Source organism: Telopea speciosissima, chromosome 7 (genome assembly GCF_018873765.1).
Source record: "Telopea speciosissima isolate NSW1024214 ecotype Mountain lineage chromosome 7, Tspe_v1, whole genome shotgun sequence".
NCBI lineage: Eukaryota > Viridiplantae > Streptophyta > Magnoliopsida > Proteales > Proteaceae > Telopea > Telopea speciosissima.
Window position 1 is genome coordinate 66,223,104 of NC_057922.1, and position 71,873 is coordinate 66,294,976.

The 71,873-nt window shown below is 39.7% G+C and overlaps 4 protein-coding genes across 7 annotated transcripts in view; 1 reads left to right on the forward strand and 3 right to left on the reverse strand.

Annotated features, from left to right (window-relative positions):
- Positions 1–2,066: 2,066 nt before the first annotated feature.
- Positions 2,067–3,886, reverse strand: LOC122669279 (putative uncharacterized protein DDB_G0274435). Its single transcript, XM_043866012.1, has 2 exons — positions 2,687–3,886; positions 2,067–2,278 (listed from the first exon to the last, which is right to left on the reverse strand). The coding sequence occupies exons 1-2, from the start codon at positions 3,865–3,867 to the stop codon at positions 2,230–2,232; spliced, it is 1,230 nt and encodes a 409-aa protein (XP_043721947.1). The 5' UTR covers positions 3,868–3,886; the 3' UTR covers positions 2,067–2,229.
- Positions 3,887–14,810: 10,924 nt separating this feature from the next.
- LOC122666622 lies at positions 14,811–17,888 on the reverse strand. Its single transcript, XM_043862654.1, has 4 exons — positions 17,172–17,888; positions 16,525–16,784; positions 16,143–16,234; positions 14,811–15,540 (listed from the first exon to the last, which is right to left on the reverse strand). Exons 1-4 carry the CDS (start codon positions 17,836–17,838, stop codon positions 14,925–14,927), a joined length of 1,635 nt encoding a protein of 544 aa, XP_043718589.1. The 5' UTR covers positions 17,839–17,888; the 3' UTR covers positions 14,811–14,924.
- Positions 17,889–21,672: 3,784 nt separating this feature from the next.
- LOC122667568 lies at positions 21,673–53,837 on the reverse strand. Of its 4 annotated transcripts, none has more exons than XM_043863898.1 (10): positions 53,549–53,837; positions 52,634–52,773; positions 52,358–52,540; positions 52,069–52,199; positions 50,773–50,812; positions 50,150–50,302; positions 44,523–46,863; positions 42,923–44,357; positions 29,559–29,642; positions 21,673–22,123 (listed from the first exon to the last, which is right to left on the reverse strand). In XM_043863898.1, exons 2-10 carry the CDS (start codon positions 52,690–52,692, stop codon positions 22,059–22,061), a joined length of 4,491 nt encoding a protein of 1,496 aa, XP_043719833.1. In that variant the 5' UTR covers positions 52,693–52,773; positions 53,549–53,837; the 3' UTR covers positions 21,673–22,058. The 4 variants fall into 4 exon arrangements, with proteins under 4 accessions (XP_043719833.1, XP_043719830.1, XP_043719832.1 ...); XM_043863895.1 differs by having other exon boundaries at positions 42,923–44,360; XM_043863897.1 differs by having other exon boundaries at positions 42,923–44,360; positions 52,634–52,782.
- Positions 53,838–61,373: 7,536 nt separating this feature from the next.
- Positions 61,374–71,873, forward strand: part of LOC122668907 (periodic tryptophan protein 2) — a 12,457-nt gene continuing 1,957 nt past the window's right edge. Inside the window, exons 1-5 of the mRNA XM_043865473.1 lie at positions 61,374–61,495; positions 61,920–63,229; positions 65,101–65,352; positions 65,430–65,522; positions 65,766–66,137. Of these exons, the coding sequence (XP_043721408.1) occupies positions 62,000–63,229; positions 65,101–65,352; positions 65,430–65,522; positions 65,766–66,137 (1,947 nt within the window). The 5' untranslated portion in view covers positions 61,374–61,495; positions 61,920–61,999. The remainder of the gene's footprint in view (positions 61,496–61,919; positions 63,230–65,100; positions 65,353–65,429; positions 65,523–65,765; positions 66,138–71,873) is intronic.

Here is a 71,873-nt window from a genome sequence, read left to right on the forward strand (position 1 = left end):
ATCGGGTTAAACGGGCCTTAAACGGAATATTAATTAAATGCTTCAATTTTCAATGACTCGTATTAGCAAGATAATAGTCTAGGCATAGAACTTTAGGGTGTACAAATTGAACACATGACTAATACAAAAGGGCTTATTGATCATAAAGGTTTAAATTGATTCATCAAATTCATCTACAACAATAAAATTCAGCAACTGTTGAGCTTAATCAGGCTCTTAGGTGGTCGGTCCAAGTTAGGCGACTGTTGGGCTGGACCCTCATATAATTTGGTTTGGACTTGAGCCCGGCATGTTTAATTTATCGGTCTGGGTCGGTCTCGGGTTTTCAATATTGGTCCTGGTCGACACCAATACCGATCATTGATATGGCTAATGTTGAACCTGTTTTCCCTCATTTTTTTTAAATGAAAAAACTCTCTTAAACCATTTTGCCCTCAATACAGATCAATACACCGATACCATATATTAGTCAAGTATCAATACCTCACCGATAACTTGAACCATGGTTGTGGCAAGCCAGTATCCAAAGGCCCACGTTAAGTTTTTTATTTTTTATGTTTTGGGTTGGATGTGGATTTGGCCCAAGCTCCGTGTCTAGGCAAGGTGAGTTGATGCCTTGGGTCCTTGACTATAGAATACTTGATGGATGGATGCGGAATTGGTGTGTGTTTGAAAACTTTAAATTTTAAAAACTTAATCCAGTTATTGGCCTGAACCTGGCCCTGTTCTATGGAAGGTGAAAAGGGTCTCGACTGTAAATGCTTTCTTTTGGGCTATCGGGGAGAGGGCCTACACTATCCGAGGACAGTTTTGGGCGAATAAGAGAATCTCTTTTGGTATATGACAAAAGAGGAGGGGGCATTTATGACATATCATCTCTTTATATGAACATTGATATGCGAGGGGGGTGTGCAATTTCATTTTTGAACTGACAATTAATGTACAAAATTGTAGAAATGTTACATAAAATGTCCGACATCTTCACCGACCATTGGGCTAACCTAAGATGGGGCTCTTTATACTTATTTTAATATTTTTATTTGATTCCCATACATTTAGATTTTTGTGTGTTTATATAGTGTTGAATATGTTAATTGTAGTTTACATGCCCAATGGTATTTCATCTTCTTCAATGCCATTATAGAACTTATGAAACATGATTCAAACTGAAACCAAATTCAAATCAGGGAAAAAATTTACTATATTTAAACTATGTCCCCTCAACCCCTCCGTCCGATGAAGTAGAAGAGTCGATCCCATGATCTCATTAACTACGGTAGGACGAAATAGGTAAGTGTAGAGATGACATTGTCTTACATTAGCTGAGTTTGTCTAGACTATTGCTTGCTCATGTCTTCTTTCTTTTGTTAGTCGTCTCTTTATGTTTTCACAAAAATCGTAACATTGTTAGTTTTTCCTTATTTCTTCTCGTAACTCTTTTTTTCTTCGGATGCATAGAAGAGGGGATTGGGAACAGTAAAGGGTATCATCGATCCCATATTGTAGAGCGAGGAAGTTAAGTACAGCCATCAATGAATGGTTCCTTGCTCTGTTAGTTTTGATGTAAAATTTTATCTGGAAAATTTTACTTCGTAAATATTAAATGTTTATTTCTATTAAAAAACAAACATTGGAATACTTTTTAACATTTAAAATTTTCAAGTACATGAAAATTTTAAGCCGAAACAAACGGAGCCTTCATGAGGCATGAATGAAATTTTCTCCTTTTTCTTTTGGGCTACAGTCTCATTTATCCTCATTTATCTGCTATTTTTTTTAAATAATTTTTGTACGTATTTTCAGGCTAATTCTAAACTGTCCATCTATAACAGTAATGAGCCCAAGTCATTAATATGAATTCCAATTCTTCAGACCCCGTTGAATTGTTCCAGAATTGAAGAATTAACCAAAACTCTAATTCTGAATTCTGGGCCAATTTTGGGGCCTTGTACAAGAATTGACCTTCTAGAATTAAGCCAAATTATGGTGTTATGTACAGTGAAAAAAGAAGGAAAATATATGAAAATTTTTATACATACACCGATTGGTTTCAGGAACTCTCAAGGAAAAGTGCAGGTTTTTCATTTCCACCATTATTCTCCTCCTCCGCATGTGGTTTGCACACCCTCTCAAGCTTTTATTAGTAGGGAAAATTGGACCCAAGAAAGAAAAGAAGAAACCAAACCAAACCAAGATTTGATAACAAAAATTAATCAACCTCCACTCCACTTAGTCTAGCCACTCGGCATCCATTCCATCAATTTCTCCAATGTCCATGCTGCATCCACAATCCATAATCAAGGAAAGAAGAAATCAAATGAAAGGATTTAAACTCAATAAAGAAAGAATTAGATAAAGAAATCAAACTCTGTCAATGGTTTCCTGAGGCCCAGCCCATCTTGCCCACAACTTGGACTTAAATTCAGGTCCCATGGGGATGAATCAAAGACCACCAAATCCTAACATAACATATGAAGAAGAAGAAGAAGCAAAAAAACAAAGATCCAAGTGAATTCATGTTCAATTCAAAATAGAGGTTTGGAAATCGGGCATAATTGGAATTGGGGTCTATCAATTCCAATAGGAATTCCATAATTAGGCAAAGCACTAAGAGGCCCATGGGCCAATTAAACCATAATTAGAGTCCCTAAATAAGACAATTAATTGCTTTTAATTAAATTCATACCAGGGCAAGGCAGGATCTTGTAAATACTCCAAATTCTGTTGCAGGAAGCAGCTCTCGTATGCGTTTGCATTCAACCAAGATGGAAACTCCAAGACCTCATCGAATGGGTTCTGAAACCCATCGTCTTGTTTGCTCTCCGGGTCTGGGCTGATCTCCATAGTCTTGAGGAACTTAAACCACCAAGCCGATGTCATCAAATTCATAGTATCGTTCCATTCTATCTGATGCTTCTCTCCAATGGATCTGATCTCTGCCATCTCCTCATCATCCATGGCTGGATGCAGAAGGTGATCTCCTGTCCTCACACCAGAGTCACTCCCATCGTCCATCATTGGAGGTTCTTCGGCTGATGATGGTGGAACTTCCTCCATTGCAGTGGGAGGAGAATAAGATGATGATGATGATGGAGAGGAAGATGAGTAGATTGATGGGTTGTTGTTGTAATTGAAATCATGGAGATTGAGATTTAGGCCTAGGGTTTGATTGGGTAAGGAAAAATTGTAGTTCTCAGTACTGATTGGTGAGGTTGGAATTGGGGAAGAAGAAGGCCATGAGAATTGAGTTTGAGGGGGGAAAGGAAAGGATGATGATGGGTAGGATATATAATTGGAGTAATTGGTGTTGTCTCCTAATTGATAAACTCTAGGGTTTCTTCTGGTTTTCATCTTCTCTGCATGTTCTAAGGAGGGTTGAGGAAATTGAATTTGGGGTGGAGTTTCCAATGTTTGGAATGGAGGTTCTTGGTGTTGTTGTTCAGTGGCTTGTTTCATGGAAGCTCTATGGAACTTAAGTGCAGTCACAATCTCTCTCCTTGCTTCAGCCATATTTAGAAGCCTTTCTTGATAAGGCCTACTAGTATGGAGTCTCCTCCTCACCTGTTTCTTTGGTTGTTGTTGTTGTTGTTGTTGTTGTTGTTGAGGTTGTTGGGGTTGGGGTTGATTTGGTTGTTGGGTCTCACCCAGCAAACGTTCGCTAAGTTTAGGGAAGTTTTGAGGGAACCCATCATCACCATCTCCAGTAACGGTGGGTTTATGGTTGATAGGGTCTTTGGTTCTGGAAGAGCTTAGTTGTTTGACGAGGCTACGGATGTAAGCACCAGAGAGATGAGCTCCTTCTTTCTTCTCCATCTCCATTTCTGATCCTCCTCCTTTAATCCCCTGTTTTGAGGATCGATTTCTCATCTCTGTTTTTCTCTCTTCTGAATTCTGATCCTCTGTCTCTCTCTCTTACACTCAATAAGTCTCTAGGAAGAAAGCAGAGATGGAATTGGACTGTGGGGGAGAAAGAAACATGATTTTCTTTTCTTAGAAGAAGATCACAAGTACAACACCTCTGAGCAGAGCAGAGCAGAGCTGCTCGAGAAAGGTGGTGGTCTCATGGTCATGGGTTGCTATAAATAGCCCAAGACAATTAGACACTCTAGACTTGACCCACCTCTCTCTTTCTTGTTTTTTTTTTATATACAAAATAAGAAAAAGAATCGAGAACAATTCTTTCAGACCTTTTTTCCCGTTTTTGGAAAAGCTTAGGTTGTTAGGGTTTTGTTACTGCGCCTAAATGGGTACATGGTAGGAAGGACAGAAGGCAAAAGTAGAATTACAATAAAACCCTCGATGAAATCTTGAATGTTTGAGAGTTAAGGTCAAAGGGAATTGAAAGTCAATATGTGGGTTATTTTGGTCATTCTCTCAGATCTTGACTTGGAGACTTCGGGGTTGCAGGTATATAGATATCAGCAGTAACTGTTAGATGCCGCGTATGGGTATTTCAGTAATGAAAATTTCGGTGTCGTGGGCGTTTGGGGTCTGCAAAGTACATCAAAACAATGGGACCACAAAGGAAAGGGGCTACGAAGTAAGAACTGGCAGAAGAATCTCCATTACTGTTGCTTTTACTTCTCTTCTTTTTCTTCTCTATAAAACGATACTTAATTTCCCTTCAAACTGACCTCTAGCAAGTTCGTAATCTCTGTATCCGCTGGATCGGATCGGGATCGGCCAAATTCAGACAAATATAACATTTTTATTTATTTAATTTTTTTTTTATCCTTTTACCCTTACTCATACAAGTGGATTGGACTCCGATTAAAATCGGGTGATTCGATCCGAGATTACGATCTGTGTGCTAGAGAAGGTATTTATATAGACTAAAAGGAAATTAAAAACAAAAAAACAATAAAAAAGAGGGGGAGAAGGAAAATGAGAAAGAGATTGGCTTTCTTATTCTGTTTTTTTCTTCTTTTTTTTTTTTTGGTGGGTAGAAAGAAAGAAAGAGTTTGGCTTAGTGCTTATAAAACAACGAACTTGGACCTTCTGTAAAAGACAGAAATGCTCCATAATTCTCTCTCTCTCTCTCTCTTGAAATTCCTGTTTACCATTTTCTGCCTTCTCACGCTAATTGGAGGTGGCAGAGGGATGGCTTCTGTCTGTTTTATCAGAGTTTTCAGGTAGCAACAACGGTGAAAATATGCGGGGGGGAAAAAGAGCTAAGAGATGGGAATCTATTACCGTCCTAAACATAAACAAAGTGGCTTCATCTGTTTCTATTCTCTTCCACGATGAAATTCGTAATAAGAGTATAATAAAAATCTACTCCCCCATATTACCCCCTTCAAAGACAATGGTAAGAAAAGTCTAATAATTGAAGCTGTTAGTAAAATTAAGGAGAGGGTTGGGGTGTCAATTGGTCCGGTTTTGGTCCTAAGGGATCAGGATTAGAATCAGGCCAATAAACTAATCAAAAAAATAGACCTCATGAATCTTAAGAATTATATAATATATATAGGGTTAAGATGTCAAATTGTTCTTGTGCCAAGAGTTTTTAATTGGTAGATCTGGAATTAGACTAAGAACTTAACGGTAGATCTAGAATCGGACTAATAAGCTATTGGGTGAATCGGTTCTGGTCCAAAATTGACACATTTAGTTGTTGAATAAGCTGCATAGTGGATCGCACCAATGACGTGTGACAAAACCACATAGTTCGTTAGAGGCAGCAAGGTAATTTCATGTAAAAAACATAAAGAGATAGACATAGCTAGAAATGCTAGCATACCCTGTCCCGATAGCTTAGAAAACTATTTTCCATTTAAATTTATGGAGAAAAGTTCTCTGTGGAGACACAGGCGCCACACCCAGACACAGTGGGGGGCAAACTGATCGCTCCGCCCCCGAGATGTCAACATGCACGCTCTCATTGGCTACATCACGCACGTGGCCACTGCACTCCCCACAAAGAATGCTCCCCTTAAATTTATGCATGACTTATGTATTAACATAGTGGCCAATGGAAGAGTGCACACATGTATCCAAGGAGAAGGATGGGGTGATCATTTCACTACCCTATGAGAGAGGGCGTTCTTCTTCTAAAAATGAAAAACAACCTGGTGAAGATGGGGGTGCTGCCGGTATGGCTTATCATCAACAAAACTTTTAGCATGATATGAAACAATCAATATACCTTTATAAGACCCATCCAACTTGGCAGAAGTTAGAGATCAAAATATGGAACAAAAATTGGTCACTTGGCAGGTCATCTCCCAAGAGTTTGTTGTTCACCTCCAGATGTGATCATCCCTCGTTCTCTCCGCCCCTTTCAAGTTGCACAGTACTCTATCCTTCACCCGTTCGCTCTACCCTGTTTTAAGTTGTACCATAGTTTTAGGTATCATGATTGGATCAACCATGGTCAATATCCATACTTGACTTATATTGTATTGGTGGTATAAGAATAGAGGAAAGCAAAATATTCCAAAAGACCCTCCTCAAGTACATGAAGATGCTAAAACCTTAACAAATCGATGTGGAACCGTAACTCCCAATATTTCAATATTATCCCTCACGTATAGTTTTAGTATACTTGACTCTATACGTGAACAGACAATTTAAAGAGGATAACAAAAAAAATCCTTGACATTGATATTATCTTGGAGGATCCAATCATAAACCTTAAGACATTAAGTGGAAATAACTTCTCAAGTATATAAAAGCACTAAGAACTTAAAACAAATCAATATAAAATTATAGGCAAAAAAATACGTAAACCATCCACATACAATAAATTAGTAGATGACACCAATGGACAACAGGGATGGAATATCATACAAGAGGGTCAGTGGTCATTCTAAAGAGGAAAGAAAGAGATAAACATTGTGGGTTGTTATAATTATATAATTATTCCCAACATCTCAACAATACTTTCTGAAATTCAAATCTTTTTTGGTCAAATCTAAAGCATTAAACTGGAAAAGGGCAAAAAGGAAAAACCAAAAAAAGGCGTCACTGCGGATTGAATTACGATGGAAATAGGCATAATATCGGTATTCTTCGATCAGAAGGTCAAACGATTATGTATGTATCAGGACACAATTGAGGACGTCAGTGCCAAACAGTGGTGCACATGCAAACGTCTCTCTCTCTCTCTCTCTCTCGCTCTCGTTTCAATGGTTATTTTTCCTTCTTGTGGTGCAACATTTACCAGATGATGACCAATATTCATGGTCCCCAATTCTAATGCATAGAAATGTTTCTGCATCAACCTTCAATTAACTTGATGGTTGAATATATGGATCGTGATCTTTTATGGTGCGCTGCCTGTAACGGTTTGTGCAGTTCAGACAGTAATGTCCATCTTACTCGTATTCGAGTGCCTTATCCAAGCAAGGGTAAGATGGACATTACACACGGTGCTCTGTCTGGACTGCACAGATCGCTACGAGCAACACGCCGTAGAGGATCTGTATTGTAAATATATATACATAAAAAAATTCTAATGAATTGAGCAACTATATTATTGGTTGGAATGGCGGCCATATACTTTTATCTTCTGGTTTTTTTTTTTTTTGGTGGGAAGGGGGGATTTCTCACTATAATGGTGGCATTTGATTTTCGTAATCATATATCATTTTTGTCCCATGACAACTCGGGTGCATGGGACTAAAATTTTCTTTAAAAAAAAAAACTTGTGGTCCTATATTGTGAATGTCAAGTTTCAATCCAATCAAAGTATTCTACATTGCAGAACAAGCTAATAAAAAAATTAGGACTACATGAGAGGGTGCCTGGAGAAACCTCAAAGGATATGCCGTTACATAAAAGGATAAATGATTGAATTGAGACCGAAATACAACATGTGGTTAATCAAAACCATTTTCTTGATATCTAATATCATTGGTGGATTTACCACAGCACTCTTTCATTTGACAGGAAGAGAGTCATGGTTACAATAACAATACATTTGTTACCACATATAGTGGCAGATAAATGTTTGGAGAGAATCTGGTGAGCATATGGTTGAGATGAGCCAAGTGATGTAGCTGAGAGCTTAAGCATCAGATTTGTAAGATACGAATCAAATATAGGTAAATGATATTGGAGAAACTTTCCCTTCACCCACGAATCTATTGCCATTATAACTCGTCTCTAGTTAAAGGTCTAGCCCCTATTATAATGAGACCCATAGGAGGAGTGGTGAATGGTACTTGTACAAGGACATGATCTGCACTCTATTATAATACCTATCTCGGTGAAATGAAGGAATTTCATTTATCAAAAAAAAAAAAAGTGAAGGAATTTCACCTTCACATGTACTTGAGGAAAACTTGGTAATTGCGAGAGGCTCAGGGAGGATCTCTGCTTTTTCATTGAGGTTGTTTCCATTATCAAACCTGTGATCATTTGGTTACAATGGAGCAATATTTACCATTGCACCAAGGCCCATTCTCTACTCCATGAGCTTTCATGTTTTCATAATAAAACATTTTTTATCGAAAAAAGAAAGGCCCACTTTCTTGGATAACAAATACTCTGTTATAGGGAAAAAGACACCGGCCTCCACCCTTTGTTTTGAGGATGAGAGAAATAGACATATGGGAGTGCAGGCAATAGATCATATTGCTGGACAGAAAACTACTTTCCTAAATTTATGAAGTCAAGATGTTTATTGAAACGAAAAAACTAAAAAGGTTGAGAAGAAGAAACGATGTATTTCAAAATCAGAAATACAAAACTAAAAAAAAAACATAATTTGTCCATTGGAAGTAAACCAAATTTCTTTTCCATAAGAAATATTCATTTTTTTTGACACCAAAACACTGCTTAGTTATGTACGTATTAGGAATTTACCTAAATTACAGACTGAAAAATTCAATATGTTTTTGGCAAGTCTCTGTCACAGGTAAGAGAATAATCAAATACTTTCTTTTTTTTATGACGAAGAATCAAATAGTGTTGTTTCCATTCTTCGTTCCTTTCTTGTTTTTTTTGGTTTCAATAAGAGAAAAATTCTTGTTTTTCTTGGAGAAAGAGAGAGAGAGAAAAAGACCTGACTCCTGAGTCATGAGGTTGAGGATAATATCAAAGATGATGATGATGGCTTGTTTCTGGACAAATTTGGTTTCCACCAATAGCTTCACGAGCAGAGAGAGATCTGAGAATGACTTCGACGGTCTTTGACGAATAGTATTTGCCCACGAAAACCATTACACTTAACACCATACAAAATCTCTCTTTATACTCTGATTCCATTCACACTCTTCATCACCCCTCTTTTTTTTAATCCTTTTTTCACAGATAAGAAAGGGGAATTTTCAATACTGCAAAAACAAGAAAATGACCCACGATCGAAAACACTAGAGAGCGGAGCATTTTATTGATTGATTGGTTCTACTGATTTTGTTCCACGTCGCTCGCGCGCTGAAAGCTTTGCAATTGCAGGCCTCTCCTCTGCTCTGCTGGCCGTTTCTGCACAATTCTCTTTCTCTCTCTTTCTCTGAGTTGGGTTCAGAGCCTGCCTTCCTTTACTTTCTTTCTCAGCAAGAAAAAGATAAGGCAGGAAGAGGTGGTGGTGGTGGCTAGTCATAACTCATAAATAATTTTTTTCTGATAAAAGACTAAGTCATAAATAAGGTTTGATACGTTTCCATTTAAAACTCGGTCCCTGTAATTAACTTCTAATAAATGTTATTAATTATCCAACACTGGGGCCATTGTTGTATTGGAATTGATTGCAATTTCTGAAATGTAAAAAGATTTTTGTTCATGATATTTTTCATTCTTCGGATTACCATATGAATATATCACATCAATTTTTTTATTTTTGTTTGTATACTTATTTTGATTTGAAAAGGTGAATTGAAGTTTTTTTAATCGAATCTTTTCTCACTACAAATTATGAATTTGACATTTCTTTATGATTTAAACTCAAAAATAAATCGATCTAAACCGATATTAACTTGATATTAAAAAATTAAAATAAACCAAAACCACACTAGACCGAAAATCGAAACCGATCGAAAACCAAACTTTCTCAATGGTTTGGCTTTGATCTCATCGTTCCAAGACCGTTCCAAGATCGAAACCAATTCAGCCCTTTCAAAAACCGAATCAAACCAATCATTTGACACCCCTAACTCAAACCGTCAAGGCCAAACTTGCACCCCGACAATTATTGTATTGGTTTGATTCAAATCAGAACACTACTTTTTTTTTATATTTAAAAAAATGATATACATGCCTTATCAAATAAATCCATATCGAATTATCGATCGCGATGGTAAACTGATATGAATTGGTGCATGTTTTCATTTCTTGTGTAAATATTGAAGAGTATAGACGTTGTTGGCATTTTTTCTGGGGAAATTTATGAAACACCCCCTGAAAATGGGTCGAAATTTAGATCACCCCCTAAAATTTGAAAATACTCAGATCAACCTTTCTACACTAACAAAGTTTCTCTGCTATTAGTTATTGATGTAAAAAGACTATTTTACCTTTATACTAAATCATTAGAATTAAATTTACAATACTACCTTTTCCTTCATCTTCAACCTAATTTCATCCTCTTCCTCACACCTGTAAAAACGCCGGAGAGAAGGAAAAAAAAAAAACAAAAAAACCCAAGAGACAGCGGTCTCCATTGGAAAATCCATCAGCGTCAATAATCTGATTTGATTGGTATTCTAACTAAGGGGTGAAACGTTGTGAGCTCCTTCATCTGCATCAGTTTCCCGCCAGTGGTGCCGAAGCCGAGGAGTTGGAAGAGAGTGATGGCAGAAATGCAGGATTGGTTATCCCAGAACCCAACGGCGTGAGCCACTGGTGATTACGCTTGGAGAAGAGATTCTCGAACTGGTACACCGGAAGGAAGTCCGATATGGTCATGTTGCAGCTCCAAAAGCGATTCCTTCCCTGTCTGTTCTCTCGTTTGAAATGTGACCACAGAGAGAGAGAGAGAGAGTGGTGGTGGGTTAAAACGGATCTACAGTCTCCAATTAATTTCGAACCAATTGTAAATAATAAGAACAGAAGGAAGGCAAGGCTGGATTGAATTGACAGGGAATAAAAAATCTATTCCTTTGATTCTATCTTAATGGTGTGCATTCCAAGACCAATTTACCATCAGTGGTAAAGCCCTAGATTTTATTTTAGAACAGCAAAGCCCGAAGAAAAAGAGGAGAAAGAAGAAGATAGAAGACAGAGGTTAAATATGTTTAGGGTTTCTATTCTTTTTTGTGAGAGAGAGATTTGCAAGGACCGGTGACGGAGAAAGTCACAGTCTGATTTGTAAATGAGATCTGATTTGTAATGAGATCTGCAACCACGGTGGTGGTTGTTAAAACCCTATCTCCATTCGATTTAGCAATTTGGGGAAGAAGGGATTCTTTGTTTTAATTTAAAAAAAAAAAGTTGCAGGTCAAATGCGTTCGATTCCCTGTACGCATGTCTCCTGAAATTTAAACCCAAGACTTCTTCTTCTTCTTCTCCAATGCATGCTGGACTGGAAAGGTGGAGATTAAGTTGCAGAGATTAAGTTGCAGGTCATGTGAGGAAGAAGATGGATCTTGGGGTTTTTAGATCTAAGGGTAAAAAATAACTTCACATTAACTATTAACTAAAGGGTAGTTTAAGGTTTTCAAAAAATTTAATTAGCTGATTTCATCACTTAACTAACGGTAAGATTTAATTTGAATATAGGGTTTTAATGCTAGGATTGATCTAAATATTTTCAAATTTCAGGAGATAGAATTGAATTTTGACCCATTTTCAGAGATGTTTCATAAATTTTCCTTTTTTCTTCTGTTTTTTTTTTTTCTCTTAAATATATTACAATTTAACTAGCTGATTTCATCACTTAACTAACGATAAGGTTTAATTTGAATATAAGGCTCTAATGCAAGGAGTGATCTAAATATTTTCAAATTCCAGGAGATGAACTGAATTTCGACCCATTTTCAGGGATGTTTCGTTAATTTTCCTTTTTTCTTCTGTTTTTTTTTTTTACCTTAAATATATTACAAATTCTGTAGTCTGTTCCCCTTTAGAGGTGGAGGTGGACCCACCTCCAGCAGCTTCACTTCATCCATAGGACCATAGCCATTGAAGCCCATTGAAGAAATAGTGGTGGGACCGGGATCGGGACCGGGACGGGAACCGGCTGCGCCTGCCAATACTGACGGAGACGATGTGACTGGTCGTAAGCAGCGGTTGTTTTTTCGCCGCTCTCCTCCTCTGGTCTGTGTGGCCTGTGGGGAAGGCTTATGTTGAAATTGCCACGTTACCAAGACGGCCTGAGCATCCAATCAGAAAGAGGCTGCCACGTGGGAGAAAAGAAGTGGGGACAATGAGTGCTGGAGGGAGAGCAGCGCCACCACGTCTCTATCCCTTAAAAAAAAAAGCCGCTGCAAAATGCCAATTTACGCAATTAAAGGGGTATTCAATCAATCACTCATGCCTCATGGTCCCACTCATTGTCATGGTGGGGCCAAATCAAATCCCATACGTACTCCTTTTATTCGAAAATGAAAATGCTATCTATAAAGTATATACCATAATAATGTAAGGTAAATCCAGAACCATAATAAGTATAAAAAAATCTATCTATATGAGAAAACCTCTCCCTTGGGGTATTTGTTTGGCTTATGGATATGGCAAAGGGTGTCAACCGGTCGATCGGTTGATTCTGTTCATTCGATTTGAGATCAAATCATTAGGAAAGTTTTTGGTTCGATATGGTTTGGTCTAATTTCTTCGACGGAGAACTTTGCCGCAGTTAGATGTGAATATAAGATTATGGTTTATATAAATGATGAAAAAAGGAGGCGGTGGAGTTGCTTGTACGGGTTGTGTTGTCATATTCAATTTGGGGGGGGGGGGTAGAGGCCGTTAAGAGTAACAGATGGTGCAGAGCAGAGGAGTGAGGACTCTGAAGAGAGGAGAGGGGTGGTCGCTCTCGCAGCTCTGCTCTACAACAGTCCACTCTGTTACGTACAGTGTGACACACACTCCCCCTTCCCTTTTAAGTGGTAACCCTTCCGAATTGTATGGTCACTTTCCGCCATTTAAGTGGGGGCGGTTATGGCGGTGGACCATTTATTTTCCTTTTCTTCTTCACTCCCCTCCCCTCCCCTCCCCTCCCCTGGACCTACTACTACAGCAGCATGAGGTGGTCCCCCCTCCCTCCGCACATACAGACACACACGGGAAAAGAGAGAGAGAGAGAGGAAAACTCATGTTCTAGTGTGAATGGAAGAATAGAAATATAGAATAGAAGAGAGTGTGAAGGTAAAGCTGAAGGCTGAAGAGAATCCAACTCTCTTAAAAGTTAAAATTCTTTGTAGCAGTAGACTGTTAGAAGTGATAAGGACAACTTGCAACCAATGAAAAACAAAGGAGGCCAATCCGGCCTTCATGTGGGCTTTGCCAACCAAATTCAGAATAATAATTTGTGGAGCAGCATTCTAACTCTTTTTGGGGTGATAATAATAATAATAATAATAATAGATTTAAGCAAACGAAGATGAAAATGTAAATTGTCTAATTCAAAAAGATAGATTAACGAGTGGATCTCTTACATTTTTTATTTTTTTTTAGGGGTGGGTTTTCCCAAGAATCCAATGTATATGAAGGCATAGTAATAGATTACCATAAAAAATGACAATAGTGAATTCTCGCTTTGTGATCTATTTTCCATTGATGATGAGACGTGATGAATGATTTTTGAGTTATAAAGTTTGGTTGGAGAAGCTTCATTATCCATCCACAGATCCTGCCAATTATTCACTAAAGACCTTCCAAGTTTCAATTACTGAATTACACTACAATCTATAAACATATTGATCACCCATATTCCCACTTGTTTTCAAAAAAAGTGGGATACGGTTTTGATTCGGGTTGGGTTCAGGTCGGTGTCGATTTGTGTTACCGGAATCAACATGGTTCGATACGGTTTGAGCAGGGCTCAATTCCTTCATTAACCTTTTCAATTGGGCTGTGCAGGGTTCGTTTTTTTCATTCTTATTTTGTAGATTCAGGTTTGGTTTCGGTCCTGTCGATCGGGCTAATCAGGTGCCCATCAGCATAGCCCGAACCGAGATGAAACCAAGTAATATCCAAGCCTGTACACCAAAGTCGGCCCATTAAGGGCTTGGTTCGATTTTGTTCGGGCTCAAACATCATGACATGTAGTAAAAGAAAGTTTGTAACTTCATTATTTGTTCGGTTGAACCAAAATTTTAACATTTTTCATCTCAGTTTGTTGAACAAAACTACTAGATTCTGGTCTAGAACGTATTGTTTTTCTCACCTTTCAATGCGTTCTAGACCAAGAATTTATTCTTAGAATGCATATGGAACACAACCTAAGGTTACGGCTAGGACAGTTTGGGGGAGTTTTCTTCCAATGTCCTTTTGATTTCTCCTCTTCAAACCATGTAGGCATGTAGCCACATACAATATAATGGAGCCACAAAGGAAGGAAGAAGAGTTGATCCTCTTCTGCTAGACAAGAATACCAGTTTGACTTTAAGCTTGAACATAGACATACAATTAATGGGCGCTGTTTTCTGGGTGGGATGCAAGGACCACGCCGTGCATGCAGTATTACAAAAGGGGTGGAATTTCCACCATACATGGGGGCATGGCAATCATTCCGGCCCCTGTTGTGTGTGGGTGTGACCCCTGCGTCCCACGCAGAAAACATTCTCCCATGACAAATGTTCTCTCCCATCTCCCCAACCCCCCCCCCCCCCCTTCCCCCTTCCCCCTTCCCCCTCCAAAAAAAAATCAGTAAAAATGAAAAACAAGAAAGAATGACAGTACAAGATAGAATTTAGGATCAGGAAACTCACATTTAACTCTTTTTTTTTTTTTTTTGGTTCTTATAATTCCCTTTCAATATTTACCTTCTTGAATAACCCATAAATCCACAAAATAGAAAGAGAATATATACGCTCTAGGCTAAATCAATCACGATCAGATCGGCTTTCTAGAGCTGATGTTGCAGAGTCCACATGAGCAAGCAAACATGTGTAGATCTTCTGCTTCAACCTATCAACAGTCTCAACCAATCCATTGTCTTCTGGGCCAGCCTCACTTCGTATTTTATCCAACCAGTCGTTTGCTTGCTTAAGCTGAGATAATGTTGTTGCAATCTGGTCCTCTGATGCTCTCTTCTGACCTCTCAGATTGTCCTTTCTTTTCTTCTCATGACTACCCACATGAAACCCAGAACTTAGAGCACCATCCAAGAATGTCAAAAACCAAGACTCTGATTCCTTTAGGAGAATCTCCCTCACTTCTTGAATCTCTTCAGTATCATTCCCTTTTGCCCATTCTAATCTTTCAGATTCTATCAATGGCTTTGTACAATCAAGTGCATTTCTATTGTGAGTCAGTACAGTTTTCTTACCACAGATATCTATGTCTGTTGTAGATATGTTATTGAAGACATGAAGTGGGCTATCTTTTGATACAACTACATCAGTCAGTTGATCTGTAAACTGGTGAAGAGAGAAAAACTTGGAGAAAGTGAGATGGGGATTGTCTGGAGAGGCTGACACGCGAAGGTCCGCGAACATACTGAACAACAAAGCATCGAGATGTTAAAAAATCTCAAAAAGATTATCAAATATATTTTGTTGAGATGATGTAAGTTATAGAGTAATAGTTTCACATAGGTTATTTCGGACCTTGGATATTTCTTCACAGGGAAAATCTTGAAGTAATCAAGATTGGTGGAAAAAAAAATTGTAATCTTACTTGTTTGCCCTTTTAGTATAACCTACTATTTTTTTTAAACGAGAGTAAATCTTGTCATTTCACATGCCTACTCAAAAAAAGTGCAGCTTTTAATAATGATATAATGACAAGTTACTTTCAAGTTATTTTAAAAACTCTTCTTTACAGGCCCCTACGTTAAATAAAACTGTTGGGAATAAAACAAGGGACAATCAAAAGAAGGTTACAATTTCTCGCTTCACCATTTTAGTGACAACAAGATCCACCCTTTTCATATACCATTGGGTTGTAACTTTTGGTTTGGACCCCAAAATGGTATTTTGTGGGCTATTCCACTTTTATTCAATAGATTCGGTATTCATATTTCATATATATTAACAGCATATGCTTCGTTATAATTCCGATGTTTCTAGGTGGTGGTAAGGATTAATCAATATGCTTACCTCAGGCACTTGACAAGGGATGCAGCTGTAGATGCTTCCTTTTGAGCTTGTATTGCTACCAATGAAGCTAAATTTCTTCTTCTAAGAACCCCCTTGTGAAATAATAAACAGAGATGCAAGAAAACAATAAATATATTGAAGATTGTCTTAACTGATGGAATTGCAACCCAGAGAATTAGCTTAACCATTTATTAACTCGATTACTAGGGCCCGAATGGCGTTTAACCATCTGATTAATTACAGTCTTACAGAAGATTGCAATGTAGATCTGAATTTATATACAATGGAAAGGGAGGGTCCATATATAATTGTTTCTTAGAACCACCAGCTGAGGGGGGTAAGAGAAAGAGGAAAAAAGAAAATAGGAAGACAAGGAATCTACCTTCCCAGGCTTGGCAAGGTTGGCAGGAAGGGAATCCCAAGAGATGGTATCATGAGCTTGACGTTTATCTTTGTTGTTCAATAAGGAACAACTTAAATTGGGTCTGTCCTGTTTAGAAGTAGTGGTGTGTTTAGTAGTTGAGCTCTTTGCTGGTACTAATAAAGCCTCTTTGGCATTGCCACCAGTAGCCTCTACCACCTTAATTTTAGGAGCATCAGCACGACTGTGCGAAGGAGTCGTCAATGGGCTTGTCTGTGATGCTAGAACCAATTACAATCACTAAATCATGTTTACAAATAATTAAAGTGAATGAAAGAAAGGAACTACTGCAGATATATATAAGTTTAAATCCTAAATTAAAATCTTCCAATTTTGCAATCTTCTCAATAAAGAAGGTTGAATTGAGAGTCGATCAGCACTATATGTTGGGATGAGAAGTTTCAAATTTCTACAAGTATGATAAAGAGGTTGATGTCACCAATCAATCAACAATGAATCTTCAAAGAGTCATAGAACAGAGCTAATATATAATAGCCTACTAATATAAGTTAGGGAAACAGATTGTTGTTTAGGCAGACAGTGATATAACAAACATTTAATTAATCTCTCTTCAAATGACTATTTTTTGTATCTGGGTGTAATCATACCTGACCTTTTAAGTTCTTGTTTGGGTTTGGAGGAATTAGAAACCTTCTTATAACTTGCACCATTCTCATTACTGCTGGAATCATTTTCAGCTCCTCCTTTTGAAATTGAACTACTCAACACACCCTGCATGTACCTAGATGCAACCACCACCTTCTCCTCCTTGATAACAATTCTCTGTCTTGGGCTCTCTTGTATTCCATCAGTTAGCTCACTGGACTTTGAAGTAGTAGTAGTAGTTGTTGTTGTTGTTGTTCCAGCATCACGATTGATTGTTGTTGATACTGGACCCTCTGAAGGAACTAACATCTGCATAAGATCCTTAGGATTACCCACGCATGGATTCCGACCAGGAATAGGTCGGACCCCAACAATGGTTGGAACTGGAGTTCCAGCCTCCACCCTCTCCACATAGATGAATTGACCAAGTTGCAATTTATTTGTTAGAATGAGCTCATTGTCTTCCTTTGACAGAGTGACATATGTTGAGTGTGAAGAATCTGAAACCTTAATGAAGAAGCCATGGTTTGGCCACAACTCAGAGCCAGTAAGGGCTGGTACAATGCTTATTACTTGTAGAAGAACAGATCGATACTCCCCACGTACCTTCACATCAGAATTCATACTTTGGAGAAGCTTCAGTAGAACTCCAGGAGTAAGAGATGCCATTTCCTTTTTCTCTATTTAAATTGCTTCTGATCTGTTATCTATCGTGGCTTTCCAAAATTCAAATTTGATACCAAAACCTGATCAATATCAGAAGAGTCGCCATTAGTTCACAGCCCAACACTATATAAGGACTTACTTGGTCAAGGAAGTGCTGTTGTAGTTACAGATATGTGTCTGCTGTTGGCGGCTTTGCTGAGACTTGGGTATTTAAGGAAGGGTGAGTTCGACAACGCCTCTCACCGAAGATAGATAGATAAAATTGCTTGGGCATGGAGGGAGAAATATTACGGGCCTTGCTGCAACGGTAAAGGTTGCTCCATTGTGACCAAGTGGTCACGGATTCGAATCTGCGCAAGCAGGGGTAAGGCTGCTGCGTACATTGTGACCATCCCGAGACCACAGAGTGGCGGCAGCCTTTCCCTTAATGGCTAACTTTAAAGTTTAAGTTAGAAGGACTTGTGCACATCTTCTTAGTCAGTTTCTGTAAGTTGGGAAAGCCACAGAATCGGAAAAGGAAGAAGAAATTTTTGTTTTTTTAAAAAAAATTTGTCACAAGTAATGTACCATCTTGCATTAACCTGCAAGTATCAAGATGCCACCACCACAACTTACCTAAAGAACATAACTTTTTTTTTTTGTTCTTTTTAACATCGATCAATTGCAAAGTAACTTATCTTCAAAAAATATTGAAAGGAAAGAAATATGGTATCGAGTTGAATACAGAGAACTATACTTACCTTGGAAGAAGAAGAAGAATGAGCAATGAGATGGTGAAAATTTTTACCTGACTCTCGAGAGACGAAATCCGAACGCGAGACGAGCAGAGAAAAAGGAAGAGGAGGAGGAGTTTGGTGGGGAACGAGACGAGAGAGAGAGAGAGGAGTGATGAGAACTCAACATCTCTCTCTCTCATCTTCTTCTGGCTGGTTACCGTCTTTGAGTTTCCTTTGGCTTAACTATCCCAGACACGAAACCCATGGCCATGACGTCCCACCCTACTTCCTTACTTAGCTTTGCACTCAGACTTAAATCCACCCGAATTCGATTGTTAGTATGTTACCCACCACCCAGATCAAGCTCCTCCTTGTCGTGCCTTCGAAGCCAAGTCAGGTGCGTAGATTACTGAGATGCACCAACGAGGAAACCGATAGTTCGTTCAGCAGAGGGGGTGCATCTTTCCGTTCGCTTCGGTTCGCTAAAAAGTTATAAAAAAGAAAAAAAAAAAAAGGAGTACAATTCTGTTTTTATTCTCTCTCTTTCACTTTATGTTCTTACGCAAACAAAGTCCGGGGATTTCTTAAAGCTTACCCAGGGTTTAAAAACCAGGAATGTGTGATCCAGATCAGTCTTGGATCAGATTCTACTAGAATCGGTGGAAACCACGGGTACACCCCTAAACCCTAGTTTCTGTATAGGATTGTTCCGATTAAAATATACAACAATTGTGCCTTACTGCTACATGGATCATTACCCTCCTAGTTTCTGTATAGGATTGTTCCGATTAAAATATACAACAATTGTGCCTTACTGCTACATGGATCATTACCCTCCAATCAATTCTATTTGATGTTATACTAGATACAAGACCTAATCTATGTATGTCTTTCATCACTATTTCTCTTAAGGTCATTTTAGGTTTACATCTGATTCTTTCAATTCCTTTAATCTAAATCAAATCACTCATCCCTAGTATTGCATCTAAAGGCCTCTGTCAAACATGACAATGCTACTTCCAATTAGGGATGTAAATGGATAACCGAAATCCGAATCCGAATCTGCATCCGTGTTCGTTTAGGGGCATCCGTATTCGTTTAGAGATATCCGGGAAATAATCCGAATACTTCGATTAAAATCCGTCCGAAAAAAAATTCGAATACTTAATAATAAAAAATTAAGTAAATAATGATTTTGAGGGTTGTTGAAGATTCAATAGATTCTAGAATATGATGAAAAGAGAATCATGATCTAAGAGATATGGATTGAGAGTGAATTGTATCCACTAGGGGGAGGAAGGTCGGGTTACACAAGGCAGAGATGTAAACGGATGGTCAAAAATCCGAATCCGATCCGCATCCGAATCCGTTTAGAGGTATCCGAATTCGGCCAGGGAATATCCGGCTCCGATCACATCCGATCCGTATCCGATCCGAATCCGATCCGTTTACATCCCTGCAATGATTCTCTCATAACTTATTATATATCGGAGCTACTCCCAAATCAACTCTAATATAAATATTATTCTTTATTTTATCATTTTTAGTTTTGTCACTCATCTATCTCAACATCTTCATATCCGTTACATTGGGATTATCTATATGATATTTCTTATCTACCCAATATTCGGCACCATACATCATAGCCAATCGTATGATTGTCCTATAAAGTCTTCTTTTAAGTTTTAAAAAAATATATACCAATCACACAACACTCCCAATGCACATCTCCACTTCATCCATTTTATCTTAATTTTCTATGGAACATCATCATCTATATCACCTTTTTTATTTACGATTGAGTCCAGAACTCCAGATACCTAAAATAATCACTTTACAGAATCTCCCTCTCGTTAACATTTAAATTTAAAAATAAATACCATTTTTCCATTAAAACATATTTGTAAACACGTTCAAAACATTAACTGTTTTTTTTTTTTTTTTGGATTTTTTTTTGGGGGGGTCATAGTCAATTAGAAAATGGCAAAAAAAATATTAAAAGATGACAAAAAGATGGCGTCTAAAACTCATTTTAACTAACTCCCCAAAAAAATAAACCTAACCATGCTTCTGCGAACGGGAAAATTCTCACTAGAAGGAAGAAGATTACATCAGCCAGCATTGTGGATCACCTGGAATTCCATATCCCATAGTTTTGATCCATTGATCAACCCGCCACTTCTCTATAGCCAGTACTAGTTTTCAAATGATCTGACCTCTTTTGTTTAAAATTTCCCCTTCTAACCGGTTCGCCCGTATCGTGTTGACTGACCTAGAATGAACTTAATTTCCCGCACAAAAAGGGCCAGAGGTAGGGCTTCCATTTGAGATCCTTATAGCTAGCATCTGCCAATGCTGTAAGAACACAAATGAGAGACGGGGGTAAAGACATAAGGTAAAACGTTTGCTAGAGTCTGGACGGCTATCTCGTTCTAAGTAACAGTCTTAAGTTGGGTGACCCTCCCTCTTCGTGCCTAGCCGCTCTTCAGAGATCGGTTTCAGTTTTTTTATTTTCAAATTGAAATGCGATTTGGTTCTAGAAGAAGAAATCGTCATTTCAATTTGAAACTAAAAAAACTGAAAGAAGATCAAATCGGAAGAAAAAGAAGTTGAGGGTTGATGGATTTTGGGGAAGATAGATTTTGGGGAAGATGACAATTTGGTAATTAGATTGGGTTAGGTTCTTACGAACAAATAGTGGGGGTAAAAAAATCTTATCAAATTAGGTTAAGACAAAAAAATCTTTTTATATTATGAACAAATAGGTCAGGACAATTAGGTCTTTTCAAATTTATAAACATAGAAGAAAGGGTAAAATAATCAAGTTTTTAGCACTTAACAACTAAACGTAATAGTTTGGACTTATCTGAAATTAGAGAGGAAAAGTAGGGCTGATACGTGGAATTTACAAGGGTGGTACGTAGACTTTTCAGAACCTTAGGGGGGTACGAGGAATATTGGGTGCAACCATGGAGAAGCCCACGGTAAATGGATTGACTGAAGGAAAACTCGGTCCTTAACATTAAACCAAAAATATTTATCTCTGGTTTTCCCGTTTACCGTGCACATGTACAGAAAAGAATGTAAACCATCTTTAGATGCTATTGAGCTGTGTAATTAAGCAATCACTCTCTTTTGGATTTAACTGTAGACATTCTGAATTCTTACAAGTCATAAACACTGATATACAAGCATACAAATGACTACAATAATAGGGGAAGAAAAATTAATGACCTAGACTCACAAAAAATAAGGATAATTTTACGCCAATTGGCGACTTTTCACTGAGACCAATGCTACAAATTGCAACACTACTAATGGGGGGGGGGGGGGGAAGGCACTAACTAAAATCACAATGAAATACCAAAAGCCACGGAAGTCCATGGAAGAAAAGAATACATGTGGCATATATACCCCTTTAGAAGCATCGATTTTGTGTGAAATCTACCTCTATTTCAAAATCAACTGCCAGCTCTACATATATCCAACCACTTCAGATCTCGGCTGTCACCTGGTCTTTGACTCAGTCCCCTTGCTCCGGAATGATGAAAGCGAGAAGAACGACCGCGGCGCTGTAAATTTCAGACAAGGAACAAATCAACCCATCAGATCCCTGTTTATTATTTGTTTCTGAGACTAATCTTTCCTGCACCCTACAACATACAAATGACTATGACCATATAAACCATCAAGACTGGCCTTCCAATGCAGTGATATTTGTAACTTTTCATTCATCCTTTCTTCTTCCTATCTAATCCATCAACCTTCTAGACAACCCCCCCCCCCCCTCTTTTTTCCTTGGGTGGGGGGCGAGGGGGAGGGGAGAGGAAGTAAGCATTTTAGTTTTTTATCATATGGTTAAAATCATCCAAAGAGCATGGCTTCTGGCTACTATCCCAAAGATTCCTCTGGCGAGAATTTTATGGCAGGACAAGCCTAGTGTAACACAACTCAAAATTGGGACACAAACAACCAAAAGAGTTCTCATCCTAAAAACCTGATCTGCAAAATAGCTACCAACTTGATCACAGAACCATAAGTATGAAGAGTTAAAATGTAGGTATCATCAACACTCTTGGAGAACCTGCTAAAGAAAATGATGTAGATTGATGGGTGTTTGAGAGAAATCAGCAAGAACCTGTCCAGGTTCATCTCCCCTCCCCCCCCCCCCCCCACAATAGAACCAACATACTTGGGAGATTTTCTTACAAATTGGTGGGCCCCATAGCCACCTCGCATGGAGATGTCTTAGGAGGCCAGGCTGCTGTTTGTGTGGAGATAATTCAGGAGAGTAGCAGCATTGCTTGGAGATGATTTTAGGAGATTTTTTTTCCAGATTTTGAGTGGGCCCATGGCCAATACCTGGAGGAGGATATGGGCGAGAATTGACAGCTTTATTAGTCCTAGATTTTAGGGAGTTTTAAGATATTGCGTGGAGGACTAATTAGGATAGATATTTGTTTTTATTTGGGTTTAATTTCAGTTATTTGATGTAATTAGAGTTAAAGACAATTTAGGAATTAGTTTCTAATTATTGGAGTTAAATTTGTTTCTAGAAATTGCTAGGATGTAATCAATTGGTTCAAGTTTGAGAAAAAAGAGGAGTTCGATTAAAACCATTAATGGCTGTGAGATACAGTTTAGAAGGTGAGAGACCAAAGGGAGAGTGAGAGGCTCAATCCGAGTTATCCTATCCTTTTCTATCTTCTCCATTTTGTATTTTATTTTTCAATTCTCTGCATGAAAATCTGTTGGTGATCTGAAGATTATTAAAAGGAGTAAAATCTGCTGCTGAACAAGATGGTCAATCTACTATTCTGTCCAGCAATTGATATCAACTTTTGAGGATCAATTCTACACCTAAGGAAGGCTACTCGATTGGAAGATCTGAGCCATCGAAGCACCTTAAAGTCTATTCTGGAATTCTAATATTTACCCTATTTTCTGTCATATCAGATTTGGATATGAGAGGGCGGGCCTTGGTGCAATGGTAAGGTTGCTCCATTGTGACCAAGTGGTCACGGGTTCGAGTCTTGGAAACAGCCTCTCTGCGAAAGCAGGGGTAAGGCTGTGTACATTATGACCCTCCCCAGACCCCGTAGTGGCGGGAGTCTCGTGCAGTGGGTACACCCTTTATCAGATTTGGATATGATTAGTTGTTGTAATTTGTAACTAGAGTCTGAGATTTATTGATCGTGTTTATGATCCTGCCTGGGGTTAGGTCATTAGTGATCCAACTCTACATTAGAAAAGCAGCTAGCCAGCCATCCTCCTTGCCCATGACATATAGTAAACACACAAAAATACAACAGTTGACAACGGATCCTATGCAGTTTCGGTGAAAAGTTGAACTAGGCAATGGTTGAAAGGATTGTTTTGTTAGGAAAGAAAAAGAGGCCCTATGACACCACACCAAAAAACTGGGCAAGAGAATGCTAACCAGTCATGTAGCCCCTACACCAGTGCGGTAGCCAATGAAAGTGCGCAAAGAGGCATTGGTTTTGGGTGCGGTTTTTCGATTTCATTGGGGACTGAATGGTCTTTTTGCGCATAAAGGCATTGTTTGTGTCTAGGTGCAGAAACCACGCGACTGGTTAGTGTTCTTTTTCCAAAAAATACAAATAAAAAAAATATGAAATAGCATAGTTGTCAAGGCGGAGGAGGAGTGCCTAAGCGCCTAGGCGACCAAATGTTATTTTTTATTTTCCCTCCTTTCTAACATTATTTAGTATGCTACAAAGCCTACAATATATACCTTATATCATAAAAAATAAAAATTAAGCCACATCAAGTCCTCAAAAATCAACATTAAGCCACATCAAGTCATCAAAAAGCAACATTAAGTCACATCAAGTCATCAAAAATCAATATTAAGCTACATCAAGTCATCAAAAATCAACATAGAACTAGAAGACAGCAGAACTAAAGAAACAATCTATTGGAAGTTTAAAACAATTAAAACATGCATTGGGTTTAAAACTTTATACTGTTCTTGGCATTGGTCATTGTCCTGGTATACCTACTCTCACATTTGGTTTATATTGTTCTTAGGAAATATGATCTTATTTATAAGTAATTAAACTGCTCAAAACAAATGAATATTTTATTGAAACTTTAGGAATTTGATTTTTTAACTATTTTTATTGGATTCTGTTAGATATGGGCCAGAATACCGTGGGGGGTATTCAGGACCTTTTTCCCTTTATTTATTTGATTGTTTTGTATATGGGTTTAGTCCCACATTGCTCATGTACAACCTTTTATGTTTTATTTACTCTTATAAATAAAATGGAGCTTGGGGTGAATTAATCATCCAAGCCTTTCCATAATTTTAAATCTCTCTTCATGGTATCAGAGCAGATTTCGAATTAGGGACCAATAAATTTCGATTTCAGTTTTTTTTTCTCCCTCTCTCTCGATCTACTTCCCTCTCCCTTTCTTTCTCTCTCTTTCTCCCTTGTTCTCTATCCCATATAGGGCAGCACTGATGAGGTGATCATGAGATCCAGTTGCTGCCCCCATTACCTCAATTATGCTCCATGATTCTGCTGCTGCTCGATAGGAACAAACCAGACTTGCCTACGATATTGGTCCTTCAGCCTTTTTTTGGGGATTGCCTCTACAACAAAGGAATCACCACCTATCTTTGAAGACCACTACCTGCTGCAGGATATTTTTATTGGTTCTGTTCTTATCCCACAGATTTGAAGATTTCCTTAAGATCGATTTCACCATTACAGGGTTTTTTTCAAAACCCTGACAATTATCGATCTTAGGGTTCCTGCTGTCTTTTGGACCTGAATTTCTGCAGGCTGCTTCTCCACTTCTAAAGCTCCACTCAACAGCCATTGGGCTTCATCAGTTCAGTTTTTTTGAAGACCCCTGAGATCGATCCTCCACCATCACAGGGTTTTTTAAAACCCTGACACATTGATCTTAGGGCTGCTGCTGCTTCTCTGGATCTGATTTTTACAGGTGCTTTTCTCAGTTTTAGAGGCTTCATCGACTTCAATTTCAGTCCATTCACTGCAGTTTTTTGGCCACTTGTTTCCTTCATCGATTTCAGCCATTTAGGGTCTCTTCAACACCTTGACAGAATCGATTAGGGTTTTTCACTTGGTTGCTGGTTCTGTTTTTGGAGACTTATTTAGTCAATATAAAGGGCTTCTCCTCCATTTTTCAGCCTGTAACTTGGCGGATTATTGGACTTCTTTGCTGCCGGTATGGGGGATTCTTCCAATTCCACAGCCACCTCGGATCATGATGGCCACAGCAAGCCAGACTACCACAGTTTTCCACCCAACCCTATTAAATTGGATGGCTCAAATTATCTCCTATGGTCCAGATCTGCCTCCTTTGCTATTGCTGGCCGTGGTCTCACCAGCCATATTAATGGCACTAGTGTTATGCCCACTGACACAGGGCCTACTCAAGAAAAGTGGCTTGCTAATAATGGTGTTTTGATGTCTTACCTGATAGGCTCTATGACTTCAGATTTACAGCATAACTTCCTTCTCCTGGACACTGCCTCCCAGATTTGGACTGCTTACAAGGAAACATATGGGCAGCTTGGCAATGATGCCCACGTATATGAACTTCGGCAGAAGGTTCTTCACACCACTCAGGGAGACCTTTCAGTCTCCAAGTACTATACTACTCTCCACAGTTTGTAGCAACAGTTGGACCATTTCTCTGACTTCCACCCTACTACAATGACTGATATTGCTTCCCACAAGAAGCACATGGACAAGATCAGGGTATATGACTTTTTGGCTGGATTGAATGTGGAGTATGATCAGATCCGTGTTCAGGTGTTGGGCCATAAGCCTTTTCCCACACTTGAACAATCTTATGCATTGGTGTCATCTGAGGAGAACCGTAGGGCTGCCATGTTGCACCCTCCTATTACAGACAGATCGGCTCTCAAGGCTGCTGCCCCTGCCACTTCTGCTCCTAATGGCAATGCTTCTCTTGGTGATTCTGCTACAGGGACTGTTGTTTGCGTGCACTGTCACAAACCCTATCACACCAAAGAGAAGTACTGGAAACTCCATGGGAAACCAGCTGATTTTGAGGCTAAAAAGGCTGCCAAGAACCAGAATAAGACAAAGACAAAGGCCCATCAGACTGAGACTGTTACTGCAGCCCCTGCTACTGACCCTGGTCTATCCCAGGATGATCTACAGGCACTCCTACGTATGCTAAGGTCTTCCGCTGCTGCGGCCTCTACTACATCAGCTACTGCCAGTTCCCCTGCTCCTTCAAGTTCACACTTTGCCCGGTCAGGTATTGCATTTGGGGGTCATTGTGCTTCTGTAGCTTCCCATCCTTGGATCATAGATTCTGGAGCTACAGATCATATGACCGGTTCCTCTAGTTTGTTTCATAGATACTCTCCCACTTCTGGGAAAGACAAGGTCAAGGTGGCTGATGGTTCTCTTTCTTCCATCTCTGGAAAGGGGATCATCAACTGCACTTCCTCTCTTCCCTTGTCTTCTGTTTTGCACATTCCTAACTTTACTACTAACCTTCTTTCCATTAGTAGTATTACTCGTGATCTTAACTGCAAAGTCTCTTTCTTTCCTTCTCATTGTGTGTTTCAAGATCTGGAGTCTGGGAAGACGATTGGATTGGGTAAAGTGCACGGTGGGCTGTACCTGCTTGATGACGGTCGCTTCTCTCCACCACCATTACATTCTCCACCACACCAGAACTCCATGGTCTCTTCTGAACTCTACCAATGGCACTCTAGGTTAGGTCACCCCCCTTTAGGGATTTTAGCTCATTTATTTCCTAGTTTGGTCACCCTTTGTACTAAGGATGACTTTTTTTGTGAGGCTTGTGTTCTGGCCAAACAGACACGTTCAAATTATCCTATTTCAAATAAAAGGAGTTCTTTTTGTTTTAATTTGGTGCATTCTGATGTTTGGGGCCCTAGTCGTACACCTTCTATTTCTGGCCATCGTTGGTTTGTTTCTTTCATTGATTGTCATTCTCGGCATAACTGGGTGTATCTTTTGCACACAAAAATCAAGTTTTTCATGTTTTCAGCATTTTCATAAAATGATACAAACTCAGTTTCAGGCTACTCCCAAAGTCTTGAGAAGTGATAATAGAACCGAGTATACTGAGTCACAATTTCAAAAATATTTGGCTGACCATGGCATACTTCATCAAACTAGTTGTGTTGATTCCCCTGCCCAAAATGGTGTGGCAGAACGAAAGAATCGCCACTTGTTAGAGATGGCCAGGGCTTTGCTGTTTGCGAGGAATGTCCCATCTCTATATTGGGGGGATGCAGTTCTCACTGCAGCCTATCTCATCAATCGGCTGCCTTCTAGGGTTCTTAACTCTCGTAGCCCCTCTAATATTTTAATGGGAAATTCCTCCTTTATTGTGCCCCCCAAGGTGTTTGGTTGTGTGTGTTATGCTAGGAATACTAGATCTCCTGGCAAACTTGAACCTCGGGGACTTCGTTGTATTTTCTTGGGTTATTCTCCGACCCAGAAAGGTTACAAGTGTTACCATCCCCCTTCCCGCCGTACCATGGTTAGTATGGATGTTATTTTCCATGAGTCCCTTTCTTACTATTCTCCACCTCTTCAGGGGGAGAGATCTAGTAAAGATGTGCCTTTTGAGATTCCTCTACCAGAGGTTCCTCAGGCTGCTGTCCAACCTACTTTACCACCACCCACGGCTGCTGCCCAGCCTACTTTGGATGTCCAACTTCCTCTGGCTGTTCCTCCCTCACCTGATGGGAATCCTTTACAGGGGGAGACCATAGAAAATAGTGTTGTTAATGTTCCTATCCAGGGGGAGCTGACTCCAGTCCAGAGGACTATTGGTGAATTTCAGAAGAGAATCGACAACAACTCCAGGAAAGGGAATTCTCTTATCTCCCAATGGTCACCTCAAGGTTGAAGCTTATACTGATGCCGATTGGGCTGGTTCTCCTGACAGAAAATCTATCTCTGGCTGTTGTTCCTTTGTGGGTGGGAACCTTGTCACATGGCGTAGCAAAAAGCAGAATGTTGTGGCAAGGTCCAGTGCTGAAGCCGAGTTTCATGCGATGACCCAAGGCATTTGTGAACTTCTATGGCTTAGAGGGTTATTACAAGATATTGGTGTGGCTGTCCATCTTCCAATCACAATAAAGCTGCCATTAGCATTGCTCATAACCCTGTCCAGCATGATCGCACTAAACACGTAGAGGTTGTCAGACATTTCATCAAGGAAAAGCTTGAAGCTGGCCTCATTTGTGTTCCCTTTGTGAAGTCTACTGATCAACTGGCGGATGTGTTCACTAAGGGGCTGAATGGCTAGCTGTTTCATCCTATCTTAGTCAAGTTGGGCATGCATGATATATATGCTCCAACTTGAGGGGGAGTGTTAGATATGGGCCAGAATACCGTGGGGGGTATTCTGGACCTTTTTCCCTTTATTTATTTGATTGTTTTGTATATGGGTTTAATCCCACATTGCTCATGTACAACCTTTTATGTTTTATTTACTCTTATAAATAAAATGGAGCTTGGGGTGAATTAATCATCCAAGCCTTTCCCTAATTTTAAATCTCTCTTCAGATTCAAATAGGGGGGTTTTGCTTATTTATGAATACTATCTTAAGTAAATGAAATAACAAATAATAACAAATAAAAACATTTACTTTGGCATAAATAAGGGCCAGATCTAGGTTGATAACACTAAGGCAGCAGTCGCCTAGGCCCCCAAAAATCCATCTGGACGCCTAGGCAGCGCCTTGACAACTAGAAATGGCCCAGGATCAAAAAAAAAAGGCCCTAGACACTGAATAGTTCTCAATCTAGGCAAATTTTTTTCTTAGGCAATTTCCTATTGCAATTCAACATGTTAACCATACAAAGGGGGGGCTTCATCCGATTCCCCATCCTGGACCAAGTATTCTGGTTAGGGTCAAACAGTTTCTTTGTTTATTTTAGTCAGGAATACAGAAAGCGGCATTGGGTTGAAGCAGGTTAAGTAGTAAACCTTTTAGCGAACTTCCTGATAAATGGTCCTCTCTCAGTCTGAAGTTGGCTGGAGGTGCAGGGATAGAGCTACGTAAGGCTTGGGCTGCAAGAACAAAAGATATCCTGTTACCAAATTGATAATCCAGGTGCATGTATAAATGTCTTTTAAATATTGCAGCCCATTCTTGAGTAGTATATACACTTCCCCTAAGAGATAGATCACAGAAGAGTATCATGAGCTGACTAAATGGACGGATATGCACGTGAAGCAAAAGATTGTTACTATGCATTCTTTTAAGATCTCTAGCAACGATGTTTAAAATCATTGATAAACTATAACTTAATATCAGCCACCTTGAGGAAAGATTCAGGTTCCTTCTTACTACGCAGAGAGGGTAAAAAAGATGAGATATTGAGATGTGGAATATAGGTTTCAACAACCACAAATTTCCATCCCCCACTGATGAGATTTAGCAACATGTTGCTGACCCCTTTTAGGTGGCTTTTTTTAATTTTGTTTTCTGCAGTTGCTGATGCAGATCCAAGCATTCGCAAGAAGAAGCAGCCCTAAGATTAGGGCCTAGTGTTTGGAGCCTTAGTTTGTTTTCATACTTAGTTTATTTCAGCCTTAGTTATTTTCCATAGTTTTTTTTCAGTTTAGTTGTAAACTTAAATTGAACCGATTCAGGCCATGGTTCAATGTAAGTGAATTAATCCCATTGGTTGGTAGGTTCTTATTTCCTATTGGTAGATAGAGAATCTTTTAAGTTTTAGCTTTTAATTTAAGTGTCCCAATCCCTCCACGATTTTAGAAGGGGAGTGATTCATATTTGTAATAGGAATTGGGCCTTAGGGCATATTATATATTAATAAAATCGTGGGAGGCTCCCCCACAGTTTAGATTTGAAAATAAACAATTGTGTTTGCTTGCTGCCATTGTTGCTGCTGCTTTACTCCTTTGAGAGTGTGCCTTGTGAGTAATATCAAGGTGAAGGGATTGGTGGATCTCCAATCGGCTCCTTGCATCTTGTAGACCGGGAGGATCCTCTTTTCTTCTCCTTGCATCTTGTAGATCGGGAGACCTTATTTTCTTCAAGCTGCTGCTGCCTTGGAAGATCAGTTTTCAAGTAAGTAGTTTACTGTTACAGCATTCATCCTTCTTCTTCTAATCCTCCAACCTAAGCCTACCTATTCCCAATCTATCCACCTAACCCTAGGTTATCTAGATTCTGCCAGCCCAATTCCACCAGCCAAATCCAATCAAATTTCAACCACAGCTCCTACTCAGCAACCCTCCCACTCGATCTTAACCCTAGGTCTATCCTCCCATCAAAACCCTAATCCCCCTCATTTCTGTTAAAACCTAAAACCCCTAAAATCTGTCTAGACCTATCCAACCATCCAAACCCCTCCAAATTACAGTCGAACCATCCTAATACTGCCTCTAACTCTCGGCCAAAAGCCCATCCCTGAAATCCACCTCTAAACCCTAAAACTAATCACACCCTTCTTTCTCAAAACCCGAAACCCTAACCCTAATTTTCTGGTTTTTAATTTTTCACTCAAACATCATTCAAACCTTCACTGTTAGCTTCCTCTAAACCTGCCTAGCATTACCATATAAAATTTACATCCATTACCTAAAACCTAACCCTAATTCTGACCTAAATCCTCAATTCTGCCCCAATCGGCCTGCAGTATTGAAAGGTCCTGGTTACTTGGCTCCTAGTAGACTCTTTGTCTATCTAGGACTACATTAGTTGTGCTCTTTTGCTTTATTATTTTTTAGGCTCTGTCTTTGCAAGGATCCATGTAGCCGACCACATTTAGTTGTTACAGAGATTGTTAACAAAACAAGTTTGTGGAATAATGCTCGAATGATCAATGAGATCAGTCAAGCTCTCTATTTATAATAATAAAAGAGATTACAAGGGGGAAAACACTATTCATGACACTGTTCACGATACTGTTCACATGAACAATGTCACAGCCCTAATTACATTTCTACCCTTGCTCATAAATACATAAATAAAGAATAAATAAAACACCCAAAAGACCATAATACCCCCATGGTATTCTGGTGTACATAATTTAACACTCCCTCTCAAGTTGGTGCAAATATATCAATCATGCCCAACTTGACTAGAATGGGATGGAACAATTTCCCAGATAACCCCTTAATGAAGATATCAACAACCTGATCAGCAGACTTCACAAAGGGAACACAAATCAACCCTTCTTCCAGCTTTTCCTTGATGAAATGTCTGTCCACTTCAACATGTTTAATGCGATCATGCAGTATCAGGTTGTGTGCAATGTTGATTGTAGCTTTGTTATCACAATACAACATCATGGGAAGATGAACAGGAACACCAAGATCTTGTAGCAAGCCTTTCAACCAAAGTAACTTACAAATGCCTACTGCAATAGCCCGAAACTCGGCTTCAGCACTAGAACGAGCCACCACATTCTGCTTCTTGCTACGCCAAATGACCAAATTGCCTCCTACAAAAGAACAGTACCCAGAGATAGACTTCCGATCTGCAGAACCAGCCCAGTCAGCATCGGTATACGCCTCTACCCGTAGGTTACCATTAGGAGACAGAAGAATGCCCTTTCCAGGAGCTGACTTCAAGTAGTGGAGAATCCGAAGAACAGCCTCCATGTGAGAAGAATAGGGATCATGCATGAACTGACTCACAGTACTCACAGCAATAGCAATATCTGGACGAGTGTGTGAGAGATAAATCAGCTTTCCCACTAGGCATTGGTACCGGCCTTTATCAACAGGTTCACCCTCCTTTTCTTTGAGATGAACAATAGCCTCCATAGGAGTATCTGAAGGGTGACATCCTAACAGACCAGTTTCAGCCAACAAGTCTAAGACATACTTCCTTTGGGAGAGAAAGATGCCTTTAGAAGATCTGCCAACCTCAATCCCAAGAAAGTACCGTAGTGGCCCTAGATCTTTAATCTCGAATTCCTGCCCAAGAAACCTTTTCAACCAGCTGATCTCATCCCCATCATTGCCTGTAACCACAATGTCATCCATATACACTATAAGAACAGTGAGCTTCTCACCAGCCCTCTTTATAAAGAGAGTATGATCAGCATTACTTTGTTTGTAGCCAACAAATGTCATTGCCTTGTGGAACCGACCAAACCATGCTCGAGGTGACTGCTTCAGCCCATACAATGCTCGCTTCAATTTGCACACCTTGCCTTTATTATTGTCAAAAGAAAAACCTGGAGGAATATCCATGTATACCTCCTCACAAAGTTCCCCATTTAGGAAGGCATTCTTCACATCCAACTGTTGGAGATCCATCCAAGATTAACTGCACACGATAGTAAAACCCGAACTGTATTCAATTTTGCAACAGGGGCAAAAGTCTCCTGATAGTCAATCCCATATGTTTGGTGAAGCCCTTTGCAACCAAATGTACCTTATACCGATCCACAGACCCATCAATCTTTTGTTTGACCACAAACACCCACTTACGTCCCACCGGTTTTTTTCCTGGAGGGAGGGTTACAAGATCCCAAATGTTGTTTTTTTCTAAAGCTCTCATTTCTTCCAACATACCTGCCTTCCACTTTCCATCTGTATATGCTTCCTTCCAGTTTTTAGGAATAGAAACAGAAGAAAGAGAGGACACAAATGCACGAAAAGATGGAGAAAGAGAACTATAAGAAACAAAGCGAGAAATGGGATGCAGGGTGCAAGTCCTAGTACCTTTGCGATGAGCAATAGGTAGATCGGAAGGAGAGGTCTCAACACAAGGAGGAGGATCTGACTCCTAGGTCGGCAATTGGATAGGTATTGGTGCCACAATGGATTGATGTTGCCCTCTGTCGGAGTATCTCTTGTAGGTGATGATATTAGAGTTGTCAATTCTCTTCTGAAATTCACTGATGGTTCTCTGGACTGAAGTCAACTCCCACTAACAATGATCATTACCACCATTATTACCTACACACTCCCCCTGTAAAGGAGTCCCTACAGATGAAGGGACAGCAGCCAAAGGAGGTTGGGCAGCAGCCAAAGAAGGCTAGGTAACAGCCAAAGGAGGCTAGACAGCAGCGGTAGGAGGCTGGGCAGCAGCGGTAGGAGGTTGGGTAGCAGCCAAAGGAGGAATTTCAAGGGGAGGAAACATAAGCACATCTTCAATGGAACCAGAATTCTCCCCCTGAAGATGTGTAGACTGATAATAGGCAAGACTTTCATGAAAGACCACATCCATACTGACCAAAGTACGACGAGAACGAGGGTGGTAACACTTATAACCTTTCTGGGTTGGAGAGTAACCCAAAAAAATACACCTTAACCCACGAGGATCAAATTTGTCATGAGGTTTAGTGTCTCTGGCATAACACACACAACTGAAAACTTTGGGAGGAACCACAAAGGTGGAATTCCCATGTAAAATATCAGCCAGACTGCGGGAGTCAAGAACACGGGAAGGCAACCGATTAATAAGATAGGTTGCAGTAAGAATAGCATCCCTCCAATATTGGGGGGGAACATGGCGCGAAAACATCAACGCCCTAACCACTTCCAACAAGTGTCGGTTCTTCCTTTCAGCCACACTATTTTGGGCTAGGGTATCAACACAACTTATATGATGAATAATCCCATTATCAGCAAGGTATTTCTGAAATTGAGTCTCTGTATATTCAGTCCCATTATCACTTCTCAAGACTTTGAGAATAGCATTGAACTGAGTTTTGACCATGTTATGGAAATGCTGAAAACAAGAAAAAACTTGACATTTGGTGTGTAAAAGATAAACCCAGGTGTGTCTAGAATGACAATCAATAAAAGAGACAAACCAACGGTGACCAGAAACCGAAGTCTTACGACTGGGGCCCCAAACATCAGAATGTACTAGTTGAAAAAGTGAAGAACTCCTTTTATTAGAAATAGAATAAGTTGAACGTGTCTGTTTGGCCAGAACACAAGCCTCACAAAAGAAATCGGTCTTATCACAATGTTTGACCAAAGTAGGAAATAAAGATGCTAAGATGCCTAAGGGGGGGTGACCTAATCTAGAGTACCACTGATAAATTTCATAAGATACTAAGGAATTCTGATGTAGTGGTAGTAATGGAGGTGGAGTGAGACGTCCATCGTCAAGCAGGTACAGGCCACCATGCACTTTACCCAATCCAATCGTCTTCCCAGAGTTCAAATCCTGAAAAACACAATGGGAAGGAAAAAAGGTTACTTTACAGTTAAGATCACGAGTTATACTACTAATAGAAAGAAGATTAGTAGTAAAATTTGGAATATGTAAAACATTGGACAAAGGAAGGGAAGGAGTGCAGTTAATGATTCCTTTTCCAGAAATGGAGGAAAGGGAACCATCAGCCACCTTGACTTTGTCTTTCCCAGAGGTAGGAGAATAACGATGGAAGAGGCTAGAGGACCTGGTCATGTGATCTGTAGCTTTAGAATCAATGATCCAAGGATGGGAAGCTACAGAGGCACAATGACCACCAAACGAAATACCTGACCAAGCAAAGTGTGAACCTGAGGGAGTAGACGAGTGGCAGTAGCTGGTGTAGCAGCAGCAGTGGAAGACTTTAGCACATGTAGGAATGCCTATAAATCCTCCTGAGATAGGCCAGTGTCAGTAGTAGGGGTTGCAGTGACAGACTCAGAGTGATTGGCCTTGGTTTTTGGTTTTCGCTTGGCAGCCCGTTTAGCCTCAAAGTTAGCGGGCTTCCCATGAAGTTTCCAACATTTGTCCTTGGTGTGATAAGGCTTATGACAATGCTCACAAGCATGGTTCAAAATCTCGTGATATTTCGCCGAAATATCGCTTAATTTCGTATATCTCGAGCTTACCGACATGCGAAATCAGGTCGAAATGAAAAAATACCATATTTCGTCGATATCTCGATATCTCACGAGATATCGACGAAATATGGTATTTTGGCTTAAAGTGTCACGTGAAGGGGGGCTTTAATACAATATTTCGCAGATTTCGGTCCATATTTCGACCGAGAGCTGCATTTGCTAAGGAATTTCAGTCTTTTGCCTATTCTTCCACTTTTCCAAGCTCTCATCCAACACTCTAGCCATTGTTCAAGCACATTGTTGTCGGATTTTCACCGGTAAACTCATCGGAGGGTCATCTAAGCTCATCATCCAAGCCTTTTTCCACTATTTAAGGTAAATTCTATTCCTCTAAAACTATTTTTTTGAAAAGACTATGTACAAATTTTGTTGGATGGTGATGATATTAATATATGTTAGACACCGGAGGCCAATCTATAGCCTCACGGTGTCGAAATTTTTTTCCCATATGTATTTTTTTTTTTTAATTTTCTGGTTTTAAAAATTCATTTTCCTACAATTAAAATAGGAAATAATTAGGGGTAATATGACTTAGATGGTAATGAATTAAATATATGTTAGACACCAATGGCCGATCTATGGCTTCACGGTGTCGGATTTATTTTTCTGCTCTTAAATAATTATTTTTTTCGGAAATTAAGAAAAATATATTTAAAAAAAAAAAAAAAACAGAAATAAATAAGGAAAAATATGAAAGTTATTTCTATATGTTTTGAAATGCATTACATGTATATTATGTTTACTAATTTTTGGTTTTGTTGTGTTAGGTCAATACTTATATTAACATTATATATAAAAAATTGGTTTTAATTATGTGAAAAATATAAGGGTTAGGGGAAAACTATTAAAAAACTATACAAGTGTATTAGTAATCTAAAAGTGTCAATTGAAGTACATCTACATTAAGTATTTTAATTATTTTTGTTACTTACATTGCAGTAAACAAGTATCATTATGGCGGATCGTGATAGACAACGTGCGAAGGGCAAGCAAAAGGTGGGGGAAAGTAGTCAACAAAGGGGGCGGAGGGAATAAAGAGAACAGAGGGAACAAGAGAGACCTGCCAGCCAGCATAGGGGTGACATTGCATGGTTACATGGCACTCCCATTGATGAGGATAAGAGAAAATCTATATGTAACTATTGTCACATGCAATTTATGGGAGGTGGGTCCAGTAGGCTAAAACAACATCTGACTGGAGGATCTAAAGATGTTGTAGGTTGTCATATGGTCCCTACTGAAGTAGCCAGGGAGATTGGTGATAGTTTGAGGGGAAGAAAGAAGAGGAAGGCTAACAAGCAAAGGATAAGAGAACAACTTGAGGATACAGTGAGGAATTCAATGGGAGGAGGAAGACGATACAATGATGATGATGACATTGCAGTACCTGATGACATACAAACAGCAGAGGAGGCTAGGGATTTTAGGAGGAGTAGAGTAAGTTTTCAAGATGATCAGCAGAGACAAAGAGTAGGGGGTAGTGGAGGAGCTGGCGGTTCTGGAGGTCCTAGAACTTTGAATCCTTTTAAAAGATCACAAAGTGTGAGGGTAGCCCCAACACCTCTACCAGTACCAGTACTACCATCAACATCTGATCCTAAATTGCATAAGAAGAAAGGAAGCAGTCAACCCAGAATCAAAGGAGCATGGAAGGGGATGAAGGGATTGGTTAAAGAATCAATAGCTAAGTGGATGCTATACCATACCATCCCAGCAAACACTGCACAAGGCCCCCATTATGATACCATGATAGATACCATTGCAAAGGCTAGCCCAGGATTCAAGGGCCCCACCCCATATGAGGTAATGAATGTTTATCTACCTCAACAAAAGAGTGAGATTGATGAGTACATTAGTGAGATGAGGAATATGTGGGAGACATATGGGGTGACTATAATGGCAGATGGATGGACTGGGCCTACAAGAAAGTCCATCATCAATTTCATGGTTTATTGTGATGGGAGGACAGTGTTCCTCAAATCTGTGGATGCATCCAAAGAGATAAAGGATGCAAAATATATTTACAGATTGTTAAAGGAAGTAGTGGAAAAAGATGTGGGTATTGAGAATGTTGTCCAGATTGTAACGGACAATGGAAGTAACTTCAAGCTGGCCGGTGAGAAGATGATGAACAATAGTAAGTACCGGCTCTTCTGGACTCCTTGTGCATCCCATTGCATTGACTTAATGCTAAAAGATATGGGAAAGTTAAAGTTGGTGAAGACTGTGGTTGAAAGTGCAAGACAAGTCACCAACTTTGTATACAACCACTCCTATGCACTCAATCTATTGAGGGAAAAATGTGGGGGTGACTTGGTTAGGCCTGGCATCACAAGATTTGCCACCAACTACATTGTCCTCAAAAGCATTGAGACAAAGAAGGCCGGGCTGAGAAGCATGTTTGCTTCGATGAGTGGTTTGAATGGAAGGGTTCCAAGCGCAAATGGGAGGGAAGCACAAGCAACGATGTCATCCGAGGACTTGACCAAACTAAGCAAAGTGGTGAAAGTTTTAGAGCCGTAGTTAAAGTTCTACATGTTGTTGACTCCGCTCGAAGGGCCCAACCATGCCAGTCCTATATGCTTGCAATAGACTTGATGAAAGATAGTGTCTATAGTGTGGCTCCTCGCAGAGCAAACACTTCTTAGATATCATAAATGCTCATTGGGAGAATCAACTTATGCATCCACCGCATAAGGTTGGTGAGTAAATTTGTTTTATGTTTACTAATTCATAGTATTATTATTTACTAATTACCTATGCATTTGACAATACCTCTATTCTATATGTCATATTTCAGCATACTACTTGAACCCTAAGTATCAATACAACAATAGGCTTGGGTTGGAAACTCAACTTATTGATGCTGTGAAACAAGTAGTGAAGAAGTTAGAGTCAGATGGTGCACTACAAGCAATTTGCAACAATGAGGTGAGTTCATTTGGAAACTCAACTTATTGATGCTTTCAAATAAGTAGTGAAGAAGTACTTACTAATTTTCCACATGGGTGTAGATCAAGGTATTTAGGGATGCATTGGGAAGTTTTGGAGTGAGGCTGCGATCTGAGGCGAGCACGTGGTGATCTTGGTAATTCTTTTAAGTTTTAAATTACATATGTATTGAAATTTGAAAGTTGAAAGTTGAAACAACATTTGACACATGTCTTTTTGTTGTAAACTTGTAATGCGTTGAATGGTGGGTGTTGTATGGGGAATCGGCTGAAAACTTAAGAAGAATAGCAATTAAAGTCCCTGCCCAAACATGTTCTGCATCTGGTTGTGAGAGGAACTGGAGTACCTTTGCACTCATCCACTCCAAGAGGCGCAACAGATTGGGGTCTCAACGTTTATCTGACATGGTGTATGTGCACTACAACTTGAGGCTGAAACTGCAACACATACGCATGGGACATGAGGGACAAAGGGGCACCATTGATCTAGCTGACATCTTTCAAGTTGACTCAGATGATGAGGACCCTATTGTGGATTGGGTGAGGGATAGAGGTGAGCCAGTGTTGGATGAGGAGGGAGGTAGGCCCGACCCCATGATAGCTTCTGAGATTGGTGCTGATGTGGACGAGTATATGGCTGACAAGGGTCAGATACATGCAAGGGAAGCCTCACCCATACCATTCCAGCCCACTGGTGGCAATGTTGTTGATGATGAAGACTGGTCTAAGTCCTCAAATGATGATGATGGTGATGATGGTGATGCTGGTGGTGGTGATGGTGATGCTGGTGGTGGTAATGCTGGTGGTGGTGATGTTGGTGGTGGTGATGCTGGTGAAGAATTTGACGGCATGCGAGAGCGTTATGTGGTAGGCCAGGAGGCCCAGGATACGGCACCTGTAGAGCCACTCCGATTCACTGGAGAGACACAATTTGATCATGCCACACAAGATACGGACCACGGAGCACGTGCCGCCGCACCCCCACCCTCGAGAGGCCCCCTACATACATACAACAGGAAGCATAGGGGTCGACAAACACAGTTGCAACCTGATCACATGGACATTGATAACCTATCTAGCTCTGTTGGTGGTTTGAGTATGGGTGATATGGAGGGAGGACCGATTGGACATTGGCGTGCCCCATCTTTTGACGCACATACCACTCCATTGGCATCGGATTATGGTGCACCACAACCTTACGGTGGATATGGATATGGATCATCATCATATGGGCAGTTTAGTGGGGTAGGGGACTATGACTACCAGTCCCAGTCCCAGGGACATACTGGATCATCTTTTGTAGATAACATCTTTGCATACCCTAGCGGACCTAGCTACCAACCTCACCAGCCCATACATGCAGCCAATGCCATCGCCTCTTGCGCCGGCGCCAACATCATATCACAGTGGATCATCTTCTTCACGGACTGGATCGATTGGTAACCCTAGTTTATATCCTAGGATAGGTTACCTACAGTATGTTGATGATTCCATTTACGTGACACTTGTGGATGACTACACTCGTTTCTTCTCCGATTCTATACCGTGGTCCACATATGTCCTTCAAACAGAGAGCAATGGACGTCGACTCGGCGAGGCATGAGTGGGATTGATCCGGGAGGCACAAAGCCAACTACTATTAGCGATTTAGCACTTGTAATTTGTAATGCGAAGTTGTGATTTCATTGATCTATGAACTTGTGAGTGTGACTTGCGAGTTGCGAGTCTTGTGACTTACTAACTTTGACACTTAGTGTATTGCCTTTAAGGCTTTAAGCGAGTTATTGAATATTATGGAGTTTATGAGAATCATGGTACTCATCAATGTGTATTGGCTTTAACTTAATATGTGATGAAGTTAAATACTATTATTAAATATTAACTGCCTAATCTATGTGTATTTAACTATTTATACATTAGGGTCGGTGACCGTATGTCAATCAAGGGTGCAAGCCCAAAACACCAATTTGAATTCACATTTTTACAATTTTATGGTTTAAATGTGTTTATTAAGCTTAAATAAGGCTGTCCATGAACTTTCAGGCCTAGATATGGCCAAATACCCCCCGAGATGGACCCCCGAAATATTGCAGAAAAAATGCAATATTTCGGTCATATTTCGCGATATTTCGGGTATCTCCGATATCTCGATAGGCCCGAGATACCGAGATATCGCGAAATATTAAACCTTGCTCACAAGTAATGGTGCTGATAGTAGTACCACCCACAGAGAGAGTGCCAACTAGTGTAGAAGGAGCCGGTGCAGTAGTCTGGAGGGCTGATCTGTCAGGGACAGCAGGGTGCAACATAGCAGCTCGGCAATTTTCTTCAGAGGAGACCAAGGCATAAGACTGCCCAAGTGTGGGAAAAAGGGAATGGCCCAACACTTGAACACGAATTGGGTCATATTCAACATTCAACCCAGCCAAGAAGTCATAGACCCTGATTTTATCCACATGTTTCTTATAGGCAGCCAGATTAGTAGCATTATCAGGTTGGTAATCAAAGAAGTGGTCCAACTGTTGCCAAAGGTTGCGTAGAGTAGCATAATATTTAGAGACTGTTAAGTCCCCCTGAGTAGTATGAAGAACCTTCTTCCTGAGTTCATAGACCTGTGCATCATTACCAAGTTATCCGTACGTTTCCTTACAGGTTAACCAAACCTGAGAAGCTGTATCAAAAAGGAGGAACCCATGTGCAATGTCCGAAGTCATAAAACCAATCAAATAAGACATGAGAACACCATTGTTGGCAAGCCAGCGAGTCAGGGCAGCACCTAGAGCAGCAGGCATGGGAGTAGTGCCATCAATGTGGCCAGTGAGAGCACGGCCAGCAATAGCAAAAGAGGCTGACCGAGACCACAATAGGTAGTTGATGCCATCAAGTTTGATGGGATTGGGCTGAAAAGTATGATAATCTGATTTTTCATGTCCAGGTTGATTAGAAGTTGCAGTGGAATCAGCAGAGTCACCCATAGTTGCAACAAGGCTGTGGAGAATGAAAAACCAGCAATTACACCAAACCAAGAGCTGAAATCAAGGTCAAGTGGGCCAATATGAAGGGCAAAACAACTCCCAAAAAATCAGCAGCAGTAGAGATCCCTTCCACAGAGATCGACAATGTCAGGGTATTGGAAGAGAACCCGAAATTGGAGATTGATATGGTGATGGGGATCCAAAAAAAATTGATGAAGAAGCTTGATCGAATCTGTCAAGGAACTTGTAGAGGATGTCCTTGATGAAGAGAAGAAGCTCCAATAAAAAAACAGCAGCAAACAGCCCAATTCCCAAAAATCGATAATGATCAGGGTTTCAGAAAACCCTAAAAAAGAGGAATCGATTGGGAGGAGGGGTCTTCAACAACCAAAAGAGGCTTGAGGGCAGCTGGTCTAGATCGCAGATGAGTGTCCAATATGCAGAAAACCAGCCTTGATCAATGGTAGTGGCTAGGGCTTCAAAATTCTGGAAACTCCAAAAATCGCAGACAGGAACCAGCAGCAATCGAACCAAATAAATGATCTCATAAAGGAGAAAAACAGAGGTGGGAATAGGGCAACAACTAGATCATATGATCACCTCTATAGTGCTGCCCTTAGGAAGGGAGGAGAAACAAAGGAAAAAAAGGAGAGAAAAGAAATCGAGAGAAGGGCAGGAAAGAAAAAACGATAGGAAGGGGGTGGGTTTTGAAAACTTAGATCAGAGAAATTTTGGCTCTGATGCCATGTTAACAAAACAGGTTTGTGGAATAATGCTTGAATGATCAATGAGATCAGTCAAGCTCTTTATTTATAATAATAAAAGAGATTACAAGGGGAAAAACACTATTCATGGCATTGTTTACGTGGACAGTATCACAACCCTAATTACATTTTTACCCTTGCTCATAAATACATAAATAAAGAATAAATAAAACACCCAAAAGACCAGAATACCCCCATGGTATTCTGGTGTACATAATTTAACAGAGATAATTCAACAAAAAAATGTCCAAGTATTCCTCCAGGCCCAAACACAATGACTGATCGCAGTTACCAGACTTAAACACAGTATCAACCCCTTTTGGGACTGGCTCCCAACTCAACTGGTGGGACAGCATGTCAACCAAGTCAAAAACTAGATCTTCTTGTTGTTCTATATATTTCACAAGCAAACAATAGCTATTATAGACTTGAACAAAGCGCAGTCTTAAGAACCATGAATGTAGTAATGTATTATAAAGAACCAAGTAGCTGGGTGGATGTGCTAGTTGGCTCCATGGCCTAGAGATGTTTCAACCAGTTCATCCTCCTAGAAAAGTCTGTTTATGATAACCTAGTAACTGACAACAACCATGGGGAAAGATCACAGATCTATTTCCCACAGAAATAACAGAAGAATGGGATATCATTGGTCTCAGTTCAACTTTTGGTCTCCACAAGCAAAAGAAGAAATGTATTACATTTGATGTGCTTCAGTTAGATTTCAAGGCTAATGGCAGATTTTAAGAAGTAATTCCAGTGAATAATAGTGCCTACAATCCTATATTGATGTTTGATATGATATAGGAAAATGCAGCAGGAATTTAGGATACCTTGTTCATTAAACAACTCTCCTTCATTAAAACCATCATAAGAAGGGTGACCCTGTGAGGAACCCATTCTTGATTTCCTCAATTCGTCTGATGACCGATTGACTGGATCCCGGACTTCTTCAGTATCATCATCTCCTTCTGAAGTTGTTGCAGATATCCAGTCTACCAGGCTCTCAGACCCACGACTTTTCCTCCCAAATTTCAGTAACCTCCTAAACCCTTTTGTCATGTCCTTTCGTGAAAGATGATGTGAAGTATTAGCTGTAAGAAGAACTGGCTTCTGAGCACTGCCCCACTTCCTCCTCATTCGAGCTGCATCAGATTCCATCTGACTGAGAGAGTGCAGGTTCCATGATGCAGGGCTCCCCACTGGAGAGTCCACACAGGCATCGATATCTGATGTCTCATGAACACAAGAAAATGGATGCTGCACCCGAGAGTTCCAAGAAGCAGGACTTTCTCCTGGTGAGTCCTGCACATTACCTGCAGAAGCATGGAAGGTAACAGACCCCGAAACAGCCACATCAGCTACCAAGTTGCGGTCCACTTGAGAAAGTGATCTCAGGGCATCGCCATTTTCTGACCCAGGATCACTTGATCTTTCGGATTCCTGGTTCAGTTGAGAGTTCTCATTATCTGAATCAGCAGGAAAATCTGCAGCCTTAAAACCTTCAACACCAGTCACTCTTCCAAATTCTTCCTCTTCCCCCATGACCATGTCTACTGAATCTTCCGGATTATCAGCCACTTCATCAGGCTCTTCTTCGTTTTTCAGGTCCTCAGATGCCATTAAAGCTGCCATATTAGCCAAACCAGCACCAGCCCCAGGACCTATTCCATCACCCTTCCTATATAAGGGCTTTGACAGAGCATTCTTGGGAGATTTGCCATAGAGGCCCTCGTCAGTTTGTTCATTGCTATATCTTACTGGTGCCAAAACAACACCATCAGAGTTCTGAGGTGACGAGTCCTTCAACTCACGAGGACTAGCAGAGATCTTTCTCATGGACTGAGATCGACGTGGCTTATCCTCCTTAACAAGTGGTAGCTCTTCACTGGTGCTCTTGCTGCCATTAAAATTTCGAAACTGTGAACGAGAAGCTGTCTTGCTGATTCCTATTGAAGGTTTTGTATTTTCCTTTCTTAAGTCAGAGAAATTGGGAACAGACTGTGCAAGGGGGTTTTCTGGTAGAGCCCGTCGCCTGCCAGAACTGGGATTGGAACACTTTGAAGATGATCGTGGAGCTGGCACTACTAAGGTCCGAGGGGTAGATAAAGATGAGCTTCTACTGGGCAAAAGCTTCTTGGATTGGGTACTTCTGAAAGAGCCATCCCCTGAATTTATCCCATTGAAGGGTACATCTTGTCCATACTGTATCTCTCCAGGAAATTCAGATGGATATTCATCATTTTCGCTCGGGACAGACTCTATTGGCTGCTGCCAGAAAAGAAAACCTTATAAGGGTTAGCTACGAACAACCACTCAAGAACCAAGTTCTGGGTACAGTTACCAGTCTCTCAAAATAAAACATCCATATCTACCAGCCGATAGCATATAGTTACGCATACCCGAAAGAAATAAAACTCAAAACAAGAATACCTGCTCCCTGTTCTTACTGGCTAAACGAATGGTAAAAGATCTGAGCTTCTCTGCACGTTGACGAGCATGAAGAGCTGAATCCTGCTGGCTTGGAGTCCCTGAGAACTTGGCCTTCATTTCAGCTCTACTCCGTTCAAGACTATCCTGCATTGATTTCATCTTGGCTTCCTTTTGAACCCTTTTTGAACTCCATTCTTCCCTCAGTTTTTCCTCTCGTTTCTGCATGTACCTGTCATAAAACTTTCCTCGAGAATCCTCGGACGAACCAAACTCAGTAATATTCTGTCTGAGTGTATTACCATGGTCTTGATTATCTACCTTCTTTATTAAAGAACTGAAATCAAACTCCATGTTGCTGGAACTACTAAAAGATTCCCTCACTGGATTTTTTTCTTGCAATCGATCAGGAGTAACTTCATCTGATGTCCTGTAAATGGCACTAGCAACCTGCTCTACCTGTGTATCTGGTCCTTTAGTTCTCCGAACAGAAGAGGGCTGATGATCTCCGGTTACCCGACATTTATGCGCTGCAAAAAGCTTCTCAAGCTCATTAGCTTTCAACTGCAACTCATCATTAAGTTCCTGACTTCCTTTTGACTGTCTTATCTTCTGAATTTGCTCAACTGGGGTTATTGTGGCTGAACCAAACACCCCTGGACTTTCAATAATCTTTCTTCGAGGAAAAGACATTTCATTGCTTCCATTGACTGGAGTGCTCTCACCCCTTCTACCTTGTGACTTCTTGCTCTGTTCAGGTGCAGAACTCTGTCGCTGCAACTTTGTTCCATGAAGATTATTTTCCACTTTGGGGGCCAAATCTCCATAGTCTATCCCCAAAGATACCAATTCTTTCCTCCCTACATCCTCCATTTTTCCTGGGAAAGAGCTCCCCTGGAATGGAGGAGCCAACCGATCACCTTCAAAACCTTTGTACTGAACCTGAAAGGCTGCTTGGTCTTTCAATTCAGCACTTCCTTCCAACTTACCTGAGAAAGCTTTACCCTGAATATGAGAAACTGGTGGTTGTCTTAAATCTGATCCAATGTCCACTGTTGCTCTGGGAGGATCCTTGAATAAAGCCTGGCAAGCAGGACGATCTCTCAGTTCGACAGTGCCTGTTCTGCTCACAGAAGCTCCATATGGCATCTGAGATGCATCCTGACCAGAGAGAACCAAGAACTGCGACTGAGAAGCAACTTGGTCTTTCCCTTCTGGAAGCTCAGTTCCAGAAAAAGGAGTTCTGGACATGTTTTGAGGTGAAGTCTGATCTTGTAATCCAGATTGCTCAGCTCCACTAGGATAAGATATAAATTGGGCCCGAGAAACTGCTTGAATATTCAAAGCAACTTCACCCCAGCCTGAATTAGAGTGTGAGTGGCTCTCAAAAGGTTCTTGATCTTTCCACCCCACCTTTTCTAATTTTCCAGTCAACACATTCACCTGAGTTTGAGACACCAGTCGATCTTGTGAATGAACATCCTCTGAGCTGCCAAACGAAGCTGTCACTTGGGCTTCAGAATCCGTAACCCGGGAACGAGTAACAGGCAGATCTTTCAAACCAGAATCATCCAATCGACCTGAAGAACCCTTGAAGTCAGCTTTTGAAGTCGTGGCTGTGTCGCGCGATTCCACATCATCCTTGCTATCTTCATTCACACAGGCAAATTTGCTAGATTTGCTGGACTGGGTCTGAGAGTTTGTGGAAGAACAAGGTGTGATTGAACTGCCCTTTATTTCCTTCCTATCATTACTCAAGTCCATACTCATGTCACTGGCCCCACTCCATCTTCTCAAAACAGCCTTCTCCATAACAGGAGGAGTGGACGACACATCTGAAGACAGCCTCCGAAGCTCAACAGACTTCCCTGATGCGACCTTACCACCACTTCCAGACTGCTCCTTCTGCTTGTTCTCAAACAAATTGATCCGGTCCTGAACACTTAGCCGCCTCGATTGCTGACTAGCCTGAGGCAACTCGGTCACAATCTCTTCCTTGTCCTTCTCCTTCTCAATGGTGCCTTCCCTGTTCTCGCCCCTATCACTGGAACGCCGAATTGGGAAGTTGAAGGAAGATTTCGGTTGTTGACACATGGATGATTTGGAGTGTTCAGGGGGTTGTGGAGCATCATGGTCTTGGCGAATCTGTTGCTGATTGTGAAACTGGCTCTGAAATTGGTGGGGCCAACTAGGCCTGGCAGGAACACTTTCTCCGGCAAGGTCATCAATGGACATATCTGAACTGGAACTGGTTCGGACGGCTTGATCGTCTCCTGTAGTCTTCAAAGCACAGATTAATTCCGGCCTTCTCTGACATAGGGAGATGAACTTGCTGCAAGCTTCACTGCAGAGAAAAAAGAACAGTAAAGAAACCAAAATATAATAGCCAACATACAAAGAAACTAGACATCATTCTCTGAAATCTGAAACTCAAACTCTGGAGAAATATAACTGTCTCATTCAAAAAAATGGATGATTGAAAAATGAAAACAACCAGAGCAGCAGTGTCACATTTTTGTCTTCTTATTCCTAACAAGAAACACCTGTTATCGTCTGGGAATATATCCACCTACTGAATGAGGTGATAAAATCAGAAATTACACAGCTTATGATCAAAATGTGGTTTTGTGATTAGCCATCAGTCATGTGGGTCTGATTCTATCTGCACTAAGGCATGTAAAATGAATCACCTTGTCTTTTTTCACAAGGAATAGGAGTGAAACTATATCCTATAACAGTAGTGACCACTTGTTTTTCTAGGGGAACTTAATGTGCATCCTGTTCCCACAGGGCCACACCCACCACAAAAGTCAAGTTTAAACTTTAAAGATGGAAAACAAGCAGGGAATTTCCTTAAAGTGAGTTCAAGTGGCAAAATTATAGAAATGCCACTAAATTCCATTACACTAGAAATGGCATTTTTTGATTTAATGAAATTTAAACTCAGTTTTAACCACTTTTAGTGCTTGTTTCAGGGTGTCCTCCATCCCGTCAACCCACCCGAGCCATCCAAGTCTGCCACGTGGCAAAAAAAAAAACCACCTTATGATAGTACTAAGTGTGATAACAGGATCGTTGCTCATATAAAAAACCCCCTTTTTTGAGAGAGAGAGAGATACAATGGGGGTGGATGTGGAATTTGAGGTCCACACCTGCATGGTGAGTGGTGACAACCTAATGTAGAGGTAGAGCTGGATCACGAAGGACCTAGCCCCAGGCAGGATCTTCTTGGACAAAATTTACTGCTGAATTCGTCTTCAAAAAACTGGGCAACTATTGATGAACTTGTAGCAGATGACAACGAAATCAATTGAAATAGAAAATAGAGAAGAAGGATAGGATTGGATCGAGAATCCCACTCACACGTACAGCCGTACAGGCATCTTACCCTCTCCCACTGCATCTCACAGCATAGCATGGTTTAAAAACCAAAATTCTCTTTTTTCTTCAATTCGTTGGCCACTGAAATCCAGCAGCTTTCCCTTATTTATAACCTTTAATTGATTACAGTAATTGAATCCTTCCTTGAGTGGAAAGGAATCTGTAGAGATAATTGAATTAGGGTAAGACACTGTAGATTCTTAGATCACACAGGCCTTGTATTTATATTAAGTAGAATGATAAGGATCCAAGTACAAATAGGAATCAACCTCAGTCCTAATCATATTAGGGATTCCTAGTACAACTAGGAATACCAAACTAGGATTCGGTTGAGGGAGATAAACAATAAAAAAGGAGAAAAATAAAATGGAATAAAGAGGAAACATCCTAATCTAACTAGGGGTACTTCCCCAATCAGTTAGGAAGCAGTCCTAATAGAATTAGGACTGCTTACCCCAATCGGATAGGGGATAAGTAACCTATTTCAACAGAATCCCCTAAGAAGCTAGACATATCCTAATTGGAAACTAATTACAAATCAAATCCAATCTATCTAGATAACTGAAATAGAAAGAGTGCTAGGAATAAAAATTACTGATTACATAAAAAAATATAATTAAAGAGGAAACAATCTTAAAATTACTAAGTCCCCCTTCAAGGACTAGATAAGCAATACAATTAAAATCCTAAATTATAGAAAACCAACATATCGCTAAGCAGCTGGGCACCATCAGAAAATCTCTCATGAAATATGGATTCTTGGCGGCATCTTTCTCTAATGCAGGCTGGCATGGGTCTCACAGAATCTTCTCAAAATTATCTCCAAAAAAAATCTGATTGACCGGGAATTAATCCCCCTTCAAATCAGCAAGATTGATAGCTATATTCTCCCCGCAAATAAAGCTGGCTGATGGCCATCCTAGGGCAGAATATAGGCTGGGAAATTGGAATTAAATAATACCATAATATGGGCCAGGTATGGACCCAGTTTGATACTCAATCGATATACCAATTCTGCATCACAACCCGCATGCTTCACTAATACAATATGCACCTTAAAAAGACACTATTAGCTCACCAGAAAAATTGAAACAGGCAACAGATCTTTCAAACTCAGTGGTAGCCCAGAGGCTGGCCAAACAATCAGATCACCAGGCCCAGTGATCTGGCCTGATATATTCTCAAACCACCATAGACCAATGGGGGTTTTTAACTTGCAGCCCAACTGACAGGAAAAGCCACCTGCCAATCCAAATTGGGTGTCTTTAAGGTCCACATGATCCCGAATATTGATGATCGAATCATCTTGAATCAAGAAGGTTCCAAGTCCAACCATTGGATCAGATGATTGTATCATTTAGAATTTCCAGCATAGGATCTGAACAATCTAACAATGATTATGTTTGGAGGCACTGAAATGGCAAAACTAGGTTCACATTGACATGCACTCAACGTTGTTTAACATCAGTGGAAAACTTTCTAGGTTGACAAAACCCTCTGCCCCTTGTATTATTGTCAAACATGAAACTTGTATAACAAATTGAAGTTTTTTTGGTAGTTCGACTACATTTGAGAAAAAGCTACTCATCTAACAATGATAAATTTACACCATCTCAGTTTTCATGGCCCAAGGGAGGCTAATGAAATCTCATCAAAAGGCAAGTGAGGTATAAGAAGTAGTCAGAAAGCAGTGCGGTATTGGTATAATCTACCTTTCATCTAACATCATAAATTAACACCATCTCAGTTTTCACGGCCCAAGGGAGGCAAATGAAATCTCATCAAAAAATTCGTGAGGTATCTGAAGTAGTCAGAAACCAGTGGGGTATTGGTGTAATCTACCCTTTCTTCTGTTCTCTTTCTTATTTTCCTTTCCTATTCCAAACTTCCAAAAATAACAAGATGTGTTTTCATTCTTTTCTATTATGTCCTCTTTATATTAAGTATATTGCATGTACAGTTTACCATAATGTAAGCTTCTCCATTTTTCTATAATAAAAAAGGCCAAAAAGATCCGATATGAATTTCATACAAGTCTACAGTTCATAAAGAGGCCACCGAAACAATTTTAGGCCAGTGCAAAAGCCACTGCAAAGGAGGAGCCCACTAACTAAAAGGTTTCAGTCTCTCTTGCAGATAGAAGGCTGACCTCATTAGGAGCAAACTTAAGCTTGCATAAAACTCAAACCTAATTGCTGTCCATAGAAAAGCCTAGTGATGTTTCTAAAAATAATTTTTCTTTAACTTACTTTAAGCGATGAGCACCAAATTGATCGGCAAAAAGTCTTAGTTCTGAGACAGTCTCAAGGGTGAAACCAGCAGCAGACGCTCGGGCAAGAGCCATGGTCAAGTCTTCCTTAACAGCAACAAGTCGCACATCAATCGCCCTCAGAAGCTCCTTCCTGATTCAAGACCAAAAATGAGAGTAGAACACACATAAACAAACCAAACAGAACCAAGTCCTCTCTATAGTTTTTAAACATCTGCACAATCAGTGTATAATTTCATCTATCTCAAACATCCAACAGATGGTGCTTCAGACCCTAACTACTCCAGCTCACACCAATCATCCCCTTCACTTTCCCCAAAAAAACATTGTTTTAGTTTTTTTTTTTTCCACAACCCTGTAAAAAAATTTAAAAATTAATGGAATCCTTTTCGTTGGTCAAGAAAATAACATCATTAGGTCATAGTATCTTTTAACTAGAAAAAATGCAGGTTATGAATAGCTCAAGATGCAATAAAATCAAGCGTCCTACCACAACAAAAAGACAGCATAAATAAACAAGATTAGAGATTAAGAATTGACAAGGCACCTTTTAATCTAAACGTACAAAGCAGTCAAGAAATAAAAACAACAGGAAGAACTTACTTGGTTATGTCAGCTGCATCTGGGGCTCCAGTATCTCCACCTGGAGCAAACATGGAGACAGAAAATAGTCAGCCGTAACTGTGACATCCTACCAGTCACAACTAATACTTTTTTCTTAATCGAGACTTGAGTACATTAATCAATGAGTCTTCACAAAAGCATGTCAAATCTGAATCAAGAAATGGTACATACCCTCACTTTAGACACCAACAAAATCTCAGAGCAGATGTAGTAATAGCTTCACCTTTTTCATCAGTATAACATCTAAAGATGTTCAGGAGACCAACACAGCCCATGAAGCCCGTCCATCAAAGATTAAACATTTTTTTAATCTCTTTAAGACTTATTACTAAATAAGAAAGGTGTTTTCCCCTTTGGTTTATGAGCCCTTTAGATTAAGACTTTTAAAAAGAAAATCTAGCATCAAAGATCAGGCATACCATGTACACATTCAGTCTAACCCAAATATATTCAGGAGTCCCATCATATTTAATTAACTCTCTGCATCTGTCTGTGCATGGCTAACTTTAAACAGAAAATACCATTTCTTGCTTTCCATATAACAAGGACACTGAATGCTAGTTTCCAAGATAATCTACTCCACTTGACATGCACATTCATTTCTGACCATTTTTTGGTGTTCTAATGGATAAACAGTAAGTTTAGTGTACAAGACAAACCCAAGAACTTGGCAGTAAACCTGCCTTTTATTTTCCTAGTAGTATGCTGCCATAGTCATGTTTTATTTGTTATTTCCTAGTAACAACTACTCACCTTTTCATACTTTAAATCTTCAATTTAATCCATTAAACCTACTGTACACCTCTTGAACCTTCCTTCCACTGCAACTATGCTTAAAAGGTTCCACTGACATCTAACCGAAAAAGGGAAGAAAACTAAAATCTCTATAAACACATTTTAGCAAAATACTGGCAGAGCCGCAACTATGTCTAAAATACCAAAAAGAAAAATGTCGACGGGAAAAACACTATGGATGCCAAAACTTGCGCAATGATAGACTTCTACAAAAATCCATCAACAAGAAAACAGAAAATCCACCAGAACTCTTACATAAACCAAAACTATGAAACACAATGACAATTAAAAATAGATACCAAAATTGACTCTAGAAATCGACAGCAAATTTAGGAATGGAAACAAATGCAATGTTGCATCCAACATTTAGCCTTGATGCATAAAAACCAACCCAAAGTGAAAGGGAAAAAGTTTACTATCCATCAACACGGAGATACCAAATGACTAAAATAAACCAAAGCTAAGGATTATCTGACATACCAAATGAACTGGGCAGCTTATCTTCCCCTTGTAGTGAATAAATCCTCCGTGCTGCTTCCAACTGAGACATTTCAGCATCAAATGTATTGACAAGCTCCAAAGCCTCCGGTGTACTAACAAACCGGACAAACCTGAAACCAGGATGCCCAAATTAAGACAACAATATGAGGCAATCCCCATTTCATAATGAAGTGACTACTGGCAAGCACACTGTTTCATTATGAAGTGGATTACATTAGTCAAAACGCAGTTTGAGTTGGCAACAAAAAAAGAAATACACGTGCCCAACCTCTCAAGAGTCCCTTTTGTGAACCATTTTCCAGCATTTTTATGTTTTTCAACTTCAAGTTTGATAGACTGAACTGCTCGAGCAACCTGTTCTTCCGCAACTGTTAAGTGTGTAATAAATGGCTTTACCAGACCTGATGTAAGCTTCTCCGTCATTCCATCACTGGAAATAAACAGCTCACATCTGCCAAAAGAAAAAGGAATAAGTACAGAAAATCAAAATTCTGCAGTAACTAAACATTCTAAAAGTTTAAACACCATTAAAGAATCTTCTCACCGTGAGCGCTTTGGCGACAGCTGGAACACAGCATAATCAAGCAGTGTGTCAGATTTCATTTTCTGCTATTGTAGAGACAACAAGCCCTCCCCAATTCTTCCACACAAGACTGACTTCTCAGCAGCTCAAAGTCCAAATCTTCTGAATCTGTTGTAACTTGAACATTCATTATCTCAATGGACAAGAAAAACTATCCATTAAAGCTTTAACTAAAATTTGAATTCTGCACTATCTAGTTCCAAGCAGGGATAAAGGGAAGAATGCATGACGCTTCCAATTTATAATTCAAATAACAAGACAATTTTATCCTTAATCCACATTTCACGTCAAACGCGTGAAAGAACCTGAAATTTTTCTGGATCCTTCATAAGGGAGAATGAGAGCTTTCATCTGATCAAATACCTATACAAAATTTACCATGGATTTCAGTGCCGGACAGGGCTAAAGCTCTAGTTTTATAACGAGGTGCCACCAAAATCTAACCTTGCCTGTTGAAATTGGAAAAGCTTTTCCATAACGCCAGAGTCGAAAAGGCCTCAGATCTAATTAAGAAGGACAAGTAACACGAAGTGTTCCTTAACGGAGACACCAAGTGAAGCCATGAAGTTCATCTGACAAAAGCAACAAGACCTAACCAATAGGCTGATAGATAGCAACAGCGGAATCATTGGAACGAAATGGAAAAAAGCCTATCCATTTTCTCACACTCACAGACAAAATAGAACAAGGCAACCAGGCGAGGAGCTCAAATCCTCAAATAATGAAGTCAAATGATACCAAAAACCTAGTCATACACAGGGAAAACCAAGGCGGAATCGTTGCAGAAATTGGCAGGAGAATGTGAGTTGAAGCCTCAAAATTGTAGATTTGGAGATGTAAGAGATACTGATAGATCGAGATTTTTTCCTACCTCTTCTTCATGCTGCAGAGATCTCCGATTGCAGAACAGATCTTCGATTTCGTTGCTCTGAAAACCAACATTTGTTTTTTCTTTTTCTTTTTCTTTCTTCGTCTTCTCAGTTAAGCGCACTTTTCTGGGGAGAGTGAGTGTGTGTTTTCCTTTTTTCCTTTTGCTGTTTTATTTACAAAGCCCTACTCTGAGTCATAGCCGCCCATTGTAATCGCTTTACTCTTCAGTCCTCTCTGAAATGATATTTTCTTCTCTTTATCAGTTTGTCTCTCTCCCTCTCTTGTGAGAGATAAGGAACAGTAAAGTAGAGACTGGAGAAAGAGGGATTCAAGACTCGAGAGAGAGTGGTGTTATAGTGTGCTTCGAATTCAGGCAAGTGACAACAAACTTATATAATCTTCCTGATTAATCCTTAATCCTAACTAAACTACCATCAAATCTCTCTAATTAATCTTTGCTGTGAAATTAGAAAATATAACACATCTTCCTGATTAATCCTTAATCTTAACTAAACTACCATCAAATCTCTCTAATTAATCTTTGCTGTGAAATTAGAAAATATAACACAAACAGTAATACAGTAGTACTTCAGCGATTTAGTGGAATATGTGAATTACTATAATACCCTTGTAATTAACTCTGCCAATTCTTAACTACGGCAACGTTCTGAGGTTTGAAATTTTGAATTTTCGCTTGGGCCACGATTATACCGTGGAGATCAGAATACCACCAATCACCATTTTTTTATTTTTTTTTATTTTATTATTTACCCATAACAGATGTTCCAATCACTGCTTCACCACCCATAAAAGATCGGAATCGGATCTGTTGAATCACTCAAATTCAATCGGTCGGCCGACTGCGTTTCCCATTCTAGGAAAAAATACGAGTTAGAGATTGAAGTACTCTACCATAGAGTGCGGAAGGCCTGAAATTTATGCCTTCCCGAGCCCGATCCTAATTCTTGCCCGTCCAAGTTGGCAGATCTATATAAAGGGATTTTAGGGTTCAGCCAGATTTCAATCGATTCTTGAATATCAGTATATTTAGATTGATTTCAACTTGTTGCAATTTAAATCTGACCCGATGACATGGATGTCCTGTAAAAATAGTAAAGGACACTAAAGAGACCCAGAGCGGACTGTCAGACCCATGCAACATATAAATTATTTTTGCAGGACATCCATGTCATCGGGTCATATTTCAGCTGCAACACAACCAAATCAAAATATCAATCAGTTGAAGCTGCTATGGCAGTCAATTCCACTTATTTGAATCATGTATATGAATCTACGAGTAACTTGGAGATTCCATGAGTTCATGTCAATCTTAATCAAACAATCGTAATCGTCCTCGTTCGACTTTCGCACTATGAAATCAAGTATTCTAAGTCGTGAATAATTCAGAAGGTGTAAATTTTGATCGCAATCCATGAGTAGAAAAAAAATCAATAAGTTCTTAGATTTGTCACAGCAAAAACTAAACTATATGGGGCCAAATTTTATAGACAAGTAAATTCAAAAGGTCCTCACTCACATGTCAAGATTCAACCCATCCAAACTTAACCACATAGCAAAACAAAGGCTTGGATAACACCAAACCTATAAGGAGGGTGCATGGACATACACCAAAGTAGATGTTGTTAAGTGATTTGAGTTTCGAGTTGAAATTTGACCCGCCATCTATTAAGACTAGTTTTAGATATTTAACGATCAAAATTGTCACATCACTCTTCCACTAATGATATCGATCACAAACACTTCCACCTTTTGAATTTAAATAATTTTCCCTACTTGAAAATTAGTCAAAAAAATGAGATTCACATTAATTTATAAAGTAATCATTATGTTTCAAAATTTCACTTTTCATTCAGTTTTTCTATTGAATCTTTGTAAATATTAAAAAGATTTTGGGTCAAATAATTCAAGACTCCACGTTTTATAGCTTAATTGTTGGTGAATCATTAACGCTCAATGATTGGTTTTTTTTTTTTTTTTTTTCAAACCAATTCAAATTTCATATGAATTTTGAACCGTATTATTTGTGAATTTATCAACTATGGTCACATTACAAGTGAAACTATAACGGTGTAGACATTGGAATTTTGCCACCACTCTTGGCGATGATGACAATGGGACATAGATGGAAAGGATCACATTCTAAGCCCATGAAAAAACCCATTTTGGAGCTTTGGAGCCGCAGACATGGGGGGGGGGGGGGGGCGGGATCATATGCCTCTGTTAGCCAAGTTACCCGGTTCAAATCAACTTTCAACCCATCGACCAAAATCCAAAACACAACCCCCCTTCCCAAAAAACCTAACCCCTTGTATTCTTCTTCCTCATTTCACATTTCTTATCCCTTGTTTCTCAGCTCTCAAAAGTCATCACCAGTTTCCTCTGTCCTCCTCCCGCATTCCCTCAATCCCTCCTCCCACACTCCCACTCTACTAGCAGCGGCACTAGGGCTCGCTAGCGGCCATACTCCAGAGTAATGGTGACCGTTGCTAGGTACAAAGTAGCAACTGTGCTACTTCTTCCAGTTTTAGGATTCCTTCGAACAGCAACAACCGGTGTGCAAATTCCTATCTAGGACTCCTTCGAGCTGCAGCTATCTTTGGGAAATAGGTTAGATTCTTAAAACCCTTTTTCCCTCTTCTTGTGGACTATAGTGACTTGTGGGTCTATAGGCTGTACTGCGGACCGTCATCTAAGGACTATAATTTCTCTTAGAATCATTAAAACATGAGTTAATTCTAAATGCCCCCCTGAAAATAGCCAAACACACGGTTGCCTCCCTGAACTTTCATTAATGCAACCTGCCTCCCTGAACTTTCATTAATGATTGTAGTCCCTGGTGTTAGACAGAGACGTTATAACCATAACGGATCCCAGCTTTTTAAAATTTATGAACCATTCTGCCACTTGATAGGATAAAATGACAAAAATAACCTTACTTGGAAAGAAAAAAAAAAAAACCTGCAACTCATCTTCCCCAAATCGTTAAGGGTTTGGGGAAGATGAGTTTTTGAATCAGAAATGGCGCTATTGAATACCGTTTCAGATCTTTGAGTTATTGAGTTCGTCTCAATGTGTCACTACCTCTTCCGATTTTAATCGAACACCATCTCTCCTCCCAATCCACCAGAAGCACCTCCACCATGTTAGGGTTCACACCACCAATCCTCCTCCTTCCCTCAACCCTCAAGCCTTCTTCAAATCCAAATCCCAAACCCTTTATCTTTCTGTTTCTCATCTTCATCCCCATTATACAACCTTCAATCTTCACCAACATCAGCAACCCTCCCGTCACAATCTCAATCACCGACTGTTGCAATCAACACCACAACATCATTTGTAACCCATCAAAATCAAACCCACCATAATGCGATCACAAACCCATCAACTGAGACGCTTCTCTCTAGTGCCCATAAGAGACCCATTATGAACCACACCTCTTCTTCCACCCTCTCGCACTCACCCACCTTATCTTCCCTTCACCACCACAACAACAACCATCTCCACCAATCACCTTATTCTCCTTTGAATTCTTCATCTTCGTCGGCTTCACCTTGTCCCTCTGCGCTGCCGATAGCATTGGCCACCTTCCGCCTCCTCCGCCACCTCCGTCACGGCTTTCAGATGGTTCACATTTGCCTTCCAATCCATTGCCTACCCTCACAGATGCCCTCCACTAGAAAAAGAATATGGATTCCGCGGTTTCACTCTAAATCTTGGTGGTTTCTAGGGTTCTGAACTCTCTCTCTCTCTCTCTCTCTCTGAACTTTTGAGCATTACCAAAGCAGTCGGTGGAATGAGTTTCTTCAGCTCGCCTTCACCAGAGCTTCTCTTAACGCTATGGACAAAGTTGATTTCCTCCTCTAAAAGAGAAGATACGATGGAAAAACAGAATCTCCATATGAACACGATCAAGACGATGATAGCAACTTTAAACAGTAAAATTTGAATAAGACCAAAGGAAAAAAGAGAATAATGAAAACCCATTTAAAGGAATTGATACAAAAAACCTGCAACTCATCTTCCCCATTCGGGGAAGATGAGTTGCAGGCTTTCTTTTTTCTTTTCTTTTTTTTTGGTTCAAGTAAAGTCGTCTTGGTCATTTTACCCTATCCAGGGGCAGAATGGTCCATCGAAGTTCAAAAATTGGAATCCATTATAACACATTATGTTATAACGTCTCTATCTAACGGTAGGGATTACAATGATACTTAGTTTGAAAAACAAGGGGGCACATTGCATTAATGAAAGTTCAAGAAGACAACTATACGTTTGGCCATTTTTAAGGGGGCATTTGGAATTAACCCTTAAAACATTAGAATACACTGCTTTTTTCTTTTCTTTTTTTTTTGGTTCAAGTAAAGTCGTCTTGGTCATTTTACAATTTTTACCCTATCTAGGGGCAGAATGGTCTATCAAAATTCAAAAATTGGAATCCATTAGGTTATAATGTCTTTATCTAACGACAGGGATTACAATGGTACTTAGTTTGGAAAGCAGGGGGCACGTTGCATTAATGAAAATTCACGGGAACAACTATATATTTGACCATTTTCAAGGGGGCATTTGGAATTAACCCTTAAAACATTAGAATAAACTGCTGCCATGTTCATCATACCCATCCTTTCAGCTTCGTCCAACTCATTCAATATAGTGAATGTTTGAATATTTTTTTCTCTTTGACATTAATTTACAAGTTGTTCCCTTTTCCCACTTCATGCACATTACCAATGCGGCAATACTTAATAAAATTCTAAAATGAAAATCCAAAGAACTTTATAATTTTTAAAAGGTTTTACTATCTCTATTCTCTACGACTCTTCGTCTCTCCCAAGTCCTAGGTTCCAACATTTTATAATTTTTGAATTAAATGGATTTTCAAAATGTGCACTTAAAAATGCAAGGCCCAAAAATACAAGATGGGCATTTGTAGGATTTTTAGTAGCAGATGTTGCTAGGAATTTAAAGCCAAATAGTAGAACCGTTTAGCAAATCGAATAGGAACCGAGTTGTATAATTGAATTAAAACGTATCAAGACCCGAATTGAAACCGTATTCTATAACCGAGATTTGGATTTAATTCTAGAATCGAGGTGGTTCTCGGTTCAGATTTGGATCACACTCTCACTTGATGGAACTGAACAGAAACTGAACCGAAGAACCGAATGACCAAAATTGAACCGATTGACACCCTTAGTCTAATGTCCCAAACTAACGGACTGGATTACAGTGTTACAATATTTTGAAAGTAGGGGGCACATGTAAATTATAAAGTTGTAAAGGTGCATTTGGACAAATGGGCATTTTGAGGGGACATTTGACAAAAACCAAAACTCTAAAACAAGAAAAAAACGCAAAACTTCGTTTCCCATTCTCTTCGAACCCTAGCAGCCGCTGCCCTGAATCCCCAATCATCTTCTCCATCTCCGTTCAACGGCCGCTGGCGAATCTTCTTACAAGGCTCAAATCCTCAACGGAGACGGAGACGGCGACAGCGACAGCGACAGCTTTGCTTCTCTTCCCAATCTTGAAGGCCGACGGCTCTGCTTCTCTTCTCAATCTTCAAGGTCACTTATCTTTCTCTTATCTTCTGTTCTATCTTAGTATTTTTTCTTCAATTGAAAACAGGTCAGTTCTGAATTTACTTCAATCCTGCAATTACTAGTTCTTATACTTTATTATTTCTGACTGTTTTGCTAAATACTACTCTGTCGGATAAACTTCTGTCTTGTTTACCTTCCGTTTAACATTCTGAATTCAAATTTCTGTTTAAGTCTCAAGTACTGATTTCAAAACCTAATCCTTTAAATAGATTTTTAGAATCCTATTGCTAGTCTACATCTTAAATTTCTGGCTTCTGTAAGTTGATTTTCTGTTTCTGCTTTTCTGATTTCAATTTCTGCTGAATATTGTGTCGATTCCTCCATCAAATTCTCTTCCTGCAACCTGGATTTAATTTTCAATCCCTGCGCTTAATTCCCTACTATCGATTCTGCTTTTATTTGGCTTTTGAGTTTCCTTATGCCAATAGGATTCTCCAGTGTCTTTAAATCAGACTGTTGGATTATTATTAAACTTGCTGGTTCATCTGAATAATATTCTCTGGGTTATTAAATTTCTTCAGTTCTGAACAGTTCCTAATCCCTGCTATTCTTCATGTATATTTGAGATCTATTAGTTGGAAGGGATAAAATCATTGTGTATATGCTATTATTTTGTTTATTAGGTGTTGAATGTCTGTTACATAGTGAATATATGCCTGTATTTTTGCTTATAGAGTGACCATATTAAACACGTATCGTATTATTGCCATATGCGTTTTATTATGCTGGATTTTTGAAAATATTATTTGTGTCTAGTCCGTTTAATTGCTGTACTTATCCGTTCCCGAACTTACTAACTAAGGTCCTGAACGACCGCAGTAATTGACTTGACTCAATAGTGCAGTAGAAAGAAAGGGGTTTATGCTTGGTTCATTCATTGGACTTCAGGGACGATGATTACACTTTAATTCAAGTCTTTACAACTCAATTTAGGTCTAGGGGATGGGTAATTTGATGAATTGAAATGGGGTTCATAATGCGTGCATGGAATTGAGTTCTCATCATACCAATTCATGCATGCAAGGGTTTGGATGATCCATTCATAACCCATGGCAGAATCTGTACGCAATCCTAGGTCTAGGAAGAGATTATGATGGGAAATTAGTATAGGGTTGATCATGCATGAAGGGATTTGGGTTTTTAGCTATCCTAATTCAAGATGGAATCACATGAAGGCATGTTAGATGTTAACTCCATAACTTTAAATTCAGAAATATCATTTAACTCTAAGTCTAGGAATAGATTAGAAGAAAGAAATTTGGTTAGGTTAGGGTTTTACCTTGGACATGGGAGCAAATAGATGGATTCCAAACTTGGTTCTTCACACCTAAGCTCAATTGGAAGAGAATCTTGATTCAGTAAAGGTTCATGGAAAATATAAAGAAATGAAGAGGAGAATGAGGAAGATGAGGTTCTTACCTCAATTGGCAACCTAGCTTCTCCTCTGTTTCCTCTCAACGATTTGGGCTGGAAAGATGGGTTTTATAGTGAAGTTGGGTTTATATAAAAGTGGGCCTAAGGTTCTGTTTGGTTTGGGGCCCAATTGCCCAAATATTACATTAGTTCCCAATTCCCGTGTGCACGGCCGAATGTGGTCTTGCTTACCCACATTGTCGGGGAAATACCTCTACTAGGTATTTGGCACATGGCAATGAGATCCCCGACTTGCGACACCGGGCCCCGCTCTCACTTGGCAAGGATTTGTCCAGTACAACACTTAGGTCGATGGGAGTGGTCGATCCTGCATCGACCTGAGTGATCTACCTGAGTGATTCCTTGCTGAATCAGTGTCGAAACACCTCGGTTGTTGATGTCTTCGCATAACAACTCCCCCAACATGATTCCCAAGTTTAATATATTAAATTTACAGCTAAGGTTAGTCAATGAAGGGTACTTACCATGAGCTGTACATCTGGTGGTGGACTTTCAGTTGCAAGGAGGGGGTCTTCATCTCCTCGCTGGCAAGTAAAATTTCACTACCGGGGTTCCTTCTTCTCAAACAGTCACCCAGTCAATACACCACAAAGTACTGGTGGTTATGACCTCGGGTTCCAGACCTACAATCATGGTTCGGGTTAGAGTTTGGGTGCAAATGTAACACTTTAGCATGTCCCAAATTATCTCTGGTGATTTATTGAAAAGTGCCCTTTACTCTTCCATCTATATCCTGGCACATGGTATGATATTTAGTAGTTAAGGCGTAGACATGTTTGTTTATGGATTTTAGGGTATCTATAATCCTCTGGCTGTCACTTGAATAAATGGCTATTGATCTGTGGGAAAAGCAATGACATTTTAGACTTCTAAGCCTTCTTTTTGGCCATGAAGATGACATTTACAAGTTTTTCTGTGATTGTTAAGGGAATAATTGGACTAGGTTATGTGATGACTCTCAAGAATGATTTTCTATGCCCTTTTGGGTAACATAGACCTTCATGATATCAAAACAGTGGAGGTTTTTTCATGTTCAATATGCATGTGTGTGTGTGTTACCACAGGATATTGTTTTTTTTTTTTTTTGGGTGTGTGTGTGCATTACCACAGGATATTGGTGTTTTTTTTCCTCATATCCAGAACATGGTGTGAATTGTTTGATCTATTGTTCCACTCGAACCATCCTAAAATTCCTAGGCTCTTATGCTATAGATATGCTAACTACTTGCACTAACTGGTATGTTGATAAATTTTCCCAGAGCTTCAAGATCTGCTGCTCCTTTGAAGAGTCCTGACATTTTTACTGTTTGTTTTAGGTTGACACTTGACAGAGTGCAATGTATCCTGTTTGAAAGAGCAAACAGAGTTATAAGAACAGTAAAACAGAACAGTAAAAGAAGCCATGAATTTTCGATTTCAGAACCTTCTTGGTGCTCCTTACAGAGGTGGAAATGCTGTCATTTCCGGTAACAGTCTCCTCATCTCTCCTGTTGGCAACCGTGTCTCTATCACCGACCTTATAAAATCAGAGACTGTGACTCTGCCATGCGAGAGCTCCTCCAACATCTCCCGGATCGCCGTCTCTCCTGACCGCAACTTTCTCCTAACACTAGACGAAAACAATAGATGTCAGTTTATCAATCTTCGTCGTCGCGTAGTTCTTCATCGTATGTCGTTTAAGAAGCCTGTCTCGGCAATCAAGTTCAGCCCTGATGGAGCCTTAATCGCTATTGGTGTCGGTAAATTGCTCCAGATATGGAGATCTCCTGGTTTTCGGAAGGAATTCTTTCCGTTTCAGTTGATTCGAACTTTCGCTGATTGTGATGCCTCTGTCACGGCCTTAGATTGGAGCCCGGATTCTGACTATGTTCTTGTTGGTTCAAAGGATTTGACGGTGAGACTTCTCTGCTTGAAAAGATTGGGTGGGTTTAAGAAGCCATTTTTGTTTCTAGGGCATAGGGATACCATTGTAGGTGCCTTTTTCTACATGGACAAGTTGAACAAGGTTTCTAGGGTTTATACAATTTCACGTGACTGCTCAGTTTTCAGTTGGACTTATAGTGGTAGTGAAGGTAGAACTGATGGTTTGAATGGGGAATTTTTAGATCCTCCTTCTCTGGGCACTCTGGAGCAGAGAGCTCCAGGGGATGCTAAAGGAGATATGGATGGTTTGGATAGTGATAATGTTAAGAAAAGGAAGGCGTTGGATGGTAGTGCTGATAATTTGAATGAAGAATATGAATTTCCTCTTCATGGAGGTAAATGGGAGTTGTCTAGAAAGGACAATTGTATGCAGGCACCAGCAAAATTGACAGCTTGTGACTATCACCGTGCTCTTGATATTGTTGTAGTGGGGTTCTCGAATGGTGTCTTTGGGCTCTATCAGATGCCTGATTTCGTCTGCATCCACTTGCTTTCTATATCAAGGGAGAAGATATCAACTGCAGTTTTTAATGAGCTTGGTAACTGGTTAACATTTGGCTGTGCAAAACTAGGGCAGTTGCTTGTATGGGAGTGGCGGTCAGAGAGTTATATCTTGAAACAACAAGGGCATTACTTTGATGTGAACTGTCTGGCGTATTCATCTGACTCACAACTCTTGGCTACTGGAGCTGACGATAATAAAGTCAAGGTAAACTATGTTGGTGTAATTCTCCTTTTTGTGCATAATTATCCTCTTTATGCTATACCATCTATGCGATGTCAAATCTATCTTTATGCACAATTAACTGTAGCATAATGACCAAGGGTCTCTTTGGTATCATTTTTATTTTTGTTTATGGCCTATTAAAAAAAAAATCATTACTGAAAACCCATTTTCGATCAAAAAAATGAAAACTATTTGTTAACTATTAAACATAATAGATTGTAGAATAAAAAATAGGTTTGGTGTGCTTATGTGCAGAATAATTTTTTTGACTTTGCATCTTTTACTAATAGGGGAGAGGGTTTCCTACAAGGGCAGTGTAAGAAAGAATCTGCACACTACAACCAATGAGAGGTTGGAAAATGGTATCATCCATATGAGACCTACATAGGGCCCACAGGGGCAGAATAGTAGAGAAAAATGTCATTGTGTGTCCCACTGTTTATTATGTGAGGAGGTAACAAAGGAATCTTGTTCCCAAATAGATATTACCTTTTAGAAGAGGTCCCTCTATAGCATTTTTTTTATGAAATGAACACAAACTATGGATTGGGACCTACTCCAATAACCTACTCCAATGTCTATTTTAATATTTCATTAGTCATCATTACATGATGGTAAACTAGGATCTTTAGTTTCTAATAACAAAAGCATGAATCTCAACTGCAAAGCAATTATATAATTCATTTTAGTTAGGATTTAATCAAACAAGACATAATAGTCTAGTCCAACAAGGAGATATCTTTACTAGTATATAACGGTTGCAGTCTACTAGTAATGGAATAATTGAAATTATATCTCAGCTCAATACTGTGATTAATTCCCATAAATTCTCTCTCAGTTGAATGGAGGGGCTCCTAAGCTTCAATTATAATTCAAGACTGGTTGAAAGACAACAGTACATGCATTGCTGCTTCTGGTGAGGGATATGAGGCTGAAATTCTAATCAAAGGTAGGATGATGTTAGGATAATAAAACCCCAAAATACTGCAATGTTTCAATGTCAGATTTGTGTCAAGAATCAAAACAGTATAACACAACAGCAGATTAGAGGCTCAGATCAGCCTGAAACTCTGGTCAAAGGAAACTGCTAGGCTCTTTAATAACCCAAAGTATGGGCAGGACCTAAGGAATAGATTCCCCTTAATGGCTGATATCGATTTCAGCGAAATAAGCCCAAAACAGGACTGCCGCCAGCTTTATGTTGGTAGTTCTTTTCTGTGATTTGAATCCCAATACCAACGGCATATAAACAACAGTAACAGCAGATGATTATCCTTTCCAATCTCAAGTTAAATCAAACTTCAGCAATCATTAATAACAGCTTGAAAGTGCAGTGCAAGTCTGCAACTCAGGGAGGGCACCACCATTACAAACTGAATGTACATCATTACTAACAGTTCCAAAGAGCATGAAGGCAGTTCTCTACAACTGGTTACTTACCTTCAGTTGCAGATCAAAGAGCCGCGGATTAGGGTTTGAGAGAGAGAGAAATGAAGGATGAAAGTAGCTTTTTTATTTTTTTAAAAATAAAAGTAGTTCTACTATTTTAGCCCCGGAAAAGAACCATTAGAGCACATGCTATTTAAGATGAGTCAAAAATGACAAAAAATGTTTTTCCCCATAATCCATAATAAACTCGAGTCTATTATGAAATTTTTGTGGTTTTTTCATTTATTTTAAAATAATAAAAGTTTCACAAATGATACTAAACACAGGAAAAAATGAAAAAAATTGTCAGAAAAACAAAAATAAAAAAATGATACCAAAGAGACCCCAAGTGAGTTGATGTCTGCATTCTTTCTTAAGATATGCATACTGAACCTAACAGATATATAATCACTTCCTTGCTACAGGTGTGGACAGTTTCATCAGGTTCTTGTTTTGTGACTTTCTCTGAGCATACTAATGCTGTCACTGCACTCCTCTTTATGGCTGGCAATCATTGTTTATTGAGTGCATCTCTAGATGGCACTGTTCGTGCCTGGGACATGTTCCGTTATCGGAACTTTAGGACATTTACTACTCCATCTCCCAGGCAGTTTGTTTCTTTGGCTTCAGATCAGAGTGGTGAAGTAATTTGTGCTGGAACTCTGGATTCATTTGAGGTACAATTTTCTCTATCTCAAATTCTGAGGCTATATTGTTAATTGGCTTCCTGACTTGGGTTTATATGTATCTGTAGATTTTTGTTTGGTCAATGAAGACTGGCCGCTTGTTGGATGTTCTTAGTGGTCATGAAGGGCCTGTCCATGGTTTGATGTTTTCTCCTTCAAGTGTAAGTTGAATTATCTCTGGGTAATCTCTGGTTGTCTGCAAGCATTATATATTTTCTGCTATTTTTATATGAATACTCTTTCCAACAGTTTGAAATGTTTTCTGGCTCCTGTTTTAGAAATTTTGGTTTTTTGCCCTTTTGGTTCTTATGATCCATACGTGATGGACATTAATCTATCCAAAAAAAAGAGGAGGAAGGAAAAGTGATTAGGTAACTAATAAGATGTTTTGTTTTGGCCTGTAGGCAATCCTAGCTTCATCGTCGTGGGACAAAAGTGTTCGGTTGTGGGATGTTTTTGAAGGAAAAGGTGCTGTTGAGACATTTCCTCACACACATGATGTTCTTACAGTGGTTTATCGCCCAGATGGAAAGCAGTTAGCAAGCAGCACATTAGATGGTCAAATCCACTTTTGGGATCCTATTGATGGTCTGCTAATGTTCACAATTGAGGGCCGAAGGGACATTGCTGGTGGACGTCTCATGACTGATCGAAGATCTGCAGCAAACTCAAGTTCGGGAAAGTGTTTCACAACCTTATGTTACTCTGCTGATGGGAGTTGCATTTTAGCTGGTGGGAGCAGCAAATACATTTGTATGTATGATGTTGTAGATCAGGTTAGTTTTCTCAGATGAAGAATTCTTTGCAGACATGATGACAAATTATCTTTAAATTTTGAAGTTATCCTTAATTTTGTATGTTTGTCTTTGAGATATTAGTATAACTACTCTACTGATCATGCTTATGGAATAGCTGGGTAGAGATATAATCAAGAAATCTAAAAAGTTATAAACGGGAGAACTGGGCAAGCCTAAAATTTTAGCTTGAGGGTGATCTGCAGAAGGTGGTGGCTGTTGAGAAGTAACTATGATGATAATACCAGTTTTTTCTTAGTGTTGAGATAATGATTCATTAAGTGTCTCATGATATTTTGTTCCATGTGATTCGTTGTTAGAACTAAAAGATCAATGATCGATTTTCACTCTTTAAGTATGGCTTTATTCTCGCCTCCCCCCCCCCCCCTTCTCCCCCCCCTTTTTTTTTTGTTCCCTGAGCTAGCTACCTCTTCAAAGGTAACTACTTTCCACTTGGAAGTAGCAAGTTTCTTTTAGTTTCTTTACTCTTAAACCATATTGTGACTTCACTTATATGGAAACTATATGTCATTCGAGTAAATTGTTCTGATCTACTGGTAACTGTTATGATTACTTGGGTATAATTTGGGTACAGAACTTTTGTAATGCTTTTGTGATTTGTTATTGTTCACAAGTTTGACACGTGTGCTTACTTGTGTTGGTTGTAAGCTTTTTGTCTAGCTCTTATGAGAAAACTAGTTCATTATCTCCTGTATGGGGCTATGGGATGTAGGACTACATTAGTAGTCCTAGATTGGTAGAGCACCAACTAGGAGCCAAACAACTAGGATCTGTTATAAACAGGTGAATCGGCTAGGTCAAAATAGGGTTTTTGGTGAAACTAGGGTTAGGGTTATGTCAAGTCAAGGTAGGGGAGTCTATCAGTGAAGGTCCTGAGATGTTTTAATGGAGGGAAGTATGATGATTTGAATTAACAACAATATAGGGTAATGTAGTCCTAGATAGGTAGGAGACCTACTAGGAGCCAGACAACCAAGACCTGTTGAGCTGCTTGTTCGATGGGGCGGAATTGGAGTTGTAGGTCAAGTTTAGGGTTAGGGTTAGGGTTAATGGGGATGCGTCTTATATGGTAAAGCCAGGCAGGTTTAGGGGAGTCTAATGAACTAGGTTTTATTGGTTTTGGATGAGTAGAAGTAGTTTAGATGTAATTTAGGGTTACAGTTTTGGGAAATAGGGAAGTGATGGAATCTAGGGTTTAGAGGTGGAGTTAGGGCAAGGGCTTTAGGTAGAGTGTGGGTAAGGTGGAGGGGAATATATGCTGAAAGTTACAACTAAATCAGATGGTTAAATCTGGAGTTATGGAGGTTTCCTAGTAGAAGTAGGAGAGAGGGGTAAAACTGTAATTTCAGACAATCGGCTGGGTGGATGGTGCTGAAATTTGAATCGAGTCTCTCTTAGGGTTTGAGGAAGATTCGATCAAATTTTTAGCAGGTTCTAACGGTTAGATTTGGCTGGGCAGAATTCTCACGAAAATCACCTTGCATGTGACCTTCTAGAAGGGGAGAAGAATAGTTGCAGGTTTTAGGTTTTTAATGGATCTAGGGTTTTAGTTTGAATGAAATTGGATGGTGGAATTATGCTGGACAGAATGTAGAAGGTCTAGGATTTAATGGATCGATGGGTTTTAATGGGTGGATAACAAGGGGAATCGATGAGGATAGATAGGGCTTAGATTGGAGGATGAGAAGAAGAAGGTTGAATGCTGTAACAGTAAACTACTTACTTGGAAACTAATCTTCAATGGAAGCAGCAACTTTGAAGATGGATAAGAGAGCCTCCCGATTTTAACAGATGCAAGGAGCGGATTGGAGGTCCACCAATCCCTTATGATCCTCCCGGTACTACCAGACGCAAGGAGTCAACTAGTGATCCGGCAGTCCCTTCACCTTGGTATGACTCACAAGTCACAAGGCAACACTCAATAGAGCAAGGGGCAGCAGCAGCAATGGCAGCAAGCATAAAGCTTTTCATTAATCAAATTCGTGTTCAATGTTTGCCCCCCCTTACAACCTTATATAAAAGACTCAAAGTTAGACTCATACACTAAAAAAGAAAGGCCTAACCCAATCCCTAACCTATTAGTTAAGTAGTTAACTTAAACTGACTAGGAAACTATAATAGATTCAAGATAGAGTCCTAATCCAGCCCAACTAAACAACTAAAAGAAAAACTAATAAAAACACTTAAATTGAACCATTGGTTCAAACAAGCTTTGGACCGGTTCAATTTAAAACATAAAAAACATTAAAATAAACTAAGTATGAGGCTAATCCCGTATGCAACTCATGTACCCCAACTTTAGGCCCATAAAAGTGGCCTATTACATAGTAAACCCATGGGATCAAAGGCCCAACATGTATATAACCCAACCCTAGACTTATTCCTAATAAAAGAAGCCCATTTCGGTGATGACTCTGCATCATAGGGTTAGGGTTACGGGTGGGAGGATGGGGCTAGGGTTTGGATCAAGTGCTATAGGGGCAGTGGTGGAGAGTTTGATTTAAAAAAGGAGGGAGTTTGCTGGCTGGCTTGGTTTGGGCAGAATTTAGGTTATGGGAATGTTGTTCAATAATGGAGGGGGTGTTAGGGTTTGGTTGTTTAGAGGATTAGAAGAAGAAGGATGGGGATGGGGATGCTTCCAACCAACTTGTAATGACTGAAAATTATTGGCAGCAACTTGTTGATGGAGGAACTTGAATAAAAATTGAATCTTTGACTGAAACTAGAAAGTAAAACTTGAATAAAAATCAGATCTTGAACTTGAACTTGAAGGAGAGCTTCAAAAGAACGACCCGGGCTTCACACCGCAAAGTGTCGATTGAACCAAACACCAAATCCCACCAATGAACCACCCGGGCTTCTCACCGCAAGGTGTCAATCGGATCAAACACCGATCCCACCAGCCTTGAGCAAACACAAGACAAAAATTTTCAATGGAGAAGAAGGGTAGCAAAAGCTTTTCATTAAATATCAAAATTCGTGTTCAATACTTGCCTACCTTACAACCTTATATAAAAGACTCAAAAATAGACTCCTATACTAAAAAGGAGAGGCCTAATACAATCCTTAACCTATTAGGTAACTTAAATTGACAAGGAACCTGAAATGGACTTAAAACAGAGTCCTAATCCAGCCCCACTAAACACTTAAAAAGAAAACTACTAAAATCATTTAAATTGAACCATTGGTTGTACCGGTTCAAATTATAAATAAAAAACACCAAAATAAAACTAAATATGGAACTTAAACAACTAATCCCGTATGCAAACTTAAACAACTAATCCCGTATGCAACCTAATTACCCATAGTTTAGGTCCATAAAAGTGGCCTATTACATTGAAAACCCATGGGACCAAAGGCCCAACATGTATAGAACCTAACCCGAGACTTATTCCTAATAAAACAAACCTATTTTGGTGATGAATCTACATCAACTCTCCCCAGCTTGAAAAAATTCATCATCGAATTTTGTAGTGATGAGGGGGAAACAACATGTGGATTGCAAACTTGACCTTTCCCAAACAGAATTCTGGTTGCTTGTAGACTTTAGGAATATAGTCTTCAAGGCGCAGAGCTTTTTCTTGAAAGAACCATGGTGGCAGAACAAACTCTATGTGATCGGCCTTTGAATCACAATATCAACTGTGAATGTCGTACTCATAGTCTTCAAGAACAACATCTTGGATGTCGATGATTTCTTGTGGAGTGTTCTCGACTACCTCTTTATCTTCTGTTGTTTCAGCTTTGTCTACTTTGATTTCTTCGACATTGATCTCTTCAGTAGAATCTCCTACATGTTGACTTTTCGTCTTTGAGGTTATAAGCTCTACCTCTTCAAGAACAACATCTTGGATGTCGATGATTTCTTGTGAAGTATGCACAACCACCTCTTCATCTTCTGTTGTTTCAACTTGGTCTGCTTTGATCTCTTCGACATTGACCTCTTCAGTAAAAGCTTCTACATGTTGATTTTCCGTCTTTGAAGCTTCAGAAATTGTCTCTTTCTTTTCATCACAATTCACTGTGATCATTTCAGCTTAATCTTCAACTTGTGCTCTCTCAATGTCCCTTGGCAATGTAAATTTGTATTCAGCCGCTGATTTAACACTGGTGATGTCAGATTTCCAACACTCTTCAACTTGCAAACTGAATCTTGTTGATGGAGGCTTCAAGTTGTCATCAGATTTAAAGGCCTTCTGGTGGAGATGTTGTCGAAGGGAATTTATTTGAGCTTGTTGTGCCCGTGGTAAATATTTTTTATTCAGGTCTTCCTTTATCTCTGCCCAATTATAGGGGCTTTGCCTTCATACTGAATATTTCTCTTACTAGTTCTCCACCACTCATGGGTTGGCCCCACTAGAGTAGTACGAGCTAATCTCATTTTCCTAGGATCAGATAAATAATACCAATCAAAATAATCATCTAAAGTAGCTAACCAATCATAAAATACTTGTGGATCTGGTCTGCCATCGTAGTCCCACACCTTGAATGCCTCTGGAGGTCTAGGTTGTTGCCTGTAGTTTCTGTATTCTCTGTTCCTTCTATTTGGACAATGAACTTGGGATTGTCCTTGATATCTGTCATCTTCGAGTGGTAGATTGCTATCCCTAATTGGAGTGGTTTGGTGGTGTTCAATTTGCTGAAAGTTTTCTTTCATAGCTGTTTGATCAGTTAGTAGTTGCTGAAGCATCTCGATAACCTTTGCCAGAGGATCGGGTGCTGCTGGCAGCACTGGTCTACCATGTTCATCCATGCTCTGATACCACTTAATGTAGTCCTTGATTGGTAGAGGACCAACTAGGAGCCAGACAACCAGGATCTATTATGAACAGGTGAATCGGCTAGGTCAAAATAGGGTTTTTGGTGGAATTAGAGTTCGGATTATGTCAAGTCAAGGTAGGGGAGTCTATCAGTGAAGGTCCTGAGATGTTTTAATGGAGGGAAGTATGCTGATTTGAATAACAACAATATTGGGTTAGGGTTTTGGGTTTTGAAAAGAGTAAAATAGGGGAATCTAGGGTTTAGAGTGGGAGGATGGGGCTAGGGTTTGGATCGAGTGCTATGGGGGCATGGATGGAGAGTTTGATCTAAAAAAGGAAGGATTTTGCTGGCTGGTTTGGTTTGGGCAGAATATAGGTTATGGGAATGTTGTTCAGTGATGGAGGGGATGTTATAGTTTGGTGGTTTAGAAGGATTAGAAGAAGAAGGATGGGGATAGAGATGCTTCCAACTTACTTGTAATGGCAGAAAATTATTGGCAGCAGCTTGTTGATTTAGGAACTTGAATAAAAATTGAATCTTTGACTAAAACTGGAAAGTAGAACTTGAATAAAAATCAGATCTTGAACTTGAACTTAAAGGAGATCTTCAAAGGACTTGAAGGAGAGTTTCAAAAGAACCACCCGGGCTTCACACCACAAGGTGTCGATTGGATCAAACACCAATCCCACCAACAAACTACCCGGACCCGGACTTCCCACCACAAGGTGTCAATCGGATCAAACACCTATCCCACCGGCTTTGATCAAACACAAGACAAAAATCTTCAATGGAGAAGAAGAGCAACAAAAGCTTTTCATTAATATCAAAATTCGTGTTCAATACTTGCCCACCTTACAACCTTATATAAAAGACTCAAAAATAGACTCCTACACTAAAAAAGAAAGGCCTAACCTAATCCTTATCCTATTTGGTAAC

What these genes read in the sequence shown, in the direction of transcription:
- LOC122669279 (XM_043866012.1), bottom strand. Translation starts at nt 3,867, where the DNA reads ATGAGAAATCGATCCTCAAAACAGGGGATTAAAGGAGGAGGATCAGAA. An exon ending in CAAGATCCTGCCTTGCCCTG is followed by an intron (nt 2,279 to 2,686) that starts GTATGAATTTAA and finishes TTGTGGATGCAG; the next exon opens with CATGGACATTGGAGAAATTG.
- LOC122666622 (XM_043862654.1), bottom strand. Translation starts at nt 17,838, where the DNA reads ATGGCATCTCTTACTCCTGGAGTTCTACTGAAGCTTCTCCAAAGTATG. An exon ending in ACCTTGCCAAGCCTGGGAAG is followed by an intron (nt 16,235 to 16,524) that starts GTAGATTCCTTG and finishes TTATTTCACAAG; the next exon opens with GGGGTTCTTAGAAGAAGAAA. An exon ending in TCCCTTGTCAAGTGCCTGAG is followed by an intron (nt 15,541 to 16,142) that starts GTAAGCATATTG and finishes TTTGTTGTTCAG; the next exon opens with TATGTTCGCGGACCTTCGCG.
- LOC122667568 (XM_043863895.1), bottom strand. Translation starts at nt 52,692, where the DNA reads ATGAAATCTGACACACTGCTTGATTATGCTGTGTTCCAGCTGTCGCCA. An exon ending in TTTGGTGCTCATCGCTTAAA is followed by an intron (nt 46,864 to 50,149) that starts GTAAGTTAAAGA and finishes TTTTCTCTGCAG; the next exon opens with TGAAGCTTGCAGCAAGTTCA. An exon ending in CCAGTAAGAACAGGGAGCAG is followed by an intron (nt 44,361 to 44,522) that starts GTATTCTTGTTT and finishes CTTTTCTGGCAG; the next exon opens with CAGCCAATAGAGTCTGTCCC.